The following is a 59,362-nucleotide window of genomic DNA, read 5'->3' as shown; positions in this document are numbered from 1 at the left end:
ATGTACAACTAGAAATTCTGGTTTGTCTGTGAAATCGGTGAATGGCTTTTTTTGCAGGTTTTTTTTTTGAGAATCATCATGTAAAAGCTGTTTAGAGCTGCACATGTGTTAAACTGTCAGCAGCAGGTACACTGAGGTCATCGTCTGTGTTGCTCTGCAGCAGCAGCAGCAGCAGAGAAGTGAAACGACGAGTCTGGTGGCTGTTAAAAAGCGCTGAGTGCATGAGGAGAGAGTCAGATTAGATTTGGGTTAGTGTGCAGGGCGGAGCAGCAGGATAATCCCATCATTGTTCAGCCTCCTCTCAGTCGGGATGACCTTCACCGACAGGACATCAGTAGCTGCAGCCGCTTACTGTTAACGGCTGCAGCAGCAGAGAGCCTCAGACTGTCCAGTCAAACTGCAATTATCAGGAACTGAGCTGCATCTGCATCTCACACATTGTCCTACAGGAAACTATAATTAATCACTCCGTGTCCTCTGCACCGATGGAATTCAGAGTTACAGTTCAGTAAGCAGCAATAGATTTGTAACGGTCAACCCAACAGGTTTCCAATCTGACGCAACAATGACAACAATTATTTATGAGCTCTTAAAATAGAAGGTTTTTTTTTTCTGCATAGTGGGATATTTGGCAGCTTCCAAAGAGGCTTTAACCTGCACCAAAATGATCACAACTGAGAATACAAGTCCAGCTTTTATTGTTTGGGGATTCCTTTACTCAAACATATTAGACATTGTTGTTTACTAAATGTTTAGTAATAACAGGAAAACGCAGAGATTCTGTTAGATTTATTACCTCTACTGTCCGCTGACTGATCACTCTGACCGTCCTGCATAGTCAACCCCCTAAAGGTCCAACGTATGCCTCTAAATAATATTTCTGCTAAACTAATTATTGGCCTGCAAACTGTAAACTACATGCATGTAGGTCTTTTTGTGCTGTACATTTATTTTTATTTTATTTTAAAACTCCTCCAAACTTGTAAATGCTAAAAAAAACTTCACAAATAAAATTCTGAAAAATAAATATTCGAAAAAGTATGGTAAAAATATGTTAAAGTCTGATGCACACAGAAGAATTTTTAAATGTAAGCGACAAACTCATGATTCTTATTAAAATGTACGAAAAAAAGAGAATGTGTTGGGTGTTAGGTTTGATATTATATCAACTATAACTGAGTGTGTTGCTCACGTCAAAGAAAAATATGCCAAAACGTAAGGAAAATCTTATTATGAGTGCTAATCATTAAAAAAAATTAATAATGACTAAAAATGATGCTTAAAAAATAAGCTGTAAATATACTATTCCAAATATAGCAAGTGTTTTTGCAGTGGAATGTGTTTTTTTGTGCATCCAATGCTGATTTGTACAGAACACAAAGTGATGCTAAATCCTGATTATTTAACGGCTTTAATAGAACAGGTTGTTTTTAGGACTTTTTCCTCTTCACACGCGAGTTGGAAAAAAGCAGCCGGTGCCAAAATCTTGTAGCCCGCAGTAGTTCCTCAGAAGTGTCTTCCCAGATTCACTTTCTAGGAACGAGCAACAAACAGGCAGTTAAATAAGGAAACAGAGGTTAGCCTGGTTCAGACTCCGCTAAGAGGCTTGGCTTTACAAACCCAGTGAATGAAGACCGTCCTCCAACCTTTGAGCAAATCGACAGTTGTAGGATTAGAAGTCTGAGGTTGATGGTGGCAGGAGAGCAGTGAGGATTACAAAGAGCTGCAGAGCAACTTAACGACCCCGACACCACTAAAACCACACGGTCAGAGATTCATTTTTACTGGTTTCACCAGCTGTCGCACTTCAACTCTCACTCACAGATTACTGGAAAGCCTACAGAGACTTTCCCTGCACAATATCACAGAAAGAGACTCAGATTTACCAAAATTAGACACAAAAGGACCATAAATAGATGAAAAATTAACAAAATGAAATGCAGAGACGAGTCAGACTAGTACACAGAGAAGCAATATGACCGTAAAGAGACACTGAAAGATCAGGAAGAGATGCTAAATTAGATGTAAAAAGACCCCAAAGAGATGTCAAACTATGTAAATGAGGCATAAAGCAATAAAAGGGCAATAAAAAGATGTAAGACAAAGGCAAAGAGGTGTAAAATTAAGGAATTGAGAAATAAAACAGCAAAATTGAGACACATAAATACCAGAAACATACTCACAGTAGCTCAAATGAGGCACAAGACGACTACAGTTGGACGCAAAAATACTACAGACTAAAAACGACTACGAAGAGATGGAAAATGACCACAATAAGGCACAAAACAACCACAAAAAGATGTCAAATGACCAAAAAATGTACAAAATGACCAGAAACAGGTTAAAAGTAACCAAAATGAGGCAGACTACGGCCAAAGTTGGACACGAAAATACAACAGAGACTAAAAACAACCGCAAAAAGATGGAAAATGACCAAAATTAGACACAAATGACCACAAAAAGATGTGCAGTGACCAAAATAAGACACAAAATGACTATAAAAAGATGTAAAATAACTGAAATTAAAAACACAATAACTGTGAAGACACATAAAATGACCAAAATGAGACAAAAATAAATACCAGAAATAGATGCAAGATAGATGCAAGAGAGAAATGTCACTAAATGACCACAAAGATGTACAAAACGAGACACACAATGACCATTAAGGGATATAAAACTACCAAAATGAGACTTAAAAAGAGCAGTGAGATGCAAAAATGACAAAACTGTGAGAAGAGATGCTGAATGAGCCACAGGCAAAGGATGCCAGTGTTCAGCTCGGTTCAGACATCCATGTTCCTCAAAGGATAAACCCTAACGCAGGATGAGTTGGTCCCTTTAATACAAATAAATAAAAATGTTTATCATTTATTTACTGCAAAAAGTAAGAGAACACAACAGATGATGTAATCTGGTCTTTAAATAAACCTGACTGTTGGACCGAGCAGGACTGAAAACATCTCCAGCAGCAGCAGCAGCTTAAAAACAACCTTTGTTTCCTCCAGTATCATTAGTTTCTCTCTGGATTATCCCCTCCGCCGCTAGCTGCTGCTGCGATAAACCGGCGTTTCTGTGAGCGGTCCGGTGGCCGTGGCCCGCCCTCATTCCTGGGGGCCCCTTTCACTGTCAGATAATTGCTGCTGCCTTGTGGGAGAAGAGGAAGTGCCAAAGAGGACAAACAAAAGCAAATTAGCGGATGCAAATCGCTGCCTGAGTGAAAGCGCTCAATCTATGGTTTCAATAGGCTTGCGCAATAACAGTTGGCCAGAATCCAGGCCTTGTTTACAAAAAAAGAAAGAAAAATCATCCATTCATGACTCATTTACTGAGTAAAACTAACTGTTTTTCACCAGCAGTGTTTGGTAAACCTGCTTGATTTAGGCGAGGGTTAATAAATAAAGCTGTGAGTGATTCACATGCAGCAATAAGAAGAAACCTTCCCGTAAAAAAACACACAAAGCGTCCATTCATGACTGTGACATGACTCATATTCTGGGGAATTACACAGAGGACAGATTATTAAATACACTAATCTGGGCCTCATCCCTAAATCTGCAAATTAATGACTGGACTTTGGTGTAAATTTGGTCCGCCGCTAAAACCTGAAGCTGAAAAGCTAAAGCGTCTTTTTAAATTCTATTTGTTATTGTGGGATTTATGCCACGTGATCAGAAGTTTGTGGACCCTGTTTCTCTGTGTGTACTTTCTAATTAAGGAAAATCTTAATGCTTCTGTACAATTTTGTGTAAAACTTGAAGCTTATAGAATAGAATAGAATAGAATAGAATAGAATAGAATAGAATAGAATAGAATAGAATAGAATAGAATAGAATAGAAGGGAAAACTGCAACGTCACAGCAGCAACGTGATGGTAAAAAAAAAGCCAAAACACAGCTATAAATTAAAGAGGTGAGGTATATACACTTTATATGCAATATAGATAAGGAAAACAGAAGAACACACGTACTAAGAGCACAAAAACTCAATCATCTTTTCAATAATCTCCCTTAAAATTTCCTGGAGTTGTTATAGTATGAGTTACACAAAATGCTCAAAAGTATGTAGACACCCCCATTGCATACGTTTCAATTAAAGGGAATATTAACGCCACAACATACTATAAAATTATAGTCTAGAAAAGTGTATCCCAGCCTTATTAGTTTGTGCTACCTTGAAATTAACCCGTGCATCCTTGTGGTCATGACTTCTTGTTGTATTTAAGGGGTTTTGAGGCCTGCAGAAGGAGCAGCTTGGATAAAATTCCTTCTTATACCTTCAACTGTCTGGATCTGAGCATTTCCTACTAACTCCTAACACACTTTCTAGTTGTTTATTGTGCACAAAGAGATTTTTGATTCGTTTTGTTGCAGATTTGCAGTGACAATAAAGAGATTTGATTCTATTTTATCTTTAGAACCATTGCCTGGAGGAAAGCTTATGACCCAGACATGTTTCTCCAAGTTTGGTGTCCAAGAACTTTTGAGGCCTCAGCATCCCTCCATCACCTCCTGCGTCGAACTGAAAGCCTCCCGTGAGCCTGGACTTTACCGCTCCGCATCATTAACGCTCTTACAGCTGAACAGAAGCAGTCAGATTCGACATCTGCTGGAAACAGTGAATCCAGAGAAGCGGAGGCTTAATGTGTTGGACTGAAATGTGCAGCAATGTCATGTGTGTGATGCCGCAGATGTAGCTATCCTCATCCTAAAGCGTGCTCACAGGGGATCCAGGAGTTTATATATATATTTCTATGCAGTCAAAACTTTAGCTCAGAGTCAGTCAGGTTGATCTCCGTGGCAGGTGTCGCTGTGGAGCCTCAGCCTCAGCCTCAGCCTCAGTATGTGTCGAAGGCAGGTGAGGTGGTGTTTATTGTGCTTTTAGTGGGGTTTTGATCTCTGGTGTGTGGATTGTGTAGTTGCATCACGTCTGGACACCAACAGCACTTGTTAGGTTTCTTTCGTGGCGCCAAATAAGATTGCTTTTTTTTTGCTGGGGAGGATATTGCAGATGTTTACTTGAGCAGGTTGTATGAGAAACTTGACTTTACTTGACTGAACGGCTACATCTCGTTATACTGCATGTTTGGGATTTTATTTATTTGTTTGAACTTTTTTTTATCATTATCATCATTGTTGTTGATATAAGTGGCAGCTGCTACATATGCTATGTAAAGGTACACTGGAGCTGAATGATTCAAAAATTCAATTCAATTCAAAACTTTGATTAAAAAAAACAAAAATGTACACGGCTGAAGCGTGAAATATTAATATCAATATTCCTAATCAGGATTTTGTTTTATGGGACTTTTGTCTTTGGTTTTTTTGTTGTGCTTTCCCTTATCTGTTGTTGTCATGGCAACTTCAGTAACTTTTTTGTAGCTTTATGATGGTGTGAAAACTTCCTAAATGAATGAAAACACAGTTTAAACATACAGAATAAGTAATCATAGAAGAAGTTATAATTGCTGACCAATACTGTGCATTAACAAACATGTACAAATGTCCCTGTAACTGCATTACAGTTATAATCAGCCTCTGATCAAACACAGCATCACCTTCAGTTTGAGACCTTTTTGTGGAGGAATCTCCTTTTCCCCAGGATGTTCTTTCTATTATCAGACACACCTCCACATGCACGCTCCTTTATGTCATTTCTCTTGTTTCCTTTCGAACACTGATTAACATCCATCCTGCTTTCATCTCCTCAGCGTCTAACGGTGTGAGTCTCACCTGAGGCCGACACCAGCGTCCTGACATCACGGCTCTGAGTGTCGAGGCGCCGAGAGCTGCGAACGGTGAGTCAGCCGTCAGTCATAGAGCAGGATGAAGGGGTTTGTACGACGGCAGAGATGCCTCTCCGGCCCCGGTGCCATTCCTCCAGCCGCTCACCGCCACACACATGTCCCGAACCACAGAGAGCACTGATGCTGTTTTCAGTCCTGCACAGGGACGAAAGCACCAACAGGTTTCCTTGTAGTTTAATCTGATTAAAGCTCAAGTACAAGGAAGATCTGGAAAAGTCTGGAGACACAGGAAACCTGTTGCAGTGGTTGAAGTAGAAGTAAACCTCTTAGAAAAGACAGGAATAGAAGGAGGAAGAACACGGAGGGATTCAGTAATCCGGACAGTTGGAGGATCACATCCAGTCCTTTAATCACCATCTATCAAAAATAACAAGGCCGTAAATAAACTGGATGATTAATGCGTGAAAAATTGATCAAATTAGACATTTAAGTGGTGACAATAAGTCAAAGGATAAACATTCTAATTGCTTGACTGACAGTGAATGAATGAAATATTTGTAGCTTACAGATCCACAAAATGCACCTTCATCCTGAGAAAACTGGATTTTCTCCCAAAAGTCAACATTAATGTCAACACAACATAAAAATCAGCATAAAGAAACCTAAAACCTTGTTTTTCTGCTTTAAGTGTTAAAAGTACACAGATTAGCAACTCAGGTTCACTGTCTGCAAACCGATTTATTGATTAATTTTCCAAATCATTAGGGAGCATTCACCTTTAAACTAAATGGTGGATCTCTGTTGTTTGCTTTTAAATGTTTTAACTGCAGCCTATTCGTGCCACAGAACAGACGAAACACGTGAATTTCACTCACTGGATTTATTCACCTGTAATCTGACTGTGGACGTTAATCTTGCTGAGTTTGTTGCTCAGCTGCTGCTCCACAGACACGAGGCAAGCTGAGGAATTTAGAGGACAGAGAATAACATTTAGGTGTTTCTTGTGTTTTTGTAAAGGCTTTATTAATATCATTATTATTACTATCATTTATTTTGGGATCCTTGTGTGTAAAGCAGGATTAAAATGTGGCTGGAATATTCCCAGAATCAATGTATTATGTAGGTATATTGTGTTCTAAAGGGAAAGTTCCTGTATCAGACAGTCATTAGAAATGATGGATAAGGTGACAAACTTTCCTACTTGAGCCCCTCATCCACTTGTAATTATTCCCATTTTGGGGTAAACTACTTATGCTGTCCTTCAGGTCCATTTCTGAGAAACTTACGCTTCCTTTTCATTTTTTTCTGCCCATGAAAATAAAAAGTAAAGAATCTCTCTTATTCATTTTGGCTTCATGTAATCGATCTTTTGTGAAAAACCTTGGAGTGATCTTCAATAACGCCTTCAAATCTGACAGACAGATCAGCTCATTAGTCTTTAGACTTCATAGTTTTTTTTTAAGGTTTTAAACAACTTGCCGTCAGCTTGTTTAGCAGAAGTCGTGCATCATCACACCCCGGTTACAGCACTGAGGAACCAGATGCTCCTGGATGAGATCTTGGCACAAAAATACAGGCTGTGAAGCATTTGCAGGATCTGCTCCTAATCTCTGGAGCTGTTCTATCGTTTCATATAAGACCTGCTCAGACTTCAGAAACTTTAAAGTTGCTGCTTAAACTCACCTCTCCTAGTTGACATTCAACCCATCCTGACTTTAGCTTTAATTGTGTTGTAACCTTTTGCTGTTATTACTTTATTGTCTGTTCTTAGGGTCCGAGCACGACTGTGAATAGGACCTCCATTGGAACTGCTATGTCATTATTACACAAAGAAACACATTTTTCAGGTCCTAAATGTGCTCAAAAACGCACAAAACTTGGCACACACATCAGTCCCGGCGAAAAATGTTATAATTAGGGGGAAATAAAAAATGGCTCCACAGCGCCACCTAGAAAAATTTCAACGGAGTCCCATTGGAAGCACGTTTGACCTAAACCTACACAATTTGGTGGGTATATGGAGGAGGTCAGGATGAACAAAAAAGTCAGTGACAGCCATACTTTGAACCCAACAGGAAGTCTGCCATTTTGGATTGTTTGTTTGTCCAACCTGAGCTCACTCCTCCTCGGGGTTAAGTCACAGAGCGCTGAAATGTGGGTAGCATGTAGAATACACCTTGAAGGTAAAATGTTATCAAAATCATCTGCAAAGGTCAAAGGGCGTGAATTGTGATGATTCGCCATCACAAAGGAAGCATGTCTAACAACCCTGTACATGCTCCAGTCTGCCTCGAACTCTACATACTTGATCACAGTCCTGCTCTGATGAAACCCATACGCCAATATCCAGTCACAATCATAGCGCCACCTGCTGGCAACAACAAAGAACATGTTCACACTTTCATGTGCTACATTATTATTATTATATTATTAGCCGGTCGACCATATTCACCTCTAATGGGATGACGTGAGCCTTCACATGTTGATGATGACTCATGCCAAAAACTGTGACTTTTCATCCTTTTCATCCGGCCCTCTAAACCGCTCTGGCTGCAGCTTGCTCCTGCACTACTGAGGAGACACAGTGAGGACTGAGGATTGAATGGAGTCAGAGCTCCATCTAGTGGACAAACGGACCAACAACAGCATTCTGCACAACTGTGACACTTAACTGCATTTACTGTTTTATGACGAAAGGGTTACGGTACGGTGATTGCCCCATTTCCCGCAGCGCATTTCTGCTACAACCCTGACGTGCACCGCATCCGACACGCGTGGAAGTGCGAGAACCCGTCCAACACCACTTGCGGCTTTAATTTAGATTTGTATTTTAGTTGTTGTTTATAGCACTCTTGCTCAACTCTTGACCTTTGCACGGACCTCTCTGGACCTGGGCTGGGGTCATCTGTACTCTTTGACCTCCTGTGACGACTGACCTGCTCAGTGGGAGCCTCCTGGCTAAATAACAGATAAGAAAAATATGATTTTTGGTATATGGTACCCAAATAATGTTGGCTAACAATTCAGGCTGACTTTTATAAAAAATCAGGTGTCTGGAAAAGTTTGGTCATGATGATCAAACTCAATATTTTTTCTGGTTGAAACAAACCGCATGCATGTCTCTGTCAATTACAGCTACCACACAGAGTCAAACTTTGCTCTGACATAACTAAATACCTACAAATATTTTAAATATCCACTTGCACCTTATTCTTTAAATCGTCTTCCTGTACGACCCCGTATTTCCTCCGACGTCGCGCGGAACCTTTCTCTTCGTTCCGGCCTCACTGGAGCAAACATGGCGGCAGAGGGAGACGTCGATCTGGACCTGGAAGCCGAAGAAAACTGCACCGGGAAACCGGCAGAGAAGCCTCGGAAACATGACAGCGGGGCGGCAGACCTGGAGAGGGTCACGGACTACGCGGAGGAGAAAGAAATCTCCAGCTCCGACTTAGAAACGGTGAGAGCTGGAAGCTAACGTTAGCCGGCAAACATGCGGCCACTGCTGCCTTCACTGTCCCAACATCCCCTCCGACAGCAAACCATGTGGGTTATAAAGTCTGTTAGCTGAATATTTAGTCTCATAAATAATTGTCTTATTTGAATTTTGCTTCACAAACACATACTAATAGCCAGTTGACGTTAGCTTAATTGTGTTACTTCACTGGTTAACTCAGCTCGGTAGCCTGACAGATGGCTAGCTAGCTAGCTAGCTAGCTAAACCCTTTCACTTTCCCATTTGCTTTTTTGACTTAACATATTAACTTGATATAGTGTCAATAACAGTCCTAACCTTCACCAGTACACGGACAGAATATGGCAAAAATAAAGAAGAACTGCTACTCAACACAACTGCTACACAAGTAAATACAAGTAAATGTAAACAACAAAAACTAACTGAAAAATATGAAACAAATGCTATAATCCGATCAGGACAAGAATTAAACTGTATAAACAACTACTGAAAGTAATTTCTGAGCTTCTCAACATCACTGTTTTTCAAAAATAATCCAGAACCATCTTTTAAAGTTGGACCAATTGGACCATGTTGCATTAAGTGGAACAAATTACCTGTGTGTTTTTTTGTTGTTGTTTGTTTGTTTTTTAAATTTGTCTGCCAAACCTGCCCAACATAGCAAACTGGAAAATGAGTTCCTATTTTCTTCTGTGCAACAGGTTTTTAGTTGAATATTCCTGAGTGTGATTCTCAGCAGGTTTTCTCCATGTTGTGATCTCACAGTTGTGACGTTTCTTCTTTCAGGCCATGTCAGTGATTGGAGACAGAAGGTCGCGAGAACAGAAAGCCAAACAGGAGAGGTAAGACTTCTGTTCTCTCACTCTACACGTCACTGTGTTAGGAGCTTGTCTTCAAAAAAATCATTGTATACCCACAGATCCAGGAAAAGTAGTTTGAATACTTGTGGGGGTTTTTTTTGCAGAGAAGTCATAAGTTTTTTGTTTCTGTGTTTTCAGAGAAAAAGAGTTGGCCAAAGTCACCATCAAGAAAGAGGACGTAGAGCTAATTGTAAGTTTGGTTTTATTTTTTGTCGACTATTCTGTTCAGGTTGTGTAACATCTGCTGCTGGTACGCTTCATGGCCAAAAGTATGTGGACACTAACGCTGCCACCTCACATGACAGTGCATCTGTCTGCAGGAAACACTCATGTTTGGATTACTGTCAGTGTTTCATAGTTTGAGTGTCGTCCGTCTCACAGTTCTTACCAAAGTATTTATGGTACTTTTGTATTCTCTTGTGTGTACAGAGATATTTTGTAAAATGATGGTCATGTGGACTTTTTTTTTTTTAAGTATCCGTATAGTGTTTTCAAAGCCGTTGACGGGTAAAATTATTAAGTATTAAGTCAGAAAAAACAAAAAACTGCCATGAATTCCAGTGTGAACGCAGTCGCATAGCCAGTGAACAGATATGAAATCAATGCAGGAGCACATATGCAAGTGGTGCAGGTCTGCTATGAAAAAAATCTTACTTTAAAGGAGAAGTCAGTGTTTGTAATCCAATGTTATTTTGTCAAATTCAGTGAATAGCTCCTTGTTCTGTGTGTGTGTGTGTGGTTTTTAGGGCTAAGCAGTTAATTGATTTTAAATCAGTTTGAAACAATCTATATGAGGGGTGCCCAATCTTGGTCCTCGAGAGCCCCTATCCAGTAATTTTTAGATGTTTCTCTCTTCCAACACACCTGATTCAAATGATCAGCTCATCATCAAGCTCTGCAGAAGCCTGATAACGATCCTGATCATTTAAATCAGGTGTGTTGGAAGAGGGAAACATCTAAAACATGCTGGATAGGGGCTCTCGAGGACCAGGATTGGGCACCCCTGATCTATATAGTAAATCACAAAGGCTGTAATTGCTGTAAGTCAGATTCAGTGAAGTTGAGCAGGTTAAAACTGTCTGCAGTTGATCAATGTAGACTAACAGTCCTGTCGTATTAAATCAAACATTATTTAATACCTGAACTTCGTACATTTTGCAGCAAGTCTGCCCCAGGGTTTAATCTGTTGTCAACAGTTTTCTAAATTCATGTTGTTCTATCTGTGATGAAATCTCGTGTGGTAATGCTCAATCACATGTTCTAAATTTATCACATAACGGATATTGAGCTAAAGCTCGACTTAAAGGTTACATCATATTGAAATATCTGTGAGAAAAATCAAAGTTTTTCCTCATTGTTCAGTTGTAGCAACACAGTCCTGGTTCTGTAGATAGGAAGTAGCTCCTGTTGGTCCACGAAATGCTGTTAAATAAATCTGGTTCAGTGATCTGCCTGAACATCCAAACCATCAACTATCTTTCTCTAGAATCTCCAGTTTAAAGTGTTGTTGACAGTTTGTAGGTTTTGTCTGTAATTCTGGAGAAAGACGTGTTGATGTTTAGCTTGTTAGCATGTTTAGATAGTGTGTAACCAGATTTACAGTCCCTCTCTCTCCCTGTTCCTTTTCTTGCGCACGTTCATACTCGTGCACAGGATGCTCTGGAGCAGTGAATCAATCGGAGCCTTTTTCTTTGTCCATTCAGAGTCAGGGCTGTGCACCAACATTGGATTATGTCTCAGCAGGACTGTGAGGAGACATTTACTTTGTTTAACAACAAGTGTATTGGATTACAATTAGTGGCTCCACTGTGAAGCTCTTTAAAACTGCACATTTGTTTTGAACTGTGACGCTCGTGTTGCTGTGCAGATGTCCGAGATGGAGATTTCGAGGGCGGTGGCGGAGCGCAGTCTGAGGGAACACATGGGGAACGTGGTGGAGGCGCTGGTGGCTCTGACCAACTGAACAAACATCATTTACACACTGGACTGCTTCACTCGGGCTCAACAAATCAGTGAGGCCGATCGCTGTCATCTGTACCACCAATCTGTTTATTTTTCCTTTTCTTTTTTAAATAAAAGTCAACAGTTTGCCAGCCTCTTTTTCTTTTCCATTTGTAAAAAAACAAAAACAGTGTAGATACAAGTTTTATTCAAACAAATCGAGTTACAACACCTGTAGTTTCACAAAACAGGGAGAGTCTGCGTACTAAATGTCGTTACGAGCTGATTATTTACAAGCCGCTGTGTTTAAACTTGAGGGAGAATCTGGGAGTTTTCCAGGTTAGTAGCTTCTGAGGATAGAAATCTTGAGCTAAAAACCCACATGACCAGCTGCATGTCAACCAATAGTGGAGTTTCTCTGAAGTGGGGCTGTATGAAGTACTTGGTGTCTTCTGATGTATTTTAATCACCTAAAAAGTCTGTTTCAATGTTATATATAGAATATTCTCACTATCTTGCGATCAAACAGCGCTTTCCTTTGTCACAACATAGAACTACCACATTACTATGCACAAGTACACTTGTGCCATGTAATGCAGGGTGCTTATGTGCAAGTTCCACAGCTGAAAATGTGTGAAAGGGAAGAGCTTTCTGAGGTAAAGCAGTGAAAATATTTCAACTATAGAATGCACTCAGACGTACTGATTTTCTTTAATGTGGTTTAAATACATCACAGCATTTTACTGCTTGCTTGCTGACCTCCTGTGACCAACACTGGGTACCTCAGACGCCCCACTTCAGAGAAACTCCCTGTAAGTAGGCTTTGAGTTGCCAACACTGACGCTGCAGCTTCCTGGTGATTGAACAGTTCATCAAAGTGGTAAAATCAGTCAATCTGCTGATTTCCTTCCATGGAATAGAGAGTTAGCATCCCTGGACTCTCCAGGATGCAGATCAGTCTCTGCAGCTGCACTAGCCATGTCTTTTCGTGTCCATCTTAAGTCTTCCTCTTCTTCACCGTGGGTCTGTCGAACACGTCCCTCACGCCCGCTGCCTTCTGCTTGAAGAACTTGCTGTTCTGAGCGCTCTCCTGGGCCCAGGCCGAGTCGAACGACGTGGTGTCCTGGTCCACCAGGTGGGTGTATTTGGTGCGTCCAGACCGACCAAAGTTTTTGACCTTGAGGAGGGAAACAAAACGCAAAAGGTCAAGTCGGAAAGCTCAGCGGGTTTAAGCCGAACATGACGTGGACAATGAGTAGTGAGCTAACTTTTGTGGAGCGAATTATTGAATCCTAGATTTGGTCACAATTAAAGCTTATGTCTGAGGAAAATCAGCTAAACTCTTGTAGTCTGAGTTAGACGCAGGTCTCATACTGTAGCTTCAATGAAACACCAAAACAACCAGATACAAAACAGATGTGTGTGATTCTGGTATCTACCAATCACACTTTAGAATTCTAGGAAAAAAAACACAAAAATAAACAGGGACAAAGTATTCAAATTCATGGGGTTCTTCATAAATACCAATAACTTTCTCATTCTCACGGTTCTTAGCAGATTCAAAATGTTTTAGTTCTAAGAATCAGCACAAAAATCTGGAAACCATTTAGCAGCAAACTTAGAAATTCCAGCTCCTACCATCTTATAAACACACATTACAAATTCGATGATGTTTTCACCACAGTTCAGGCTATAACGTGCCACAGATGAGAGTAAAAGCAGCTCACCTGCATGACTTTGGGCAAGATGGTTTTGTTGAAGTGATCCTCCAGAGTCGGAGCGCTGAAGTCTCTCTTGTACACGTCCTCCTCTTCATCCTGCAACAGAATCACACGTTTAGAGTTACACAACACTGATCATCTACTGTCTGTAAAGCCACATGGAATTTAACTTTAAAAGCTTCTTCCTTAATTAAGACATTTGGTTGATGTACGCGCTAGGTGGCACAATTCAAGAGTAACAGCGACCTCTGGTGGACAAACTGTATACTGCCTGTTATCTAAAGTCAAACAGTCAGTGTCTTGAGCATCTCTGGCTCGCAAATTCCTGTCACTTGAGGACAGGCATAGACACTGCTACAGAACCTGTGGGTGATTGTTTTTTTTATCAGTTAGACTCTAATGTTCACTTCTAAAGAGAATAATTTACTAGTGTTGAATGGATGAAGTTATAAAAGCAGCATTGAAGCTTCAGAGTTTTAAGAGAGTGGCATCTGGTGGTTTGCAAAATGTATAGCAAACATTTAAAACAGCAGCCAAAGCACTACTGCACCGCCATCATAAAAGTTGTGTTTTCATTACTGTTTATCAGTCAGCAACATTACGCAAAACAACAGACAAAGGGGAGAACAAACGTCTGCAGCGACTAACCATGAAGAAGGCTCCTCTGTGGTAGTACTTCTGGAGGAACTTGTATTTGCCTTTGGAGGCTTTGTTGGTGACGACCTTGCCGCTGTTGCGGAGCTCGGCTCTGCGCTCCTCCTCCGTCAAGTTGTGGAATCTGTCGATTTCAGCCTTCTCCTTCTCCATGCTGAGGACAGACAACACTCATTATCATCCTCAGAAACAACATCAGCATTGTGCTTCCTACTAGCAGAGCTGTAGTAGTGTGCAAGTCAGCTGATCTATTCACTGGTTTGATACGGTCTCATACGATCAAATTCTTATTGGTTGGATAATCATAGGTTTTAGTTTCGTGTAGAGGAAAGCTCTCCATCAACAGCCTGACTACTGATGCATTATTTTTGGCGGTGGGAGGAACAGACCACCTGTGAACACCCCCGTGTTTTCACAACTTTGAACTGGTCCAACCTCATGGAGACTGCTGGTCGGACTTATTTAACGTTTACTGAAGATTAATAGAGATTCGGCACTAAACTACCTGACATCATGTCAAAGAAGTCGTCGGCGTGGCTGCATTTAGTTCAAACAGATGGCCAAAAAATTTAGTTTAAACTTTGTAAACAGCAGTTTGTGTGTCACAGCTGAACAACCAACACGACTGATCATCTGAAAACAGCAGCTACTTCATCTGTTATATTCCTCAGTAGTTCTTGTGCTGAGATCACCAGTTGATGTCGTTCTATTTTCAGAAATCATGTGAATATGGCTGACACTGGTCTGCCCTGAGTCTGTTGTTATCATTTCAGTATAAATACCAGGTTCAAATGACTAAATACTCCACAAATACCAGCTTTGTATGTCTGCTAGGAACTGACTGGTTAAAGAGTAGGTACGATTTCAGTCGATCAGGTTTTCTTTGGTCGGCTACAGCTCTACTAATACAACAAGTGTCTTTCACCATAAATGCATTTCAGATCAGTGTCAGATTTGCGTTTTTACTCACACTTCTCGGGCCTCTCTGTCCCTCTTGATGCGTTTCAGCTCTCTGACCTTCCAGGCTTCGTATTCTTCCTCCTCGTTCTCTCCGTCCGTGTCCAGGGCGTCCAGAGCAGCCAGAGTGCGCCGGTTCTCCTCAAACTCCTTCTTGGCTTCTTCCTCCACAATCTTGAGGGTGTAGCGCCGTCGTTCCTCCACCTGCCTCTTGGCTTCGGCCTCCAGCTCTCTCTGCCTCTGCTCTTCTGCTTCACGCTCTGCCACCGTGACTCTGTCCTTCCTGTGACGTAAACAGAAAAAAACACAGATAAACAGTTACCGCCTGAAATCCACAGTTCTGCTTTAATCCATTTTTATGAGCTACAAATACATCAGTAACGTGAAGAAGTTAATTGTACGTTTTTATTTCAAAACTGCACCAACTTGTAACCAGCTCAGTTATTTTTCACACTTCAGCAAATGGCTAATTAACCATAAGTTGTTTCAGTTCCTACTTGCGGATGAAGACGGGTTTGAGTCGCGGCTCTGCTTCGTCCTCGCTGTCTGTGTATTCTTCATATTCAGACTCAGACTCTGACTCTTCCCCTGACTTCCCTTCCTCCTCCACCTCCATGACCTCCATCTCCTCGTTCTTCCTCTCCATGGCTCGCTGCCGCATCATCGATCGTCTCCTCTCAATTTCCTGCACAGCATCATAAATTTTACGTTAAAAATGTTTCCTGGGGCAAATAAGTAACATATTAAAAAAATGCTATTCAGGAAAAGCACAGATACGAACCTCATCATCCACTTCTTCTTCTTCCTCCTCTTCCTCTTCGCTGCTCTCCTCACGCTCCGGGTGCCACGTGCCTTCATCAGAGTCCTCGCTGCTCTCAGCAACAACTTCAGGCTCTGCGATCTGCCTGTGTCTCGCCAGCCTGAGGACACATCAGGTTAAATCAGCATTTTAGCAGCACAACATTTACTGATATTTTCATTGAACTAAAATCAAGTCCATAGAGCTGTGCGATACCTCTCCTCCACGTCCTCAGAGACACGGTTGAGCAGACGTTTGAGACGTGGGTCGGACACCTCCTCTTCCTCCAGCTCTACCTCCGGCTCCATTTCCTTTCCCTTCTTCACAAACTGGAAGTCCTCTTCTTCCTCATCTGACGACTCCATCGGTGCGTAGTCTGGACGTTTACCTGACACATACCTCTTCACCTTCACCTTCTCCATGGAGAGCTCACCTGGGATGTGCACAGACAGAGGCAATTTAGTTTAAATCTGCGTAAGCAGTGAACATGATACAGCAATCTGAAAAAACAATTAAACAGACACCATAAGAGAGACCAACTTTGAAGTTTGTAATATTACACTTAAGTTGATACAGAGGCAGAGACAGACAGAGCTAGATCATTGGTAACTGAAGCGATCATCAGAAAAATATTCAAGCCAATCATAAGATTCCTCAAAACTACACAATTATTACTACTGTTCTGCTCTTTTTACACTAAATAAGTAAACTATGTATAATGAAAATACCATTTAGTTGCAGCCCTAAATACTACTGCAACGTGATTTTTGACTGTTCCTACAGTGACAGAGGAATAAACCAGACTAAACTGTCACTTGTTGCTGCATCTGATTCTCTCCTTCATCCGGCTACACGGTCACAACTATGTGGACACTCGTATGTTATTGTTGAAACCTTTTCCCTCTATTTCCTATTTTAATCTCATTAAAGTATAGTTGTGGTTTTAATTTAAAAAAATCTAAATCAGTAACAAGTCTCCTGTCAACATTTATAGCAGACTATTTGTGTTGTTTATGTTAGCCCTTACGCTATGCTAGCTGGCTAACTTAGCACGCCGCTAGCCGCCTGCTAGCTGCCCGCACAGTCTCACCTTTCTCGTTCCGGATCGGCACGGCTCCGGCCGTGGACTGGATCGGCGGGAGCTTCATGTTGAGGGCTTCCCGACTAGACATGACTGCCTGGTCGACGATACGAACTTGGATAGAAAGAAATAATGCGTTTTCCCACTTCGACTAAATACGCTCGACGTTGCTCCAGTCAAACGGAAGTTTAGCGCAGCAAGGCGAACGGACAGGAAACAGTTTTGTTCCGACCACGAACTGTATGTATGGTTCCGACGGCGTTTATTACCGGATAAAAATTACTTTAAAAAAATCATTGTAACAACACAGAGAGGCTGTAATTTGCTTGTTCCTATTAATTAATTAATTTACGAAATAATTATCAAGTTAAAGCGATTAAAAGAGAAGACTACAGGCAAATACAAATATAGATATGATCAATAAAATGCCGCCCTCTGCTGGCCGCTGCATAACATAGCTCTACTATTAAACTGTAAGTAATGATTTTTATTAGGAGTATATTAATTTACGGATTGTTGTTTGTTACCTAAATAACTCATTGTTTGATTTGCAAAAACAAACAAAAAACAAACAAACAAAAAAACTAAAATTGGAGCATCCTTTGCAGTTCATTCAAGTCCAAAGTGACTCCTTCATGATGCTTTTCCATCCCAAATCCAAACCTCAAACCTGCAAATACAAATTTTGAGCATCTGAAACTATGAAACTTCAACACTTTTTTAATGAAAAAATGATAAAAGAATGAAAGAAAGAAAGTAGAAATGCCAATAACATTTACCCAGAGTGACAACAAAGTCTCCTAATTTCAGGCAGGAGATGACGCTTGTTTCAGCCAACTGACAGTCCAAACCTAAAGTCATTAAAAACACATTAAAAACTATTTAAATAACTCTAACGCAACAAACCCTCATGTCTAAGAAGCTAGAACCATATAATATAAAGTATCTATGTATTAAAAATAACCATCAAAGTAGTTTTATCAATTAACTTATCGATGAATCAATCAGCTAATCATTTCAGTGCTACTCCTGTACACTGTTCAGTACTTCAACTTCCTAGAAAGAATGATCTCTTATATTTCTATATGCTTTGTATTAAAAAAAATCTCAATCTCATTTTGAAAAAAACTAACTGTAACAGAGTTAAAATACGAAGTAGTATAAAAGAAAATATTTAAAGTAATTGCGTAAAACCCAAACTGTTAGTATTGTCCTTAAGGAAAAGCCCTTCATCACATCACACTGCAGACAGTCTGGTCTTATTTACCCACTTTGTAATGTTGAATCAAAACATTAATTGATAAATTTATCTGGATTAAAACAGTAACTGATTACAATTGTTTAATTCAATGCTGCATGTCACATATTTAAATCCTGCAAAAGCTGATTGCACATTAACTGTTTTCTTTACTTCCATCGTGTCAAATAATCAGGTTGTTTCTGCAGAAGTTAGAGGAAGCAAATGCAGCGGTACAGCACCTGATAACTGCAATCTTTATCTTTACATTTACAGATAGAAACCTGAGTCTGATGTCGTCATGTAGCTTTCTGTAACTGATATTTATGTCTGTCTGTAAGGGTTGTTCCTCAATACATAGTCCGAGGTTTGAAATAAAATGAATGAAAACTATTTTGACTCTCAATTTAACTGTACTCCAATATAGGGGGAAAAAACCAACTTAAATTCCACACAAATGTATCTGAAATAAGATTTATTTAGATTATTTATAAATGCACTTTATTTGTGACTTAAATAGTTTGTTCTGGGTGCCGTCAGAGCTCCACTCCTCGCTGTTTGAACAGCTCTTGAAGCTTCTCCTCCAGAGCCGAGTTTGTTCCTTTCAGACCTTTCACCACCTTAGAGGCCCAAACAAAGTACTCGTAGATCCGCTCAGGGGTCCAACCTGCCGAACAGAAGGAGAAAGTACGGTGACTACAAAGGTACACATGACTTCACAGGTAAGTGTTACAGTTTTACTCCACTGCATTTATGTGACATCTGGAGCTACTCAATTCCTTAGAAGGAACAGTTCTCTTAGTTATTATTCAGCTCTGAGTAGTTGTAGTAACTGATCAGGTTTACACGTGTAGAATACTAATCTGAAAAGACCCTCTGTCCCAAATTAGTGTTTTTATTTTTGCACACTTTATTATGTGTACTCCTAAAACCCCCTTTTAAAAAAGCACACTTGTGCAATATTCTACACTTCTCTTATTCTTAATTCATCCACTGAAAAGACAAAACCAACAGTGAACTGATTCAACTAAAGCCTGATATATCTGGAAATTATTCCTCACAAGTGTTACCTTTGCTTAAAACTACAGTGCAGCTGTTTCTGGAAGATTTTCAGCCTTTTTAAAAAATGGAGTCATATATTTCAGAACTATTTTGAAGAGTTATGTCTTAACAAAAGAAAAGAAAAATAGAAACAGGACCGAAACAATAAACAGAATATTGGTACCATTGTCGTGTTTAGTTTGAATTGATGACGGGCATCATGCAAGATAACTGAACACAGAACACATTAGATCTGATGAACTGACAAAATGAGCCACACATAGTGAAGAGACGAACTGAACAGACACTGGCTGTAAAAAAAAATCTAAATATCAGTTAAGAAAATTAGAAATGTTAAGTCATATCAGGTGTGATGTGATGGGAAAATCAAGACAGACAGTAAACAAAAAGACAAGTGGAGCCTGTCTGTTATGCTGATATCTGTGTAATCTAACTAAACCCAGTCCTGCAGGTGACTCAGTGGCGGAGCAGACGGGTGACTGACCGACAGGTGTGCAGCGGTTCAGGTCCCTCAGGTTGTACAGTTTATCGGCCAGTTTGACCAGTTTGGCCTGGCGGCTGCAGTGAGGCGCGTGTTCCACCTGCAGACGCTTCCTCTCCTGCTTGGGCAGACTCTTATCGTCCGTCACCTCCTGAACGATTCGAGCGACGACTGGCCCGAACTTAGCTTCGAGCTCTGCGTGAGTCGTGTCCGTGTCCTCGACTGTGTCATGAAGCAGAGCGGCCTGCAGGGACACGAAGAAACAACACACAGGATCAGCAACACAGGAAGGAACGCACTTGACCTACTAACTACCAGCTGATAACATACCTGCAGGACCTCGATGTCTGTGATTCCTCCTTCGTGGCTGAGGATTCTGGCGACTCCTTAAAATACAGACAGAGGTGAGTGTCAGAGAGGAGAGTCAACAAGAGGTTTTACTGCAGAGACGACACAATGAGACCCATGTGATTGCCCTGTTAAGGAAAATATCCTTCAGTTACTGCCACCGCACGTGACAGTCGACCAACCACATACCAGAGTGTATCTGTACACAAGTAACCGGACATATTTGAGATTGTCTGCATTGTGTTGTGAAGGAAGAACTCAAACTAGGACATTTGTGGGAGGTGGTTACTGTTTATTCTGCCAAAGAGGTAAATATTAGAATGATGAACAGGTTCCCCTACACGGATAAAATGACACCGCAATATGTTAACATGCTGCACAATAGGTCTGAGTCAACAACCGAGCTTTGGACTGTGATTTATCTGATAGGTTAAACCTGAGGCTCACCTCTCCCATACAGCACAATAGTCAAAGGGGAGAGGTGAAGGCGGGACACAGCTTTTGTATAAGTGACCCTATTACACTCACACTGATGAGCCATTTACAAAAAATAACAAATTAACAACTTAATCCTGCGCGTCTTAAACCATATTGCAGGAATTAGAACATATTGCAAGACATCCCACAGCTTGGGGACAACATACAGCACCGATGGTTTCTTTCCACACTTTGACCCTTATGGTTAAAACTTAGTGTTTAGACACCACAAATGACTTTTTTAAATGTTCACACTTGAGTCCAATACATCGCCTGTCAGAGAGCAGGAGCTCGTACTCACAGTGAAAGAAGATGTAAAGTTCCTGCCAGTATTCACAGGCTGCTGATATACAGACTGGTGGTAGTTTTTTTTCCCCTATGACCTTCATTTGATCAGAAACAGGTAGGCCTAGGTTTGAACGCTACTGGAAGGATATCGTACATTTCCTGGATCCCATATCTGATTAAACTCTCCAAGACCACCTGATATATAAGTAACATAAGAGAGATCCACAGGGTGTACGAGTCAATATAAGGACTCAATAAAACTAATTAAAACCTAAAACCTGCAGGCCGTCAGTGACGTTGAGGTCAAAGATCATCCATTTTCCTCTCACCGCTGTACATCCCACTTACAGAGGAACCAAGAAAGAGGATCTGTGACAGATCTTTCTCAACAACTGTGTATAAAACATGACAGATTTCTGCTCCACTTCAGCAGCATGTTTCCGATATTGTCCTGCAAATTTAGTGAAGTTTAACTTTGATGTTTGCAGTTTTATGAAAGCTTGTTCAGCTCACAATCCTTTAAAAATCATCTTTAAAGTATGTTTGTGAAGAAATGATGTCGCTGTCCACCTGAATATACTGCGATTGAACTGACACCCACTGCACTGTGCTGCTTTTTTTAATCAATGTTTCTTAGCTGTATTTTTATAGATAGTGACTTGTATATATTTATTGTCATTGTTTGTATTTGCACTGAACTGGAAGGACAGCATGTTGTTTTTTTTGTATGTATGCCAATATACAATAAAATGACTATAAACAAATCTTGAATCTTGAATAATCAGCAAACAAAATGGGGAAAGAAGATTCACAAATAAATAAATTATTACTGGTTTGCATCGGAAATAACTGAAGTGGCACAAAATGTTATGTGCAAGAGTTTCCTTTAAGATCTAAATTAGCTTCAAATCCAATAAATGTTGCTTTAGTTTGCTAACATGATGAGTATTAATATTTGACTCTCCCCAATTATCATAAATAATAACATTTAGATAACAATTGCAAATAAAAGTGTGTTTTTAAATATTTATCGTGATTCGGATCTCTTTGGTTTTACTTTGAGATGTAACCAATTTATCACATTAAATGTCCAAATTTGTCTTTTTATTTATCAAGGTACACAATCCATTTTTTGTTTCTTCTCTGAGGAGCGACACAGACTTAATCTTCACATTTTAAGGCATCCCAGCAGGTTAAAAGCCTCCCACCTACCGACGGGGTGGTTAATGTACGGGGTTCCTTCTGGATCTTTCCGTCGCTGGTTCCGATGTTTCTCTGCCGCAAAATTCACCGTCTCCAACAACAAAATCGCGTCTGAATTCATGGTGGGAAGTTACATGAAGCTCGGTGTCAGAAAATCCAAAGTTTGAACTCCAACGTTTGGACGCTCCTCTTGAGGTGTAGCGGTCCGTCCGCTATAGCGTCCGGAGGGAAACAGTCGACGATGAGAACTATTCCGCTCATGTAGCTACGGAAGAAGGTAGCAGCTAATATCAGCTAAACGCCTTTTTACTCATATTTAAACAAGCGTACAAGGCCTAGTTTATGTTATTTAGTGAATTATTTTAGGGGGAAACATGCCATATTGATGTCAACTTTTAAAAGCTAGTGTTTTACGTTGCTGGGGTGTGACAGCTGTGTTTTTAGCCTACAAGCTAACCTAGCGTATTGATGAATCACAGATTTTTGCTTCTTCTGTGTTTTTTTTTTTGTGTGGATTGTAGCTCTTCTGTCGTTGCATTTGTGGTGTAATAACGGTATATAAATATCGTTTTATGTGAACAGTGGATGAGTGACCGTCCCTGTCGTGGTCCAGGATGGCGAACAGTGCCAGGAGAGATTCCCCGGAGCTCCCTGACTTCTCTCTGCTCAAGAGGTTGGCCAGAGATCAGCTCATCTACCTGCTGGAACAGGTAGGAACAAGCCCCAGTTATGTGCCGCTGATTGGTTTGGGTTGGCTGGCTGCCACCTGGCTTCTACTGCACACATACCACCAGTCATATAGATAGATATTTGATTGAGGACACGCCTGTGTTACAGCAGCTGCGATCACAGTCAAAAACCAACATCTGACACTGAACATTAAATATTTCTGGCACAAAGCTATTCACAGAAGTATTTTAACGTACTGACTCTCAGCTGGATAATAGAATATATCTGTCACATGTAGTGTGCAAAGTGTACAGTATGAAGAACATGTGTGCAAAGATGCAGAAAACTCAAATGTGCAAAATGACTTGTACATCTAACATGTCAACAGAGCATAATGTGACTGCACGTGCTTAATTATTTGACTACGCAACTGTCAGTTACCAAAACACAAAATAAGCTAGATATTTTCACACCAGGGTTGCAATAAACAATTGTTTTTATTGTATTGTTTTCCAGATTAATTCATTTGTCATTTGCAGAAAATTGTGAGAAATTTAAATTGTAGAGGCTGTATTCAGATAATTTAAACCTTTTTTACTTGAAAAAAAAAATTCAAACCAATTAATCAATTATCTGAATAGTTGTGATTAATTTAATAATTTGCAAATAATCGATTGAATTGGTTCATCATTGCAGCTGTAGTTGGAATAAGTTTTATTTTAAGGAACAGTCAAATCCACATAATTATTTTCAGCTTATAAGCTTATAATAACATTTTAGATGCGTTAAAACAAGGAAGACTTTATTGCACATGGAAAATGAGACATAAATGCACTGAGAACATAACAGTCGAGGAGTGAAGGATCATATTGTGGTTGAAGTTTCCATTGGTGAAGGATACATGATGTAACTGATTAACACTTGCAGCTCTATTTTATACTAAATTATGTTGCAGGACTTAAATAGCAGCTGCTGCAAAACAGATGTTGCACTTCTGGCCACATCTCATCTGTGATGAGGCAAACATTTTGTTGTTTTTAATAAAAATAGATGTCAGCCCTGTGAAAACCTTATCGGTGGAAAACGATACCCAAGCGTCCTGTTTGTGTCGTGAACAACACAAAACATATTGTGTGTGTTTGCTGCTGGACAGACTGTCCCAGATCTTCACTCTTCAATCTCCCTCTTTTGTCACACAGCTTCCAGGGAAGAAAGACCTCTTCATCGAGGCGGACTTGATGAGCCCGCTGGATCGTATTGCAAATGTGTCAACACTAAAGGTGAACCGCATCAGCTTTCACTCTGCTTACTCATCTAATAAAGACTCCCTTGAGAAAAAATGCACTTCCGATATCTTTTTCAAACATTTTTTTTCTTGTTTTTTGGCAGCAACATGAAGTCGACAAACTCTACAAAGTGGAATACAAACCTGTTATCAGCACCTCAGATCAGTGAGTCCTGCGTCTTCATACTAATGCAGATTTCTACAAACACGCCTGATGTGACATCCTGACTCTGCTGCATTGCTTTTCCTTTTGTAGACTCTGTTTTCTGATCCGGCCAAGAATACAAACTGTGAAGTGGATATGTGGTAAGCAGAGTTGCTGTATTTCTTGAGCTCAGTATCATTAATAATCAAACCCTACATTTACATAGTTAATGAATGACAACAAATACACATAAAACATATGATATGACTGAAATTTTTTTCAATTTTTTTATGTAAAATTCAGAATCTTAGAAAATCAGCTTTGTTTTTGTTACTTTTAGTGTTACTGGTTAGTTTATTTACTTGTTTTAAATATATGTATATATAAGTTAAACTACAAGCTGACTAAATGTAACGTTATTAAAATCCACAGAGAAACACAAAACCAGAGAGCCAAGTGCTTCCAGCAGTGGTGATATGTCACCAAATGTCAATATATATACATATATATGGAATGAAATGTACTTTTTTTATTTATTTATTTTTTTAAACAGCATTCCAGTGCTGATTAGCTTTACTAGTGTTCAACAGTTCATACATGTGAGATGTTAGAATTTACCAACTAGAATTGAGAACTGAAATTTTGAAGTAAAGAGAATTAGCATTAAGTGTCTCTTCAGAGTCATAATCCTGTGTATTTACTTTTTTTTTTTTTTTTATAAAGTGTTGGCATTTAAATAAGGAAAAAATAGGTTTAAATATCTCAAATTGAGATTGTCTGGTAGCCAGACTTACTCATTTGTATCAAAAACTGACCCTAAAAACACGTATTGGCTTCTTGAATTCACTGAAAGTTGAACATCAAACCTACTAAATAACTGCTGGTGTTTTATGCTGTATTTCTTCTTATTCCAGATGTGGCCAATGCAGACAGGGCAGCAGGAAAATTTAGAAGATACAAGATCATCTTTACTCCTCAGAAGGTATTCCTGTCTCTGCTGTCCTTTGCTTAGATTCGTGTTGGATCAAATTCCTGACATTAACCTGCTGACTCTTGTTTATCCTGCAGTTCTACGCCTGTGAGGCCGTGCTGGAGGAGCAGGGCATGTTTGGTGGTGAGCCTCTTTGATTTTTGTTTGACCAGAAATAATGAATGAAAAGTGAGAAGAAGTGTTGATGTTGTTTTTGCTTCCCCACAGATGTGACCACTGATGAATGGGCTTTTTACCTCCTTCCTCTGGACGACGACATCATCAGTCTGGAGCTGCCAGAATTCTTTCGAGACAACTTCCTGGTAAATATAGAATTCTTTTGTCAATTAACAGACAAGTTGGATATTTGATAAATCATTTAAATCATCTAAAATCTCTATTTTTATCATCGTACGGTGCAAATATAGCCGGGTTCTCTCACAGTTGTGCACCATCAGTTGAATCTGCGGCTCTTTGCTCATTGTGTAGCTGACTGGCCCACAGCTTTACCGTTATAGTTTGCTGTCACCACTCTTGTCAGGTTATTTTGGTCCACAGCAGGCAGCTGTTCTCAGAGAAAAGCTCTAAATACATACAGTACACTTCTGCTCAGCACCCAACAGCAGACAGACACAGTCAAGGAGCCAGCAGGTGACAAAAGTGGAGCATTCAGCAGCTAAAGGCACTGATATTTCCTACAGGAGTTGATAGAGACCAAAAACAGAGCTAAAAAAAAAGTGAATGCTACTACTGCTGCAAACGTTGTTGTACAAATACTGTGTGTAATGAAAATAAAGCTTTTCTGTTCTATTCTATTCTAGATATGTAAATACACTGTCTGCTAGTGAGTTCATCATATCAGATTAAAACATCACAACTTAATTTCGCTGTCCCCAGGTCAACAAAACTGTAATTCTGAAGCCACAAGTTCCACAACTGTTATCAGTTCCAACTTTTGAAGATTTCACTTTAACATTATGGGATGCACAAAAAGAAACGGTCTGGAGATCCTTTTACAGGCGTTCATGGCTTCTCTGTATACGTATAGTGTGGAAACGTCTTTATTTGTGTAAAGGAAAACATTCTTAAAGCCTTTTGCTTCTTTAACGTTTGTATTTTAAGGGAGACAAATGCACTTGTTCTAAATATTGAAGAGGATGAATCCCCTGTATTCTCCCCCCTGAATATTTTCCAAACGTCACAATCTTTAAAAAAGCCAAAATGTGACAAGTTCAACTGTTCTAATCAAGTCTCACTCTTTATTTTAAAATTTAATTCCCAGTATTTGAAGCTGTCAGCTCAAAGGGAATCCTAACGAATCACCGTTAACCAAACGATTCGAGCTCTTTACACTGGACCTGTCTATTTCCTGCTTTGTAGCTCATCATTGAAACAGCAGTTTAGCTACAAATAACAAAGTCTTACACTCAAAACTTGTGTTTTTGCAGGCAGGAGACCAGCGTTGGGTGAGGACGGCCGGCAGCGCTCTGCACCTCCTCCACTCCCTCTATGGTCCGTTTTCAAAGGTCTACGGGATCGGACGGTGTTCCAAGGTGCAGTATGATCAGAGACGGATCATGACGACGAGTTTAACTTTCAGATCCACTGCGATGTGTGTTGGCTGCTGTGTTTGAGATCTTTGCGTGTGACACCAGATGGCGTACGAGTCGTGGAGGGAGCAGGTCGAAGAAGGAGAACAAAAAGCTCGTCACGCAGAGATAGGCAACGTTTTTCTAATCGACAGAGGTGAGCAGCTGTAAAACATCTTTCTGTCTGTGGATAGCCGTTTTGTGCTGCTCTCCTCCTGCAGTAACCTCATTGTTTTCTCGGCAGATGTGGACTTTGTCACTCCTCTGTGCTCACAAGTCGTCTATGAAGGACTGGTGGATGATATATTTAGAATCAAATGTGGTGGGTATCAGTTCACCGTGTTCAGGGTGTTGATGTATTAGACAGACATGGTCACACCAGTGTTTTCATGTCGCTGTTAAGTATGAAAATTCAAACATGAGCTCCTCAAGCCGGAGGTCACTTCATGTACTGTCCATTTTAAAAAACATCCCCAAATTCAGTCATAGCTCCGTAACCATGAGGCCAAAATGAACAACTTCTGGCTCTACGAAAGAAATGCAGTAATTCTCTATGTGTCCAGAGTAAGATCTAAAAAACTCCTGACATTTTTCCTTCTTCCAAAGCAAAACTGTAAATTAGAGAGTAAATAATCTTCTAACCATGCTTCATTTAACACTGATATAACTTGTTCTATAAAAACCTCAACTTCAGTTCTACCAAATTTAAAGCTGCAGAAATGAAGCGCAGTAATTCTCCGTCTGTTTTAATCACATTAGTATTCTCTTTAATCATTGTCCTGCACCCGACGACCTTTGAAAAGATGATATAAGATAAAACTTAATTAATCCTTAAGGAATTCTTTTTAAAAATGCTAATGGATGCGTTTTAGGAGATACAACCAGGTCCATGTACCTTCGTTGTGAAAATGAAATATTAAAGAGCTCATATTTTGCTTTTGGGGTTTTTCCCGTTCCTTTAGTTCCTTTTGTGCATGTAAAAGATTTGCAAACTTGCAAAGCTGAGTTCACACCAAAGGGAGAAAACTCTGCTCCTACCGGCCTAAAACAACTTGTTTTTTAAATATTTACAAATTTCATAAATTCTCCCATGTTGTTTACATTTGGTCCATGTTGCTTTATTACAAAATCAGTGTGTTTTTTGGCTTTTTGTTGGATAAAATGAGACTTTTAAAGATGTTACTGTGGGACCTTGACAGCATTTATTTTGTCATTTAAAGCATAAATGATTAAAGTGAGGAATCAGTAACAAATAGCTGCATCATTTCCAGACACACTGACTGTGGTTGCAGATTCTTTCGTGTCTCATCACAGCTTCTGTCCTGCAGGATGTGTGGAGTTTGGTCCCGACGTTACCTCCTCGGACAAAAGTTTGAAAGTCATGCTGAACTCTCAGGATAAGGTAGAGCTGACCCGCCTGCTGCACACGTTTCACTGCCGGGGTTTTTAAGTTAGACACCTGAACTGTCGCGTGTCTCGTAGGTTTTCAACGAAATCAGAAACGAGCATTTCTCCAACGTCTTCGGCTTCCTCAGTCAGAAAGCCAGGAACCTCCAGACTGCTTATGATGTGAGTAAACGTTTCTATGAACGCTCATCAGGTCATAAGGTGACTGACTAACTCACACTCTCATCTTCTCTTTCTGAATCCTGCAGAAGCGTCGGGGGATGGACATAAAGCAGATGAAGACGTTTGTGTCGGAGGAGCTCAAAGGGTTAAAGCAGGAACATCGGCTGCTCAGCCTTCGTGAGTGTTACAGCAGTTTATCTGACTGATCTTTCAGGTGATGTTTGTGAGGCTGCTGACTGAACAGCACGTTGTGTTTCAGACATCGGTGCCAGTGAATCGATTATGAAGAAGAAAACAAAGCAGGATTTTCAGGAGCTGCTGAAGACGGAACACTGTAAGAATACTTTACACTAGATTTTGGTTTTAGCATTAGCTCTAGAGCTCATCAGGGTTTCTTCTGGCTCAGAATAAGCCTTTGGGAGGCGACTACACACAACACTAGCCATAGGTGGTCTGTGTTACATGATTTGACAAAATATGTAAAGTTTCCTGTTTTTTCTGACCATTTGATAAACCAAAATGTCATCCCTTAGTTTTAACAAAACTGGTTAAAACCGACAGAAAACAGAGAAAAGAAGCTCATCTTTAATTTGGAAAAGCTAAAACCACAGAAAAGTCTTCATTTCTGCCTTTAAACAATTAATCAGTCATGAAAACAGCTGATGATCAGTTTTCTTTTGATCAACTGAGCAATTAAATGAGTAGTTTTAAGAAGCAAAGGTGACACAATCAGATTATTTGTTTTGTAGAAACAACGCTTCAGAATATTATGTGATAAAAAGGTAAAACTGATAAGCTGGATTCATGAAATGTAGGATTTTTTTGCTTGATAAACAGCCTAAATTAATCAGTTATTTAAATGATTTGTCATACTTGAGACAGATCATTCAGGAGTTTGATTAAAAAACGTTTCCTTGTTCCATGTTGGTGGTAACAAATGTCCCATCAGAGCCTTTTAAAAGGGAAGCACGTTGTCATATATGTAATAATGATTTATAACTGCCTTGTTCATGTAATTAATCGTAATTTTCTTGGACACACTGGCAGCTTTAATGCACTAATTTAATCTCCTTGGACTTTATCGTTCTCTATCTGTTAAAGTCTGATATGTCATCATTAAAACTCAACTATGTGGTTTGTGTTTGCAGCCAAGTGTTGTTCTCCTGTTTTTACTGATGCTGATCTTGATTTCTTTTGCTCTCCCAGCTTTACTTGAAGGATTTGAAATCCGTGAATGCATTTCATACATAGAGGAGCACATCAACAGACAGGTGAGTTTCTGTCAACAGACTCGAGTCAAATCCAAAAACAACAATGTGCTGGAAAAACTCTCATCTGCATCCTGTTTGTTGTTTTCTTTTCTGCAGGTCTCCATGATTGAAAGTTTGAGGCTGCTTTGTCTTCTGTCCATCACAGAAAACGGTGAGTTGTCTTTTATGGTTTAAAAGAAAATTCAATCACTCTCGTGCAGTTTTAACAACTGTGTGATTTTCTTACAGGACTCCTGCCAAAAGACTTCCGCTCACTGAAAGCACAGTATCTTCAGGTGAGCAGAGACACGTTTCTTCTCATTTTCAGCTGTCTGTGGCTCAAAACAAACCTTTACGAAGGCAACAAACAGACGAGCGGGCGGCTTTTTAATGTCCGATATCAGCTGTTCTCATACTTGTCTTGGCAGAATTGAAAGATACTATTATAAATCACTTTTTTACTTTAATTTTTATTTTAAATTTTGTTTTCTATTTTTATATTTAGTATTGTAATGTACAGAAGCAGTTCTTCAAGCTGCACAGACAATATGTTGTCATTAAAAATATACATATTCACAAAATGAGACATTTTTAAAAGTCCACTAACATGAAATGCAAATATAAAATATAAAAAGCTCGTCTATCTGTGCTGTAACTTTGTGTTGTTATGAATTTGTTGTCTTCCTTTATTCACATTTGTCTTTTTTTTGTTGTGTTTTCTTGTCGTTTATGGTTTGCTGTTTGACTTTACAGCACTTCAGATCCGCTCTTGTTGTTTTTAAATGTGCTTTCTGAATAAATTTGACTTGATTTTGGTCCTTTATGATCCTTGTTGACGGTGAGCAAAGCGTAGAATATTATTAATATGTATTGCCGTTAAACATGCTCTCATTCTGATGAAGATGTGTCGGTCTGATGTGCGATGTTTTCTCTGTCTGACCTCCTCAGAGCTACGGAGTGGATCACCTGCTCACGTTTTCCAACCTGAGGCAGTTGGGGCTTCTGGTTGAGCAGCAGCCGGGCGAGACGCTCACTGTTATGGAGAGCAAAGTGGGCAAACTGGTCAATGACAAGACTGCAGGTGAAACAGGCTTTAACGCTAATCACTGTCACCTCTGCATCTCTCCATCTGTAGGAGACAGATTCATAATTTGTGTACGTTAGAAGACTGGGTTTTTCAAATCTGCTTTCACCTGCCCTGATCTGATTCTTTCTCTTTCCAGGAAAACTGACTGACGCCTTTTCATCTCTGGCAAAGAAGAGCAATTTCAGAGCTTTAAGCAGAAAACTCAACCTGGTACGTGATCTTCATCTGACCTGTTTACATCCTGAAAGCATCTAGATCATGTAAAGAAAAGCTGCGGGGGTATATTTTGTCTGTGGCACACTGAAAATTCAGCATGTTTTTAAAGGCTAGTATTACTTTCGTGTGAAGGTGCCAAAGTCAGATGAAGAATATGACCTGCGTGTCCCCCGAGACATGGCGTACATCTTCAGTGGCGCTTACGTCCCCCTGAGCTGCAAACTCATCGAGCAGGTGAGTAAATAAACTGGACTTATGTTGCTGTTATCGCAACAATAAGAGTCTTTACAGTTTTTCATGTGTAGGTGTTGGAGCGAGACGGCTGGGCGGGGCTCGAAGAAGTCACCAGGCTGCTAAATGGGCACGAATTCGCCGTCACAGGTCAGATCAGCAACACGTCTCATTCATGATACAAGGAGCTTGCTGTTTAAGCAGAAAAATGGAAATCCACATCTAAATGTTAGTATTTTTGTCCCATCAGGCAGCAACGGAGCAGATTTAAGAGCCAAGAATGATGCTCAACGGATCATACTGGTCATGTTCCTGGGCGGATGCACCTTCTCTGAGATCTCAGCTCTTCGTTTCCTCGGCAGAGAGAAAGGTAAATATGGTTAATTGTTCTTGTTGGTGTTGCTGTGGTTTGGGTTTAGTTACGGTGTTTTGACTGTATGAGGTGTCTGCTTGCACACAAACCTTTTCATCAAACCTCGTATGTGATTAATATTCATAGAGTCCACCTTCAGTGCACCAGTTTCTAATAATCGAATGTCATCTGGAAAATAATCCCTCAAAACATGTCACGTTACAGTCATTTATTTTACTTTGTGTAATCTTGCGTACAACATTAGTTCATTTAAAACTTTTAAAAAAAAAATCAGTTATCAGTATTTATTTTATGGGTCTGTGTTTTTCTTCAAAATGAAAAATGCAACTATATTACAATTCACATAAATGTATTAACAAACATTATTATCTGTATATAATAGACTGTAGACTTGCCTGCTTGTAGAATATTTTTTATCATTGCACTACCGATTAACTACAATTGAATAAATGTACCCATAACACAGTGTTCATTTCTCCTATGAACACAACAAAATCGTTATGTCAGTGACAATAATTGGAAGTTACATATTTCACAATTACTTAAACTCGTTAAAGAAAGCCTCAGCAGATTTCCTCAGATTCTCTCATTTACAGTCAGAGGACCTGAAACTAACAAGCATTCCTGTTCTCTTGTTCCAGGTTATAAATTCATCGTGGTAACAACTGCAATTACCAACAGTTCCAGGCTGCTGGAGTCTTTGCTGGACAACCACGTATGAAGCCTGTCAGCGCTTCACTGAGGACAGAAACCTGACGCATTCCTGCCGCCACTCGTCATCCATTCCCCAGATTGACAAACGTTCGCTTTTGGTCTGTTTGTGCCACAAAAGAACTGTAAAGATGTATAATGTGAATAAATGTTTTTGTTTTTTTTCTACACATTTGTTGTTTTTCTGTTTCATGCGGTTGTTTACAGCGAGGAAATTGAATAAATACATCTACTCAAGTACTGTCTTTTACCACAATATTGAGGTACTTTACTTGAGTATTTTCATTTTATGCTACTTTTTCCTTCCACGACTGCATTTCAGAGGGACATATTGTCTATCTGCTGCACTACATGTGTCTGATTCAGATTTGACCCGATGGATAATATAACAAACCTATGATCCACAACACATAGCGACACATTAAACCAGTTGTTTCAGACTTTTTTGTCTTCTTCCTACTTTTCCCTTTAAACTCTTTACATGGTTTCATTCAGATAAATGTTCCAGTGATGTAATATCTTAGTATAAATCAAACATTAGAGAAAAAATGAAAACGGGTTTAAATATGAGAACTTTTTTCTTCTTTCCCTCCATTTAATCATGTTCGGAGCCCTCATGTTTTTGCTGCTGTTCCTGAATATAAAACTGGATTTAAAGTAGTTCAAACTGCAGCAGTAACAAGCTGCTGACACACTGATGCTTCGCTGTTCATAATCTAATATAATATTTTATTGGTCAGAGGAAGCGGTGTTCATTTTCAGCAGCATCTCTAATTATTCAAACTGACAACATATGGCAACAGGTAGCTGATTAAGAATTAAAACACTTTTTAAAATGTATTTTAAGCTGCTGGAATTGGATAAACTATCTTTGGACTATGGACAGAATTTCAGCTTTTTTTTGTCAGTAGATTTGCTGTGATGTCAATTAGTTATTTGTTTGGGGTGTTGTGTTCTGGGACTTCATGGGTGAACTTTCTGATCATCAGCACCTCTTTTCCTGGACTATTTAAAAGGTTGTTCACCCAAATTATTATTAAATAAAATTAATGAAAATAAGTAATTCAAAGGCACACCTGTAATATGACTTAAATTTACAAAGCATCAGAAATAAGACTAATTCCAGGGCACAGTGTAGATGAACCACTGGTCTCCCTTCTTGCAGTCACTGTGATATCAGTGTAGACATGAGTTAACTCCACACAGTAAGTGGGATGATCTGATATTGCCATTTAATATTCTCTTTACACTGAAATAACTTGAAAATGGTGCAGTTATCAGGGTAAAAATAGAAAAAAAAAACTGCTGAACTGGATTAAGCTTTCCAATGTGCCAAGATCTCAGCAACACCTCTGATCAGAGAAACCAAACCAGTACTTTCACTGATACCTTCACTACATTTTACTAGGTTTTGCTGCTGTACTTTTAATTGAGGGAAGTTTGTCATGCAGGACTTTTACTTTTAATTGAATATTTTAGTACTTTGACGCAAGTACAGTATGTGACTACTTCTTCCACCTGTGGTTATTTTTACTAGTTTCAGCGGTTTGGTTTGCAGTGACTTCATCAGTCTAAAATTAACAACGGCACCATTGTAGCACGTTGAGAATGCTGCTGCTGCTGCTCCCTCAATGAAACCGACGTACTTGTTTTATACCATGAGTCGTCCGGCAAGGGGCGGCTTCCTCTCACGATCAACGGACGAAACTACCGCCGGCCCGCTGTGGTTTTACAAAACGAGCGCACTCACAGAACGAGCCAATCAGAGAGCAGAATGCTGCGGTACGCGTATTTTGAACTGTGTACAAACGGACCGCAGTGAGAGCAGCGCAGCGGCGACGGTCGGCCACTTGTCTCTGGGACAAGTTTCGGTTGTTTTAAAGTGTTCACCGGTGATTAAAAACAAGCCTGGGATATAACGATGAGAAAAAGGTAAGGTCGAAGCCTTATTTCGCGGCAGAGTCCGCGTTTTTACAGCTACGTTTGATGATTTTAGCTAACGTCAGATAGAGTAGCTAACTGTTAGCTAGCTGAAATGATTGGATCCCTGTGTTTTATGTTTAGTGATGTTACCATAAAACGTGTTAGTTTATTGATAAATCATCTAATTACGCCTCTTCGTCCCGTAGCGAGGTGCTCGCAGCAGAGGCTGTGTCGTGCCTGAATAAAGCTCTGTGTCACCTGAAGGACATCTGGGAGGAGATCGGTATCCCAGAGGACCAGAGGCTGCAGAGAACCAATGTAGTCAAGAACCACATTAAGGTGAGACATCAGGAACACACGGACACCATCAGCATCATGTGGGTAGTGATAACTCTGCTGTTTGTCAGGTCAGCCAGGGATTCAGCTGGGTTTCGACTAGAGATAGAGCTACAACAAACACAAACAAATACATTTAAACACGTTAATAATAAAATATAAGGGTAAAGTAATCAGTTCACCTTGATACACATTTAATACATTAAACAAGCTAAACTTGGAGGTGTGCAGAAAGGTTACACTTGTATTTTAAGTTAGGCGTGGTTGAATGGGTTTTGGTATGCATGTAGGTGTGAGGGGATCATTGGGGGGTTTCTGTACAAAAACATCAGTGGGAGTGAAACTAGGCCAGAGGAGAGCATTGAAAGCCCTGCTGCCATCTACAAACTACACTGTGAGACATCTGGTCATGAATCATTAAACGTTTTTAGGTTTGGGTTGCAGCTTGATTTTTTTAGGCAAATGTCCAGTTTCCTCTTTTATAAAAACGGCCAAGAAAACATTCATCCTCTAGTGTTGATGGTCTATTGCTCGTGACGTGTAAGCGGTCAGAAAGATTGAAATTGCTTAAGACCACAGAGTGAGTCGAGCCAAAGTATCACACTTTTAAATTAATTTGATGTACTGGGAATCAGTTGTAAAATATTCACATAATATAATCGTAGAAATGCTGAATATTAAGTCTAGTAGTTGATGTACGCAGTAATGTTGCTTATAAAAAGTTTGTGATTTAAAAAAACACAATTATCTGAGAAGTCGTCAAATATTATTCCACTTTTGGCAGTTTTGTTTTGAGGTCCTTCATGTTTTCTTCAACTTCTGGATTCACTGCCAGATGAAGAATGCTGTGTACCTTTCTGAAATCTTTTGTAATGAGTAACAGACTTTTGATATTTAATGATTACAAAAACCTCCTTCCACATGAGGCTAAACTGTGACTGGTGGATAAAAAGATGTGGTTGTGTTGGTCACTAATTAATATTTCATATTTTGTACAGCTGAGTTCACGTACTTTGTGCTCACTGTGTTTTCATAAACCAGGATTGGTTCCTAATAAATAAAGCTGCATTTGTAGATATCTGTCACTGCATTGAGGAGCACAGGTTAAGTCTGTGGCTGAAAATAGATGTCTAGTGGGATTAAAACAAAAAACTGTTATTGGATATTGGTAAGAATTTCAAAATGTACGCATCCATCCGTCCACATGTGCTGACTTCATTTACTGTATTTATCCAACAGAGCCTTCTGGACATGATGATCAAAGAAGAGGAGTCTCTGAAAAAGAGGCTCATAACCAGCATTGAGGCCTGCAGGACAGACATGGAGAAACTCTGCTTGGAACTTCAGCTCCCTGTGTTTGAGGTGACGGCATCATTTTCTGTGTTATTAAGTGTGCGTTTACCTCTGATGTGTAGTCTAATCAGGAGAGTTAAGAAGCCTCCCAGCCAGATGGAGAATCAGACGGATAATTTACTCTCATATATTTCACAGCACTTTGTTTTGACAGCACCAGCAGAGGGAGTCCGCCCACATTTCTTGCATTTTATACAGTAATAACCTGCCTACTCACCATGTATGCATTTAGAAACTATTTCTATCTTAAATTCCTGCCTCTCAATCATTGTGATTATCAGCTGATTGGTGCTGAACAGCTTTACAGGCTTTATTGAGCGATCAGTGGAGGTAAATCTGTTGTGATCTTCCGTGTGTTCAGGAGGAGGAAGGTGTCACCATGCTGCAGCAGGAGAAGAACATCCGCACACAGGTGGAGGCTCTGATGAAGGAGAGGACTCAGCGGATGCAGCAGCTGAAGCTTCTGCTGGAGCAGGACCAGGACCTGGTAGACATTATGTGCTCCATGCCGTACGGCATCGCTGCGGACATTGTGCCCTCGATGGAGCAGCTGGAGAACTTCCGCCAGCACATCGCCAACCAGAACATAGAGAAGGTGGGAGCGCTCTTTGTTTGTTACAATTCCACCTGCATGGTTCCATGATTCTGACTAGATGAAGAGAAAAGCTGTTTGTTTGTGGGTTCAAACTGCTGTGTAACATAATGAACCTTCTGTATTTGTTTGTTTCTAGTCAGATTTACTAAACTCTCTTAATGGCACAAACCTGTGATAATCCACTTGTACCAGCTGTTCATGAGGAGGTGTACACTGTTCAGATTTAATCAACACCTGTGATATTGCTGTGTTTTGGAAAATTTCATTCAGAATAATGTTTTTTTTTTTTTTATTGAAGGAGATTTTTAAATATCCAAATACTTTGGATGCAGCTGCGTTGGAAGCCATCGATTTAGTTTGAAGAAAAGAAAATTCAGCTTCGTATCACACTTTATTGATCGTACTGGTGTACAGGATCTTTCTTTCTTGACAAATTTGCAAAGATGTCAAAACAGTTTAAAGAAAGATTTCACAGTCTGTTGTCTGTCTGTTGCTGGAAATGAGCTCATAACAACAGAACACATGCAGCAGCATCAGTAGTCGTGTTATAGGAGCATAGAAATTAGAAAATGGTCATGGTGCATTTGTCAGTGGTGTGTTATCAGATATTTGTGACAGAAATAAAGAGGGATTGGTTTAATAAAGTTGGATGCTACAACATCTTGATCTAAGGCAAAGCAGCTCATGACTAATGCAGGAGGCATTGAGGGAACAACTGTCCCTGAGATATTAGAGAGACAGCACTGCGGTCGGATGTTACACTGTCAGCTGTGAACTATGATGCAAGACTGAGACCTGAATAATGATCCTGATGCAACTTCCTATTTAACTACAGAAGTGTGAACGCTGCTGTGACCACATATCTCTAGAAATACTCTCAGTAAATTGGCAAGATGCTAAATTAATAAATTTTATGTTAGCATATTTAAACCTTATTCATTTAAAGGAGTGTTTATAGTGTGCAGGAAGGAGGTCTGTCTAAACTCCTGACTTTTGTTTACACCTCAGAGAGAAGTACAAACATATTGGTGTTAGCTGCAAATTCTCTTCAATTGCTTGCCTGTACCTAGAGCTGCAGCAATTCATTGATCAGTTTCAAGATATTAAATTATTCACCAACATTTTTTATTGATAGGTTTAATTTTACATTGTTACATTTTTGGTTTCTTTCCTCTTATATGGCAGTGAACTGTTTATCTTTGGGACATGGGCGGGGGGAGGAGACATTCGAGGACACGATCCTGGGCTTTAATCAGCATTTTTCAGCATTTTATAGACCAAACAACTAATCAATTGATCAGCTACTTGCAGCCTAACATGTGTCCCTTAACAACAAATCTGTTTGTGTGAGTTCTTGCGTAGGGCTCACGAATCTAAAGATCAAAAATGATGGAAAAGAGTAAGAGATGCTGGTTCTCTAAGTTTTTAGGAACCAGCATCTCTGTTTAGTTACAGTTTTTTTCACCTGAAATGTATTATTTTAATAAAAAAAAACCCCAATCAGATGGCTGTAGGAGAACAGCTTTTGTCACAGCCATCCCATTGATCACCCTCTTTTAAATAACATGGACTACTTGTGCTCTAATTACATCTCTTTAGCAAATAAGGGAGGTCTTTCTGCAGGCTGGTAGTTTATAATTTGCTACTGCTGAGAGTTATCTTGTGGGAAAAGGCTGCAGGTTATTTTTGTAATTAGTGTAGCTTGGACTGCCCCAAAAATTATCGTCACATTCCTGAAAATTGTCTGCACATTCCGGGGTGATAGATCCTCTTGAGTTGTTGTATTTTTTTCGTATTTCACACAAAAAAAAGATATGTAGATGAGTTTTGCTGTGAAAATGCTTATCAGGTTGATGTCCAATAGCAGGTCACTACATCAAGACACAAACATTTGCTGTAAACAGTCTAATCAGTCCCTGACCTGATGGTTTTGTGCTTCATGCTTACAGGCAAAGCGACATGCTGAGTTCGTGGACGTCAAAAAGCAGATCATCTTGCACATGCAGGAGCTGGACCACATCCCCGAGACCAGCTTCGAGAAGGACGTCGTCTGTGAGGATGAAGACTCCTTCTGCCTTTCCAGAGACAATATAACGTCACTCAAACTGCTTCTTTGTCAGGCAAGATGACTTTTATATCCTAGCATTACGTTTAGCTTCGTAACATCAAGCTTTTAAAGGGTTGCACAGATTAAAATCAGGTCTTGAAGGTTGACTCTCTGAGTGTGAGAGCTCCTGTATCGTCCATTCAAATTTGTATCATAGGTGACTAAGCTATAGACTGCATTGTTAACTGACACCACTTTACAGTTAGAGGAGCGTAAAGCTGAGATCGAGGCGACATGTGAGAGTCACAGAGAGAAGATCCAGCAGCTTTGGGACCGACTGCAGACTCCCCAGGAGGAGAGGGAGGCCTTCAACGAACACATGGTCACATCCAGGAAGAGGAACCTGGAGGCGGTAAGTGGATATACTGCTGAGTTCCATTCTCAGCTTTCTTCAGAACTGCCAAGGCTTCTGGTGCTGTAGTTGTCGTTTTGCAGTTCAGTTTACTCTTTACGTTGCCTCTGCAGTTACAAGCAGAAGTGCAGCGTCTGGAGGAGCTCAAACTGCTGAACATCCGTAACGTCACAGAAGCCATCCGGTCCGAGGTCGCCGTGTTCTGGGAAAAGTGCTTCTTCAGCATTGACCAGCGGCAGGATTTTGCACCGTATTTTAGCGGTAGGTTCTCTGGTTTGGGTTTTATTAGTAGCTGTATCTGTCATGTTGGAGTTTTTCTTTTGCTGAGACTGTGCTTCACTGTTTCAGAGGATTTTACTGAAGAGCTGTTGAGCCTGCATGACGCTGAGATCGAGCGACTGAAGCAGCATTACGAGGATCACAAAGAGCTCTTTGACGGGGTTCACAGATGGGAAGAAAGCTGGAGACTCTTCCTTGAGCTGGAGGTGAGTATATTTAGACTCCTGTCCCACTGTCTAATTATGGCCAATTAGATTGAGCAGATAATAGGCAGCTATGGTTACCCAATAAAAAGCATTTCTGATATTGCTAATAGAATAAATTAGAAAGTTAAATCAGGACAGAAAAAGCATTTATACATACATGTGGGAGGAAAGTAAACAATATGAATAGAAACTATGGAACGAGCATAGTTTATGCTCACTGTGAGAATGGGATTGAATTTCACAAGCAGCCGGTGGTTTTGCTGAAAAAACAAGCTCAACAGAAAAAGAAATCTCGTCCAGTTTTCGTTGTGATTTTTTTTTTTTTGGGAAATAATTAACAGGTCTCCAAATTGAAACTAATGCATTTTGGGGCCATTTTGGAGGCAGTGCAAGTATTCATTTTTTTAAATTTTAACATCATAATTGCACATCCTGTAAGACACCAGGACAGAGTGAAAACTAACAGAGACTTTTGGTGACAATTAAAGAAACTATTGATTCGTTTTTCAAAACAAAAGCTCATTCAGTCCCTCCTGTGCCACAACAGTCCAGATTTCTGATGGCAGTATTTCTGAAGAGGAATTAAAAGTGATTTAAAAAGCAGTTTATGCAGCTGAGATTTTGCAACAACAAAGGATCATGGTGCTGTGTAGCTCAGTATCTGCAGGAAGAGTTGCAAGAAGTACACTACCCAAGTAAACCATGTAGGGAGACGTGAACTGATGGAACTGCATTGCTTTTGACTTTTTTGCCCTTAAATACAACTTAAAGTTTTTCTTTCCTTTGAAATAAAACAGAAAATTGTTATTGTTACTGTAAATGCGCTGTTTATTACCAAGTGATATAGTTGAGATGGAAAAAAAATGTAGATATTTGAAAATCGTCAGCAGGAAGGACGACTGCAACTGTTGGAAAAGTTAGTCTGGAGCCCTGAATGAGCTTTTCAGCCCAGTTTTTGCTGTTCAGACTGCTGACTATACCATCACACCCATGCACTTACTTATTTTACCTGGTCACAGAGCGGCATATCAGAAAAAAAAACTCCTGTCTTTATAATTTGTAGAAAAAAGCAACAGATCCGGCGAGGTTCACTAACAGAGGAGGGAATCTTCTGAAAGAGGAGAAACAGAGGTCTGAGCTGCACAAAAGCCTGCCAAAGGTAAGACATAAAGGCTGCCTGTTGTTTTCCAAGCAGAAAATATCTTGTAACGAGTATAAAATTATGTGTGTGTCTGTGTTTGTTTTTTTTTAGCTGGAAAAGAAATTAAAAGCCCAGATTGACACTTGGGAAGGTGAACAGGGCCGAGAGTTTCTAGTAAACGGCCAGAAGTTTCTGCAGTATGTGGAGGAGCAGTGGGAGCTGCACCGAATAGAGAAGGAAAAGGAGAAACAAGAACGGGTAAACAAGTTGTTGTGATTTAAGTTTAGCCTGTGCGATTGGTAGGAAATGTGTTGACGCTTCCTCTCTCCAAAATCCTAACAGCACCTTAAGAAGAGCAAACAGACGGAGGAGGACATGCTGTACGGAACAGCAGTACGAACCCCGACCAAACGCAGATTCCTCGGCTCCAATACTCCAAATAAAACAAGAAAGCTGGTAAACTGACTTTCTGCCTTTCTGTTAAAGATATAGTTTAAATTCTTGCTTTATTAGAAATGCAACCTCGTCACCACTAACCCCCCTCCTGTCTCTCTCATCAGTTTAATGCAACTTCCAGCATTTCCAGTGGCACCTCTAACAGCACCATGCGCTCCGTCTATGGAGGAACTGTGTGTCGCTCACCTGTGCCCCGCCCTCCTCTCTCCGCTAATAAGGTCGGTTTCACTCTTTTAATCACAGAAAGTACGAAGTAGATGCAAGATGTCAGAACTGTCACATCCATCTTTCATCAAGCTTTCTGACATTTTACATTTGCAAGAGACATTTAGTCAAATTACAAGACATTAAACAAACAGCAGCTCATGCGAATCAAATCGGTTGACTGTCAGGACAGGTCATTTGCTGATTATAGACTCACCATTTGTAGACTGTTGGCATGAATCTGCCATTTCTTTGGTTCCTTTGGTGAACTGGCCATTTTTATAACAGTGCTCACCTCCCTGTGTGAAAATGTTGCAGGGGCATCGTTGCTGCATCCTGGGCTTAGTGAAAGGAATATGATTGGTTTAAAGAAATACTAATAAACCAGAGCCCCCAACCACCACTACCCCTAGCACAATGAGAATGGATGCAGCCAGACCATTCTCCAGCATAACACAGTGCTGTGGCTATAAGTCTGGTTATGACAGATTTAACCTACTATAGGAGTCACATTCATCCATGCTATTTGGTTTAATAGGACCTAGAGTTTTGCTGTACCACCTTGTGTTCTCACCAGGTAGATAAAGACGGGTTGACATCACCCAAAGGTTTGCTTTCATAGCCAGACCTAGCTCCCTATTCCGGTTAGGGTAGGGAAGCTCAGAGTGGTGGCTCTTGTGGTTGGCAACTTAGCATTGCTTGACTAATCCAAAAATTAGCATAGAGGTGGAGCACGAGTGTAGCTGAGGTCGACCATGCCGAGGTCGTTAGCCTACAATGTTGTCATGGAGAACTGTCCCTGAATTATGCACAAGCTTAAGTCTTAATTGGGTGAGTAATATAAATATTCACCCACAGTAGAGTCATTAACAGAGAAATTAGCTGTAGAGATCAAAACCATTTTTTGTACCAGGCTGCTTATTTCTGCTGTAAATTCTGACATTTTCATGTGGGGATCTTGGGAATGACTCGGTTTTGGCACTTCTGTGTTGACTTTGTTTTTTAGCCCTGGAGGTTACTACTTGATAAATACACATCATTTGTGCAGAGACCTTTACTAAACAGCCTTCTGCATGTTAACTAGTAAATGTGCTTCTTCTACTTCATCCCTTCATTCTGCTGTTCTGTAGCATGGAGTGGAGTGGAGTGATTCCTTCATTACTTGTCTGATGCGTTTCCTTCCCGCTCTGCATCATCCAGGTTCCAGCGTCGCGGACACCAGGTGGCGGTAAACCCCCCCACTCAAGACCGCAGGGCTGCAACAAGGAGAATGAGGCACAGCTGAAGGGTACGCCTCTGAGTGGTGCGTTGCTGACCGCTGCTAGTCCACAGCGTAACTTCAGCATAGCCTCTGTTGCCAGCACATATTCAGAGTTTGTGGTAATTTACACTTTTGTCTCTAATCTGTTTTCTCTGCTTCTTTTCCCTCATTTCTGTGCAAAGTAACACATTTAAGCCTGTTGTGGTGGAAGATGTACAAATGCTAATTATTTGAATTTATATTTTAGAGGGACTTGGTCAACACTGAATCTGTTCAGTCAAGGTGTGTTGGGAATCTTAAAACCTCATCTAATCCTGACTAATCACTGTTAACTTGCAGTAACTGCATGCCGCTAATCAAAAAGAACATTTCAGCAGACACTTAATGCGGTTTTAGCAGTTATTAATGTGACATTATATATAAGATCCAGGTGGTTTAGTTCAAGCAGCAGAGTTTGAGGGATTCTCAGACACTAAAACACAGAGATGTGATTTTCTACTCTGAACGTCTCTTGCTGAGTTAAACAGTAGAATTGCAGTGTTTATCTTACAAAATGAGAACCACGAGTGTAACTTGATTAGACAACACAATGTGACATCAATCCAGCGAGGCAGAAATTAAACCAGGCTGTTTTGCCGCAGCCTTCTTTAGCCTACCCGACCCTGAGTCGCCTCAGTCAAATGTTTCTCGCACTAGTGTACAGTTTCTCTAAATGCAACAAAAACTGACACCCAGACAGTGTGTTTCAGAGGTTTGGATGGTGCTGGAAGCTGTGGCAGCAAATGACATCCGTATAAATGTTATCATGACAGTAACAGAGTTAAGTGATGAGTTATAAAAGCTGTGCTCTACATCTGTATGCATAAGACTGGATGTTACCAGGACTGTAGTCAAACAAAGAAAATCTTGGTTGGCAGAAATCATACTGACTCTTTAACAAACTGATTGGTTGCGGAATAAAAAAAATCGATCTGTAGATGAAGTGAATGGGCCACAGCGCTCTCTGCCCACTAGTCTCATTAGCATGAGAGAATTCTAAAAGCCTGAACCCTGAAATAATTGCCAGAAAAATCAATTTTAAAAAAAAAAAAAAAAATGAAGTGTTTATTGAACCTTCTGACAAATTTTTTAAAAATCAGTTTAAATTGGGGCATATATTAGCTTTAATTTGTATAATTTTTCTGTGCATGAAATACTGATCTGTGGTGGATTATTCTTGCACTTGATGTGTCTGAACGTATGCATCAGGTTTAACAGGAAAAACATCAATATATATCACGCTGATGATGTCTCAAAAACTCATGTATCAGATATGATAGACTTGGCATCAGAGGGTGAAAAGCTGCTATTTGCCACATGTTAAATCATTTGAATCTCATTATTTTATATTGAAATTATACCGCTGAGAATACAACTATATCCGCTGTCAATCCAGCTCACAACTATTGAGGAATATAACACGAATAAACTGGTTAATTGGATGTAGAGCTGCATGCAAACTGCAAATTTTACATTCAACTTTTTGGCCAAAATGCAGCCACACTCTTTACACGGTGTCTGTTAGTTTGGAGCCGACTCTCAGTAAAGTAACTTAAAGCTATCAGCCTCCATCACATTGTGTTTACAGGTAGGTTCTTCCTCCCGCCGCCAAAAATAATGGATTCATCCTGGAAGACTGTTGATGTGACATTTCACTTTTTATGAAAGTAACACCAGAGAAAGTCCAACCACTGACAAGCAAATGTCAGGTGTCAGTCAGCCATCATGAGCTTCACTTCAGTGTTCTTTCTGAACTAACACTGTGCTCCACGTCATGCTGTTGCTCTCCAGCTCACATAAGCAGCAGTTTCATTGTTGTGTTTGTGTGATTGTGTTCTCACTGATTCACACTAACAGCCTTCACAGTGTGACTTGTAACGGTCAGGAAACAACAAGCACCTGTTTGTTTACTTCTAAGCTTCTGTCTGTCTGTCATATCGTCACATTAAGAGTTCAACGTCACATCTGCCCTTCTGTTTCCACAGCGAGACCTGTCCAAGGCCTCTAACGCCAAGATCCAGCACGACATCCTGAACTCCACCACCTCCAACCTGTGACCTCCTCACTCTGATGCCGCCTGCATCAGCTCATAATATCACAGCCCCTCCAATGACGTTCTGGCCTCATCCAGGAAGGATCACTACCTTTCACTGCTCTGCTTTTATATGTAAATGAAGGTGATAATATATAAAGTGTTACGTCTCTGATAAACGAGGGACAAAGGATCTGTTGTCGGTTTATCGCTGTCTGCAGAAGAAACAAAAATGTTTGTATCGTAAGCTAAACTAACACTACTTTGGCTCTCTTGGCCGATTACTGAGATGTTTGTATCTTTTACTGCACATTTTTTTTTTATGATAAAAAGAGACAAAAGAAAGTTTAGCTTTCTGAAGTTATGCAATCCGGGATTACAGGCCAAATGTATTATGAGTATGTTGCACTTTTGTTTTCTTTTCTTTTTAGAAAATATATTGCAATGCTTAGTGTAATTTCACTTTGACTCACACTGTTCCTTCCAAATCCGTTTTTATAAATGTGTATATATTTCTCTGTCTGCTGTTTCTTCGTAGAAACTCGACTGTTTCACAAAGACTGTTATGACTCGTAGTTAAAGTGTATTGGTGCTTCATACTAGTTGAATTATACTTAAATTGCACGGATTCAAAATCATGGCTGATTTGGAAAGCTTTGTCAGAATAAAATAAATGTATTTTCTACACAAAAAGACGGACATGTTTGTTTCATATTTGTAGTTTAAAGTTTTGGTGGTTGGTGGTTTAAAGCAGTATTTCAAACAGTAGGAATCAATATTTTAAGAAGTTATGGAAAACTCAAACTACACTTTAACCACTAACTTTAACTCAGTCATTACATACTGGCCAATTAAACCTCACCACCAGATAATAACAAGGAGCTGAAAGTTTTGACCTACTTCTGTTTATACTTCAAGGTAAATAGTCACCTAGTGTTTCAGATGTTTGTAGAGTTTATGTAATTACTTCATCATTTTAACATGTTTTCTTTGGTTTAACAAGAGCTTCCCATGAATTACATAAATGATAAATATAATATCAAACAACATATTCCATGAATTATCAGTCATTCACAATAATCAGGGGACTTTCTCATCATCCTGTGGAGTTTTATTTGGGAAACTACTGCTGGAGAAAACATGTGGAGGCCAAATTGCATTAATTCAGGTTGTGGCTGCTGACAAATAAATTCAATGTGTGTGTGTGTCTTTTTTTCTTTTCTTTTTTAAAAATTCTTATTGATGAATGAAAACTGTAATCTTAAAATGTCACCATTTGAATCACAGCAAAGCAAAATTGTCAGTCGAACTGTTTAAAATTATTTTTTTTCTAAATCCAGCTTCAGTGACTAACAAACTGTTTGACTACAGTTCCATAATAAATAACTTGTGGTGCAGAGGTGCTGGGAAATATGAAACAAATCAAAATCCAGTTCCAAAAAATATATATTTGCTGTGAAAAACATTTTAAATTCAAAACTTCTTGCATATGCCCACTGCTCTGACTGCTTAATTCGCTCACTATGTGTCTTCTAGCACAGAAACAAATACAATATTTTCACTACAGGTGGTACTTCAAAGTGTATGTTGGTCCATACTGCAGAAGAAGTTGATTTCAAAATAAAATCTGCAACAAATTGATTGGAATAGAATTTTTGCTACCATCATTAAAATAATACTACTACTATCCTAACAATGACTATATTGGTACTGAATTACTTCTACGGTGTGCTTTTCTGGTTTCCAGTCAAGGTTAGTTTCTTTTTATGGTGGTCAGATTTATTTTGAAACACTGACGCCAGACCGGAGGAGGAACCTGAAACACACCCACGAAGAAGAACACGTCTGCAGTAAATTTCACCAGAAGAAGAAGAAGAAGAACACATGCCGACAGGTCGGACTTGACAACACTGACTTCCACAGTGATGAGAAGATAACCGAGTCCACGGTTTTGCTTTTATTTGTGGTTCAAACAGCGCAGCCATGTCCGGAGCGTTAGCGCGGCTGCTCTTCTACCCGACGTTAGCCTACAACGTTGTCATGGAGAAGGTTTCGTCCAGACGGTGGTTCGACCGAGTGGACGAGACGGTGATTCTGGGAGCGCTGCCCTTCAGGTCCATGACCAAACAGGTCAGTCCGGTTCACACCGAACATGGAACATTAGCCTCGATAACATGTCAGACGGTACCGGTTAATAGTCAGACGGTACCGGGTAACGCGTCAGGAAACACCGCTAAAAGTCCTCAATGAGGGGGCGGTGCTGGTGCTGACTTAACCCATTAGAAATACATAATATTAAAAAAAATAAAATAAATTTTATGTAAAAAAAACATCCATATTGTTATTATTGAAATTATATTTTATCAGGGAAATGTAAAAAAAAAAAGCAGTCAATAAATGCAACTTTAAAAAAATATATAAAATATACATACTCAGTTAAAATAATTTTAAATAAAGTTATATATGTACATATTAAGTTATTATTGTTTTATTTGAAAAGGGATTGAATTAGCCCTATTGTTTAAATTAGCCGGGTAAATTTGTGGAATAAATAATATTGTTGTCAATAATAATATTGTTAATCTATAAACTACTTAAGTCAATTTGTACAATGTCTAGTACTATAGAATCTTTAATATGAAGATTAGTCAGATAATTAATTTATAACTAATTTAGTACTTATTTTATTTTAGAAATGAAGAGTTAATTTGCAAAAAACCGGTAACTCCATTTTTGTAGGTTTTCAGAAAACTTGTTTTTTCTTGTTTGCTTGAGATAAATCGATCAAACTGAAGTTGAGTGGATTTGACTCAGTGGACGTGACAACAATAGAGATAAGCTTGATTGGTATTGTCTCAGGTAGATGATGGAACAGTGGGTTTTCTGAAGGTTTGTGAAGATGGAGTTGATCTGTTTTTGCAAATGAACTCTTCAAATGTATCTTGGTTGTTTCTTCTGTTTGTCTTGTTTTGTAATATTTCCTGCTGACTGGTTTTACAAGTCTTTATCCTCTGTACTCTCCCGCTTTTTTGCCCACATTTCTTTGTTGTTTCTTGCCTTAAAACATTAAAACTACTGTCCAAAATTCTAATTGTTTTAATACGTTCTATTGAAATATACTTGGTTTGAGTTTCTAACACATTATGCTGTTGGGTCCTTAGTTTAATGTGTAAATTGGGTACATTTGTATTAAATACATGAGGTTTATTTAGGTTAGATGTACTTGTAACCTTATTTTTGTTATGAAAAGGGCTGTGGCTTCGTGTCTGTTTTAAATGGTGAAATAAATAACAGTAATAATAATATATAGTAAGGAGACAGTAATTCACAGTGATTTATAGTCAAAGTAAAACATCTGATAAGACTATAAACAAGTAAATTCAGTAATAAGGGGGGAAAGTAATAAGAGAATTCATTAATAATCAGTTAAGCTTGGTGTAGCATGTGGTTGCAACTTTTCAGATATGAAGATAAAAAATATATTTTAGTACATCTCTATGGCCTTTTTTAAATTCAAATTGACATTTTTACATTATTTACAGGAATTTATTAGACAACAGTTAGTAGAAAAAATAGGCTGCTTATTGGCTGATAATAACAAAAACGTTGTCAGTTGCAGCCTTGTCATATCTCACAATTCTTATTGGAGGAGGAAGTGACCTTTTACATGCAAACGTCAGTCGTTAAGACACAAAATGCTGCTTATATTATACTGTGTCTGTGATCATATTCATCGATTTTCCTGTCTCTTTTTAGTCTCTGGATGATTCACTTCACAGCATAAATTCCACAGCCGTAGTTGCAGCTTCGCCTCAGTCCTCTAACATACGATACAAGTCAATGCCAGACAGTTCAGCAGTTCTATAGCTGCTGCTGTTGGTAGCAGCTCAGAAGACTTTGTTGTTGTCTGAAACTCAATTTCTTCCTTATTAAAAATTAAGTGAGTCTTTGTAAAACGCCAAAGTCTTACATTTGGGAGGTATTTGAATCCTGAACACAGTAAGTAACCCTGTGCTGACCCAAACCCTAACCCTCTGCTGTTGCTTGTTGTTTCTTGTGTTGCAGTTGGTAGAAGCAGAAAATGTTCGAGGGGTTATCACCATGAATGAGGAGTATGAGACCAAATATTTCTGCAACTCAAGCGAGGTGAGTTTACTGCAGATGTATGGAATAAATATATAGAAGCAGCAAGTCATATTGTTTGTAAGTCCTCTTTCAGTGTTTGTTGTTTATTTCTGTATTCTGCATATGACAGATAATGTAAATCAGCTGAAACACTCACTCAGTTTGAGACTTAAAATCGCATGAGGCCTTAATTGATTAACACAATTTCTTTGCAGCCCTGTTGAGCACCACAGGCTGATTTCTAACAGTACAAAACCATTCATGCTTTATGTATTCTCTGCTAAATGCCTGCCCTGATGTGTGTGATGCTGGGTGCAGGAGTGGCAGGCGGCTGGTGTGGAGCAGCTCAGGCTGAGCACCGTGGACCTCACCGGCGTTCCCAGCCTGGAGAACCTGCACAGAGGCGTGGACTTCGCCCTGCAGCAAAGAGAGCAGGGGAGCAGCGTGTATGTCCACTGCAAGGCTGGACGATCCCGCAGCGCCACACTAGCTGCTGCGTACCTCATACGGGTCAGTACGGAGCTGTGAGACGGCCTCGCTGTCACGTGATCCCTGCTGTTTTAACTGCAGCCGCAATGTCAGCTTAACAGAATAGTACAATTTAATACCGTATAACACAGCAGCAAATAAACAGAATAATTTATTATCTTGCAAATGTCACATATATAATAATATGACGCTGATGTAACACAGAACGTAACAGTGGAGTGACTGAACAGAATGTAGCACATACGAGAAGTCAGCTTGAAAACAGCAAGCTTGCTGGTGCTTATTTTGGCTGTAATTCAATTAATTAATTTGAAATAATTAGCTTAGCATGACAGTGATCAAGTATTCTGTCACTGCTTTGTACTTCAGCACTTACAGAGTAATGTGAGCAGAACAGAACACTGACTTCCAACAACAAGACCTGCTGATCAACACACTGCAGCAAGTTCCAAAAAAACATTTGGCAACTCTGGTGGGACTCAGGTCTATATAGTCTGCTTGGTTGTACCAGACCTGCATCCACACAGTATTATTGATAGTAATGGTGTACAACTGCAAGAGACATTTTTACTCGTGCACATGCAGCAACATCTGTTTCATAAAATCCATTTAAACTATGGATGTTTTCATTTTACTGTTGTCATACAGGAAATAGATTCTAAGTTGCGTCTAAGTTGATGCTGTTACCTTAACATGCTTAAAAAAAACTGCATAAAAAAGAGAACTTAATACTAGAGTATCAGACTTTCAAGGCCAGTTCATGCTTTTTGCATCTACGTGTCTACAACAGTCTGTGTGCAGTCAATGATGTCTACATGCTTTCCATCGACGGAACCCAAACACAGTGACAAGATCTAAATTCTCCAGATATCCTGTGCTGCGTTCGAACACTGTGCTCAACACACCTCACGAATAATCACTGACACAATGCAACAGTCCAGTCTGTAACAAGCTAATGTATCCGGTAAAAAGTGCAAAGTCATTCACAGCCTTTCAGAAACGTTCATGAGAGCCCTGCTTGTTATTTTGTGTTCGATAACCAACGAGTACTTATTGGTGGTATGAATAGAGCTGTTTGCTCACCAGCTTTCCACATTTAAAGTCTGCGTCAGTTCCATGAATTGGTCTGTACAGAAGAAGAAGAAGACGAATCCTTCCAGGAGTGCATGGCGGCGTGACAGAGAAGGCTGGGAGAGTGTGTTAGACTCCAGGGGGATTACTTGGAAGAGGAAAACTTGTAGTTTGGATTTGAAGTATAGCTTTTGTGACACCAGTCCTGAAACTTTTCTGACACACTTCCTATGTCATAATCACTCAACAGTGTAGGTGTGATTACTCTCACTGCCAGAAGGGGGAGACAGACGTTGCAGGTTTAATCCATCTGTTCAGTCAGTCAGTAGCAGGGTTCCAGATTTTGACAGTGTGCTTTTTTTCTGCTGACAGTTGCACTGCTGGACTCCAGAGGAGGCCTGTCAGAAGCTGGCGTCTGTCCGACCACACGTCCTGGTGCGCTCGGCTCAGCTGGAGATGCTGAGGACTTACTACCAGCAGGTGTGTGTGGAGTCCAGCTGAGAGAGCAGAACCTCATTATGTTCCCACTGAAGCTGGACGACTGGACTCAGCCTTGATTAAAGACACAGCTGCTGTCTTTTCAGCCAGTCGTGCACATCGTAACGAACAACTACTGAAGAGTGAAGGTCAAACAGATCGTTTACACCTGTGGTTTTAAATCAGAGTTACTTAGGTTTTACTGTACATGGCAGGCTTTTATTTGGTAATGACAAATCAGCTGGCAAAAAAGACATTCAAATCATAATAGCTGAATTGTTTTTGTAACTCTGAATGCATGATTTGGGCTAAAATGTTACTGTTTTCCAGCCTCATCCTCATGTTTTAGCCAACGATATCTCCAAGTTCTGTAACACAAGCATCACCGCTGCTTGTGTCTTTAATTATTAAACACTCCACTTCACGCTTATTGCATTTAGCTGCAATTTGAACAACAAGGCGAGGACATTTTAGTGAACAATACATAGAGAAAGCAGTAACTGTGAGCTATACAAAACATTTTATGTTACTGTATCATGTTTTCCTACAGTGCCTCATAACATTAAAACTCTGTAAATGATGTGAAATAAATATTTGTGGCATATGAATTGTGTTTATGCTTCTTTATTTTCACAATTTTGACATTACTAGACAAGGCGTGTGTGTAAATGTGCTAAAATCTGTTTTAGTGATGTCATTTGACTCTGGGTTTTATTGTGTGTCAAGTTCAAAACATGATTCTTTTATCCTTCATTATTTTAATTTAATATACGTTAATGTTAGTAGAAATGTATTTGTTTATGTTTTTCGTTGTTGTATTCATTTATTCACTTTTATTGCCCATTGTGCAAAATGCTGAAGATTAATTTTGAACCTGCACTAAAATGACTAGTGGGAGTCCTCAGCAGCGCAGACACTTTTGATCAAAGTGGCTTTAGTGAGCTTATCATATGTAATTTAAACTGTGACAGTTAAAAAAGCACATTTTAATTAACCATTCAAGCTTTTAATCAATTAGAAATTTTATTTCTACATGGCAGTCTTGTCTGCACAGCGTGAATTTCATGTGCAATATTTTAGTCTCCTACACAATATGTCAATGTAATGAGCAATATTTCATTTTTCATCGACAGCATTTCAACTTCATTTTCAATAATTCATTATCAAGTTTGATATTACTTTGCTACCTTAGAATCACTGACAGTATAACTCATTATTTTTCTGTTCTGCTCAGATTTTTTTAGTTTTTAATAATGTATCATGCTTTTCTATTTATTTCTATTTGCATTAATTCTCGTGTTACATGAGTTTCTTGTCTTAGCTATATCTGGCACAAGATTTTTTCCGGGATTAATAAAATCCTGACTTAGACTCAGACTGACTTTATTAATCCCCAGAAGGAAATTCAGTTGTTACAGCAACATGAATGTTCAACAAAGGGAGTAAAAAAAATCAAAAATGCAACACAGAATATTATGGTAGGGTATAAAATGAAGGTAGAATAAATAAGAAAATAGAATATATAAAGAAAAGTCAACAAAATTTACAAGAATGTACATGAGAGATACAGACGTGCAAATGAACAGAATGTGCAAATGATAATATGCTTATCTTTTAGCAACAACAACAACAATAATAATAATAATAATAAAAATAATAATAATGGTGATGATAATAAATGATAAATAATAAATAATTATAAATAAATGTAAGTAAAGGTGTTCCCTCTAGACACCGTCCGGCCGCTGAGCTCCTCCTCCGGTCCATTAGGGGGCGACAAACCGCCAACAGTCGCTTCTCCACTTGAACAAAACTGACTCCGGAGAGCAAACATGGCGGCGTCGTTGGTGCGGGTTGTCCGCGGAGGACTTGGAAGGAGTTTTAACAGTAAGTGCACTACCAACCCGTTTGTGTTCACACAGACTGCTCTTTGCAGTGATTAATTTCAGGCTGCTTCTATGTACATGCTATTAAAAACTGCACTGTGTCGTTTTTAACTGTCTAATGTCTCAGGTTTGACCTTCGAGCTAGCTAATGCTAACGTTAGCCTGCACTGAGCTCAGTGGCAGCAGGATGGACAGATTCATGTTGTTTCTCTGACAGGTTGATGTATTTAGGCAACATTCACATCCGTGCAGATGTGTTTTTAGCGGATGTAGGACGAGTCTTTCTTTTATTCGTGATTTGCTGCTCGCATTACGCAAGCTCCTGTGTAGCTCTGTGGATCCAGTTGTCAATAACATGTTTAGTCCCCGTTTTGATTCATTCCTGCTTTTTTCTTTCCCTCAGTTGCAAGAAGTTCGTGTGTCCTCCAGCAGCAAAGCAGGCTGCAGAGCTCCACCACTGACAACCGTCGTGAGTACACAGCAGCTGATGCTGATGATACAGGATGGTGATGATAACCTCACCTCCAGCCTGTCTGACATCAACCTTTGGGGCAAAGTGGGAAAATGCAAACCTACAGGGACCCTAGAAGCTCAGATGACTTTGAAACGTATAAACATGGAGCAGTTTTAATTGACAGCATGAACTCCTTATAGGGCTGCACAATATTTATATAAATGGCACTGCAATATTTTGGTTGTCTGCAATATGTGAAGGTACAGGAATTAACCAGATGACTTAAATAACTCTACATGAAAATAATTCATCCTTCTTGTAAGATTGAGGCGATTTTAAAGTGGAGCACATCTGCATAGAACATATAAATAGCTTGAAGAGAGCTGATAATATTAACCTGTAGCCTGTCTCTTCTCTTTTAATTTTGGGAAAAGCATCCAAAATATTTATTTTTCTCTGGATGCAGATCTGGCTTTGCACTCGTCATACAGAGCTTTGTGGTGCTAATTTAAGTGGTCAAACAGATCAGTTCATTTGCCCCATGTGGTGGCAACAAGTGTAAGACACTGCAGACAGGACACCTGGTTTTGGTCGACATCATCCGTTCTGGAGGGGAAATACTTCCATACAACAGACAGTGTGTTTCTTTTTGTAATCAGATCTTGCTTTTTGGTTTTGTTCCTCAGTCATTTTGCAGTGCACATGTGGAGTCTGCATGTCAGAAAACTGTGTTTTGTTAATGAAAGAAAAGACAAAAGACTTAATGTATTTATTAACCCATAAATCAGAGTAAATCATTTTTATTATAAAATGAGACCCATTGAAGACTTTATTAGAATTGCAAACAGCAGAAGAAGTTATAGCATGATGTGTATATTTCAACAATTACCCTGAGGTTTGCACCAAAGGAATCAATAAAGTTCTATTCTATTCTATTCTATTCTATTCTATTCTATTCTATATTTGAAATTGTGTATGCGTACATTAAAATGTCGGTTGTGAAATGAAATATTGTGCAGCCCTAGTAGTGCCCTGAGAGGACGTGGAGCGTCTCTAAAACACCTCTCAGAAGGCCACACTTTGTTTCCAAATGCTTATTTGCGGTTGATGATGGAAAAAAAAAAAATCTTATTAAATGGTGAATCTAAATTTGAGACCTGATAGAGATGTGTGGGAAAATAAAGGCTCGAATTATGAAAACTCTGCCCGTCAAAAGTTCAAGAGCCCTGGGACTGAAGATTTCTCTGCTGTCACTTTAAATTCAAAACAAATTCAAACTAGAAGTGTCTTCATTAGTTGTCTCAGACTTTATAAACTTACTGTGTATATATTCATTCACATGACTATATTCTCCAAGGTGACACATCATCGGCAAGAACATTTTGAAAAGATTTGATATTTTTCTCTCAGACGTTGGTGCAGGACATACTAATATGTCATTTCTTGCTGTGGATCAAATGAATCGTATTTATGTAGTTTTAGCATACAGATGTATATTTTACCAGATGGTTGGAAGAGTCTTCTAAAGATTGTTAATTGGTAAACAGTGTGTAGAAGTGTGTCAGGTAAATGGATGTATAGTTGTGGGAATTTAACAACAACACAGTCTGTGCAGTGTGTGTCACAACGGAGTAACCCTGTGTTGTCTCCTCTGTCCTTCATTCAGCCACTGTCAGGCCCAAAGATGCCGTCACTCACAAGCAGCTGGCAGCGTTTGGAGAGTATGTGGCTGAGATGATGCCCAAATACGTCCAGCAGGTTGAGGTCAGTTCATGAGCACTGAGACTCACAGATATAAGATCACGTTTTCCTTTTGCTGCTAACGCTGTTTAGAGTTGACATAGATGTGTTAGACGGTAACATGCAGCAATATGCTATTTGGCACCAGTTTTTAAATCACAGCTCATGTTCTTGTGACACTCTTGTCAGAAACCAGGACTCACAGATAATAACCTGCTTAGATTAGATTTCAGAGACATGCAGACGGCTTCAAACTGTGTGTTTTGTGCAGGTGACGAGTTATAACGAGCTCGAGGTGATGATCCATCCTGACGGAGTGATCCCTATGCTGACCTTCCTGAAGGATCACACCAACGCCCAGTTCAAGAGCATGATCGACCTGACAGCTGTCGACATCCCAACACGGCAGAACCGCTTTGAGGTAGCTGTGGCGCCACACAAACGTGTCATGTCATAACGGTCACATGTAAGAAAGAATGCCCTTTGTCCTGCCGTCATTTCACTATTTGCTACATGTCACACCACAATTCACCTGTAAAATAAGGGCAAATTTTAATGTCAAACTATCAAAAAGTGAAGAGAAAATTGTGTCGAGCCGCAGCTCTCTCCAGATAAATATGTAATTTTTAGGTCCGCCAAACCAGTTTTACTTCAAAGCTCCTCACAGCTGTATGGAAAGTAAATGAAACGGTGTCATAGTCGTGCTAAGCTATAATTAATACCCAGCTGTGCCTAATAATACATGACACATCTGTCAAGTGTTGCAGCAAAAGCAGCCAAATATCATCCTGCTTTTTTAGTAATTAATTTATTTTATCTTTTTCTTTCTCATATAAACTTTTAAAGAAATAGGAGGCAGGCTGAATTCAGGTTATACAAGTTTTTTCTATTAACGGTTCCTGTTTGCGATCAATACGTTACTCTGGGACAGAAAGGAAACACGATGATTCTCTGTTTCCATGATTTCTGAAGTTTATTTGCAAAGGACATCAGAATCAATGACGTCCCTGCAGAGTGTAAATTACATTTAATCCCACAATCTATCAGGAATCTAATGAATTTAAAATATAATATGTCTGATCTTTAACGCATCCATCTGTGTAGCTTTTAGATTTTAAATGTGGTCATTACCAGTGCTGTTAATTTAGGGCAGCTGTGGCATAAACCTGACATTGGGTGGTGGTCTGATACATCTAGAATAGAAGAGAATAGAACTTTATTGACTTTATTAACTTAACATCTGTTCAGCTCTGTATATGACTCAGTGTAGTATTAAAATGCCTGTAAGCTGGAATTTGGTGAATGCTGCAGAAACGCTGTGTCAAGCCTTGTTTACTGCTCAACCAATCCCAACCTGCCCAGTTACAAAAACAAAAAAAAGATCTTAAAATATTGTTGGATAACTAAACTATAAATGACTTTCCTCAGTGCTGTTATTTAACACTTGCACAGGGAAGCATCAGTCGTCTTTATTCGTCCTCCTGACACGTGTGCGTTAGATCATCGTCCTGTTAATCTCAGTCACCAAGCTGTCCAAGTGTTTTTTTTATGGACATCATTTGTGTGTGCCGGTTTCCAGATTGTGTACAACCTGCTGTCGCTGCGCTACAACTCCCGCATCCGCGTCAAGACGTACACAGATGAGCTCACGCCGGTGGACTCGGCCGTCCCCGTCCACATGGCTGCCAACTGGTACGAGAGGGAGGTGAGTCACACCCTGCAGGCCGACATTCAAGCTGTTGTTTTCTTCACACTGGCAGCGGCGCAGACGAGCCGAGAGTAAAGCTGTGCCTTTAAACAGGTATGGGACATGTTCGGGGTGTTCTTCGCCGACCACCCCGACCTGAGGCGCATTCTGACGGACTACGGCTTCGAGGGTCACCCCTTCAGAAAGGATTTCCCTCTGTCAGGATACGTAGAGGTGAGTTTTGGCAGCAGCAGGCGGCTTCGTTCAGCTCCGTCAGTGTGCGATTCATCCAAAGGATAATTATATTGTTGTAGTCTTGGCAGGATGTCAGTAACGCAGACTCTGACGGATCCTGTTGTTTGAATTTATTCATTTTACGAGCTGGTGATAATTGGGTTCCTACGAGCCTTGAAAATCTGAAAATTGACAGTTTGCTCATTTCCGAAACTGAATAGATTTCCTGGAAAGAATTCAATATTAATTTCAATCATCTCATTTACTTTTCATAGTTCAGGGAACAGATATCTGTTTTGTAAATTTATTATTCCCCCCAAGCGCAAGAGTTGAAGTATCTCTAGATCTTAATCATGGATTGATGGAGCTGAACCAGAAGGAAAAGCTCCCGATTCACCAGTTGATCTACGTTCCAACCTGCGCCTGTGGTCCTGAGTTATTTTCTTTATATATAATGTCAAATGTTTTATACTTTTTTCTCATCTGAGGCCTCGGAAACAATTTCAGCATGTTGGTTTAAAAGGGTTCTGGCTTTGGCATCATGTAACATAATCTGTGGCCTTGACAACATCTTCTAAACGTCCTCTAAATGTTGCACTCGAAACGTTACGCTTTATTTACTGTTAGCCTAATAGGAGCATTATTTAAAATGATAAACACCCTTAAAACTTTCTTTGAATATTAGATTCAACTAACATTATTAGAACTTGTAGGTAATAGAAATGTGGAAACGTACCGACTGGCGGGAAATGTTTAGCTTTTTGCTCTGTTTTTGGTCTCCTCCACCTCCTGAGGGAAAATTCTGGCTGTTAAATGCTCACAAGCTAAATGAAGTGACTGAAAGAATGAAATTGCGAATACAAACTGCCCATATAGTTTGCTCGAGAGAGAGTGACTGGAATCAGTCTCGGACATCCAGAGGCAGCTCATCGTAGAGTCACTGCTCCTTCGCGTCAGCAGGAGCCGACTGAGTTGGTTTGGACGTCTGATTGGGTGTGTTCCTTTGGAGGATTTTAGGAATGTCCATCTAGGAGGAGAACCTCGGGTACCGTAGAACTTACTAGGAGAATTGCAGCTCTCATTTGGCCTGGGAACACCTTAGGATTCTTCAGGAGAGGAGGGAAGTCTGTAATTACGTTTATCCTGCTGCTACCATGACAGGACGGTGAATAAACAAAAGATGATAAATGTGAATTTGATCAGGATGCATTGACAAGAAAGGCTTCTAATCTAGTTGTGTATTTATATTTTTAAATCCACCAGGACTTTTTTTTTTTTATATCCTTAAAATGCACCAAATCTGACAATGAAACACGAACATGACTCCTAATGTAACTTACAAACCGAGGCCTGTCTCCTGTGCAGGTGCGCTACGACGACGAGGTGAAGCGTGTGGTGGCCGAGCCCGTGGAGCTGTCGCAGGAGTTCAGGAAGTTCGACCTGAACACGCCCTGGGAGGTGTTCCCCGCCCACCGGGAGCCCAAAGAGGCGGCACCCAAGCTGGAGGCCGGCGACGCAGCCCCTGAGAAGAAGTGATGTTCCTCCGTTTAGGCCGACCTCACTTCATCAACATGTTCTGTCTGCTTGTGTCATTCTGGGACCGCAGTCCCTCCAGAACCCTGATATTTATGTAAATAAAGTAAACCATCTTTAAATGATCATCGTGGCGCTTTGGGTTTTATTTGGGATTTGACACACGTTCAGGTCTTAGATGTGAAAACGCAACGTATCCCAGAGTGTGTGGACATATTCGTGTTCATGAAAAACTCCTCTGGCTTCAGTCTCTCTAGCAGATGCTGAATCTGGCTGCAGGGATTTGCTCCCGTTCAGCTCCAGGTCCAGCTCAGATTTTGGGTGATGAAGCCCAGATCAGTCCAGTTCATCCTAAAGGTGTTGGAGGAGGCTGAAGTCAGGACTCAATGCTGGGAATGTGTTCTCTCTGGCATTTCCAGAATGATGTGGTCATCTTGAAACAGGACAACACATCAAACTTGGGAAGAACAAAAACAGCAACTTGCTAAGAATCATCAGATCAGCCAGGTTTTAGGATTTCTCTAGTACATCCCCTGGTACACGGCAAGAAGAAGCGAATTAAAAGGAATTAATTTTCTTAAATGTACACAAATTTGCAGAAATAAGCTATAAATTAGGGCTTGTGCTGCAGCTAACATGTAAATCACAGTATCCATGACAAGATTACACTCAGAACGTTTACTTCTGTTCACATAGTTGGGATTTTTTTTTTCTCTTGCAGTTATTTCTTTGGGGGACATTTTGATGCCATTTATTTATTTATTTTTTTTAAAGGGTGACAGTGAAGCGAGACAAGAGATCTGGAGAAAACAAATGTTTTCCAGTTGGGAATCAAACCAGAGACTCATTGTTCAGGACATCTGTGCCCATCTGTTACGCTCCCTAACCGCTCAGCTGCCAGGCTGCCTCACCATTCAGAACTTTTAATTTGACACTTTACAAAATAGTTTGAAAATA

General features: G+C 39.8%; 7 protein-coding genes across 8 annotated transcripts; 5 read left to right on the top strand and 2 right to left on the bottom strand.

The window, feature by feature from the left end:
• The first annotated feature begins 8,996 nt into the window (after positions 1-8,996).
• On the top strand, positions 8,997-12,169 carry hypk (huntingtin interacting protein K). Its single transcript, XM_008303923.1, has 4 exons — positions 8,997-9,206; positions 10,008-10,063; positions 10,220-10,271; positions 11,949-12,169. Exons 1-4 carry the CDS (start codon positions 9,045-9,047, stop codon positions 12,042-12,044), a joined length of 366 nt encoding a protein of 121 aa, XP_008302145.1. The 5' UTR covers positions 8,997-9,044; the 3' UTR covers positions 12,045-12,169.
• A 44-nt stretch (positions 12,170-12,213) lies between these two features.
• mfap1 (microfibril associated protein 1) lies at positions 12,214-17,445 on the bottom strand. The gene is made up of 8 exons (XM_008303922.1): positions 17,244-17,445; positions 16,370-16,586; positions 16,136-16,274; positions 15,852-16,039; positions 15,368-15,637; positions 14,392-14,551; positions 13,750-13,839; positions 12,214-13,199 (listed from the first exon to the last, which is right to left on the bottom strand). The coding sequence occupies exons 1-8, from the start codon at positions 17,323-17,325 to the stop codon at positions 13,020-13,022; spliced, it is 1,326 nt and encodes a 441-aa protein (XP_008302144.1). The 5' UTR covers positions 17,326-17,445; the 3' UTR covers positions 12,214-13,019.
• Positions 17,446-18,929: 1,484 nt separating this feature from the next.
• On the bottom strand, positions 18,930-22,553 carry hddc3 (HD domain containing 3). The gene is made up of 4 exons (XM_008303920.1): positions 22,340-22,553; positions 20,345-20,400; positions 20,018-20,258; positions 18,930-19,138 (listed from the first exon to the last, which is right to left on the bottom strand). Exons 1-4 carry the CDS (start codon positions 22,449-22,451, stop codon positions 19,008-19,010), a joined length of 540 nt encoding a protein of 179 aa, XP_008302142.1. The 5' UTR covers positions 22,452-22,553; the 3' UTR covers positions 18,930-19,007.
• On the top strand, positions 22,522-32,677 carry vps33b (VPS33B late endosome and lysosome associated). Its single transcript, XM_008303921.1, has 24 exons — positions 22,522-22,607; positions 22,913-23,040; positions 24,199-24,279; positions 24,389-24,450; positions 24,541-24,590; positions 25,344-25,411; positions 25,498-25,543; positions 25,628-25,722; positions 26,848-26,952; positions 27,055-27,145; positions 27,233-27,310; positions 28,317-28,390; positions 28,471-28,557; positions 28,644-28,734; positions 28,817-28,891; positions 29,764-29,828; positions 29,925-29,979; positions 30,057-30,103; positions 30,756-30,888; positions 31,031-31,104; positions 31,243-31,344; positions 31,416-31,491; positions 31,592-31,711; positions 32,356-32,677. The coding sequence occupies exons 2-24, from the start codon at positions 22,945-22,947 to the stop codon at positions 32,433-32,435; spliced, it is 1,851 nt and encodes a 616-aa protein (XP_008302143.1). The 5' UTR covers positions 22,522-22,607; positions 22,913-22,944; the 3' UTR covers positions 32,436-32,677.
• Positions 32,678-34,269: 1,592 nt separating this feature from the next.
• prc1b (protein regulator of cytokinesis 1b) lies at positions 34,270-45,402 on the top strand. Of its 2 annotated transcripts, XM_008303915.1 has the most exons (14): positions 34,270-34,357; positions 34,555-34,687; positions 35,924-36,046; positions 36,399-36,632; positions 38,582-38,752; positions 38,942-39,091; positions 39,205-39,352; positions 39,440-39,576; positions 40,640-40,735; positions 40,829-40,975; positions 41,060-41,173; positions 41,278-41,391; positions 42,578-42,757; positions 44,663-45,402. In XM_008303915.1, the coding sequence occupies exons 1-14, from the start codon at positions 34,347-34,349 to the stop codon at positions 44,732-44,734; spliced, it is 1,830 nt and encodes a 609-aa protein (XP_008302137.1). In that variant the 5' UTR covers positions 34,270-34,346; the 3' UTR covers positions 44,735-45,402. The 2 variants fall into 2 exon arrangements, with proteins under 2 accessions (XP_008302137.1, XP_008302138.1); XM_008303916.1 differs by lacking the exons at positions 34,270-34,357; positions 34,555-34,687; positions 35,924-36,046 and adding an exon at positions 42,886-42,920 and having other exon boundaries at positions 36,395-36,632.
• A 1,150-nt stretch (positions 45,403-46,552) lies between these two features.
• ptpmt1 (protein tyrosine phosphatase mitochondrial 1) lies at positions 46,553-51,479 on the top strand. Its single transcript, XM_008303917.1, has 4 exons — positions 46,553-46,839; positions 48,775-48,855; positions 49,153-49,344; positions 50,767-51,479. The coding sequence occupies exons 1-4, from the start codon at positions 46,693-46,695 to the stop codon at positions 50,893-50,895; spliced, it is 549 nt and encodes a 182-aa protein (XP_008302139.1). The 5' UTR covers positions 46,553-46,692; the 3' UTR covers positions 50,896-51,479.
• Positions 51,480-52,676: 1,197 nt separating this feature from the next.
• Positions 52,677-58,533, top strand: ndufs3 (NADH:ubiquinone oxidoreductase core subunit S3). Its single transcript, XM_008303918.1, has 7 exons — positions 52,677-52,758; positions 53,161-53,226; positions 54,878-54,975; positions 55,223-55,372; positions 56,531-56,656; positions 56,753-56,872; positions 58,238-58,533. The coding sequence occupies exons 1-7, from the start codon at positions 52,704-52,706 to the stop codon at positions 58,406-58,408; spliced, it is 786 nt and encodes a 261-aa protein (XP_008302140.1). The 5' UTR covers positions 52,677-52,703; the 3' UTR covers positions 58,409-58,533.
• Positions 58,534-59,362: the final 829 nt, after the last annotated feature.

Source organism: Stegastes partitus, unplaced genomic scaffold (assembly GCF_000690725.1).
Source record: "Stegastes partitus isolate 25-593 unplaced genomic scaffold, Stegastes_partitus-1.0.2 Scaffold2098, whole genome shotgun sequence".
In the NCBI taxonomy this organism is placed as follows: domain Eukaryota; kingdom Metazoa; phylum Chordata; class Actinopteri; family Pomacentridae; genus Stegastes; species Stegastes partitus.
This window is presented reverse-complemented; position numbering and strand designations above follow the sequence as displayed.

Bases quoted from the DNA above. Each gene is read 5' to 3' on its own strand.
- hypk (XM_008303923.1), top strand. From the start codon at position 9,045: ATGGCGGCAGAGGGAGACGTCGATCTGGACCTGGAAGCCGAAGAAAAC. The intron at 9,207-10,007 runs GTGAGAGCTGGA...TTCTTCTTTCAG, and splicing joins CCAGCTCCGACTTAGAAACG to GCCATGTCAGTGATTGGAGA. The intron at 10,064-10,219 runs GTAAGACTTCTG...CTGTGTTTTCAG, and splicing joins CAGAAAGCCAAACAGGAGAG to AGAAAAAGAGTTGGCCAAAG.
- mfap1 (XM_008303922.1), bottom strand. From the start codon at position 17,325: ATGTCTAGTCGGGAAGCCCTCAACATGAAGCTCCCGCCGATCCAGTCC. The intron at 16,040-16,135 runs GTTCGTATCTGT...GATGCTGTGCAG, and splicing joins AAGAAGAAGTGGATGATGAG to GAAATTGAGAGGAGACGATC. The intron at 15,638-15,851 runs GTAGGAACTGAA...TTTACGTCACAG, and splicing joins AAACCCGTCTTCATCCGCAA to GAAGGACAGAGTCACGGTGG.
- hddc3 (XM_008303920.1), bottom strand. From the start codon at position 22,451: ATGAATTCAGACGCGATTTTGTTGTTGGAGACGGTGAATTTTGCGGCA. The intron at 20,259-20,344 runs GTATGTTATCAG...GTGTCCCTGCAG, and splicing joins CAGACATCGAGGTCCTGCAG to GCCGCTCTGCTTCATGACAC. The intron at 19,139-20,017 runs GTCAGTCACCCG...TCTGTTCGGCAG, and splicing joins GAACCGCTGCACACCTGTCG to GTTGGACCCCTGAGCGGATC.
- vps33b (XM_008303921.1), top strand. From the start codon at position 22,945: ATGGCGAACAGTGCCAGGAGAGATTCCCCGGAGCTCCCTGACTTCTCT. The intron at 31,492-31,591 runs GTCAGATCAGCA...TTGTCCCATCAG, and splicing joins GCACGAATTCGCCGTCACAG to GCAGCAACGGAGCAGATTTA. The intron at 31,712-32,355 runs GTAAATATGGTT...CTCTTGTTCCAG, and splicing joins TTTCCTCGGCAGAGAGAAAG to GTTATAAATTCATCGTGGTA.
- prc1b (XM_008303915.1), top strand. The intron at 40,736-40,828 runs GTAAGACATAAA...GTTTTTTTTTAG, and splicing joins TGCACAAAAGCCTGCCAAAG to CTGGAAAAGAAATTAAAAGC. The intron at 41,392-42,577 runs GTCGGTTTCACT...TGCATCATCCAG, and splicing joins CTCCTCTCTCCGCTAATAAG to GTTCCAGCGTCGCGGACACC.
- ptpmt1 (XM_008303917.1), top strand. From the start codon at position 46,693: ATGTCCGGAGCGTTAGCGCGGCTGCTCTTCTACCCGACGTTAGCCTAC. The intron at 46,840-48,774 runs GTCAGTCCGGTT...CTTGTGTTGCAG, and splicing joins TCAGGTCCATGACCAAACAG to TTGGTAGAAGCAGAAAATGT. The intron at 49,345-50,766 runs GTCAGTACGGAG...TTCTGCTGACAG, and splicing joins CTGCTGCGTACCTCATACGG to TTGCACTGCTGGACTCCAGA.
- ndufs3 (XM_008303918.1), top strand. From the start codon at position 52,704: ATGGCGGCGTCGTTGGTGCGGGTTGTCCGCGGAGGACTTGGAAGGAGT. The intron at 53,227-54,877 runs GTGAGTACACAG...TCCTTCATTCAG, and splicing joins CTCCACCACTGACAACCGTC to CCACTGTCAGGCCCAAAGAT. The intron at 55,373-56,530 runs GTAGCTGTGGCG...GCCGGTTTCCAG, and splicing joins CACGGCAGAACCGCTTTGAG to ATTGTGTACAACCTGCTGTC.